At 33.1% G+C, this 72,089-nt stretch overlaps 2 protein-coding genes across 2 annotated transcripts; one reads left to right on the top strand and one right to left on the bottom strand.

The window, feature by feature from the left end:
- The first annotated feature begins 37,221 nt into the window (after positions 1–37,221).
- Positions 37,222–40,897, top strand: LOC120067238 (protein IQ-DOMAIN 22-like). The gene is made up of 3 exons (XM_039018762.2): positions 37,222–37,758; positions 39,737–39,940; positions 40,023–40,897. The coding sequence occupies exons 1-3, from the start codon at positions 37,501–37,503 to the stop codon at positions 40,680–40,682; spliced, it is 1,122 nt and encodes a 373-aa protein (XP_038874690.1). The 5' UTR covers positions 37,222–37,500; the 3' UTR covers positions 40,683–40,897.
- Positions 40,898–40,991: 94 nt separating this feature from the next.
- On the bottom strand, positions 40,992–43,829 carry LOC120067239 (RHOMBOID-like protein 2). Its single transcript, XM_039018763.2, has 5 exons — positions 43,220–43,829; positions 42,271–42,434; positions 41,792–41,955; positions 41,432–41,682; positions 40,992–41,303 (listed from the first exon to the last, which is right to left on the bottom strand). The coding sequence occupies exons 1-5, from the start codon at positions 43,510–43,512 to the stop codon at positions 41,192–41,194; spliced, it is 984 nt and encodes a 327-aa protein (XP_038874691.1). The 5' UTR covers positions 43,513–43,829; the 3' UTR covers positions 40,992–41,191.
- Positions 43,830–72,089: the final 28,260 nt, after the last annotated feature.

Here is a 72,089-nt window from a genome sequence, read left to right as displayed (position 1 = left end):
ACTAGTAGGGGAACCTAATGGACCTATAGATCATGGGCTCCAACGATCCGAGATTAGCTGGCTAAACTCTTTAGATGAAGTTAATCAACATTCGTTAACTCATGGGTCATTCCACTATAGTCTCATAGTTGCACTTCTCTCAGTATAGATATATTTGTGTCTATATGATATAACCATGATTAGTAAGCTAATCCTTCACAGGTTGTTCATAATCTCAGCTGGGTCATAAAAACCATTTTACCCCCGAGACTGCATCTTATTCCTTAAGTTCCATTGATCCTCTAATGAACAATTGATTTAAGGTCTAACCTATAAACCGAACCCCTCTCGGGCCAATGAGAGGGTGGGACCCCTTGTTCAAGACCTGGATTCAGTACTAAAGGGAACAACCTATCTACTATCCCTATAACGGGTAAGAGTGAATTTCGTCTTGCACCCTATGTTCCCAGCTATCCACCTGATCTTACCCCTGAAATGGGAGGCTTATTGGGCCAGCGATAATGAGCTGCTCTCACCTATGTAGATCTAAGGATAATTCCGAGTGAACAGGAGTTCATAGTTAGCTCAGAATTAAGATTAAGTTACCTAGGTCATCAATTTACGAAATAGTCAGTTTTATACATTAAACGACACTTAGAACGTAAAATTGACTATTTCATGGTTCAGTCTTATGTAAACTCTTTACATAGGATGCCCCCATTTTCATGTCTCCACATGAACGGTTTAGAATCACATCATTTGTACTAATTACAAAATGGGTCGCATCAATAGTGTCCCCAGAATAAGGCACCCAATCTTATTCATATACTATAGACCATTTTGGCTATATATATTTGAACTTGATCCATATTTATGTCATTACATAAAGTTCAAACTTAAACTTAATAGCCTCGGAACCTTAGTTTATTGGATTCATGAATATAAAATTTAAATTTACTAAAGATTTTCAATAACAGCTTTATTGAACAAGAATATATATTACAAACTATGAGTTTTAGGACATAAAATCCAACAAACTCCCACTTGGACTAAAATTCCTAGTAGGATCAAACGATGCTGAATTTAATTGTGAGAAATTAATATTACATATGAGTACAATAAACATATGAATACAATAAATTAGGGCATTCATGCCCAACATAATCTCCCACTTGTCCTAGTTTAGAAACACCGTAGACCTAAACTCTGTAGGTGACCCTCAAAAATTTTAGCCGTGAGGGTTTTTGTAAAAGGATCAGCAATGTTTTACTCAGAAGGTATCTAAGTCACTACAATGTCACCACGGTGTACGATTTTCCAGATAAGGTGGTACTTTCGTTTGATGTGCTTTCCCCATTTATGGCTTCGAGGTTCTTTTAAATTTGCAACTGCACCACTGTTGTGACAATACAAGGTGATGGGTAGATGCATATTTGGAACAACTTCCAAATCTATCAAGAATTTCCTCAGCCATACTGCTTCTTTTGCTGCTTTGCAAATAGCTACGTATTCAGCTTCCATTATGGAGTCAGCTATACAGGTCTTCTCCTCCGTTAAGAGTGAACACTGATCCAGATGTAGACTTTCTAGCATCTTTATCAGTTTGGAAATCAGAGTCAGTGTATCCAGTAAGGATCAAATCCTTAGCACTATATACGAGCATGTAGTCCCTAGTTCTTCTAAGATACTTTAAAATGTTCTTAACGACAGTCAAATGATCACGTCCAGGATTAGACTGGTATCTACTGACGATCCCTACTGAGTAGCATATGTCAGGTCTAGTACATAACATTGCATACATTAGGCTTCCAACTGCGGAGGCATAGGGAATATTTCTCATATCCTCAACTTCTTGAGGTGTCTTAGGATATTGTCCTTTTGACAGATGAATTCCATGTCTGAAAGGCAACAGACCCTTTTTGGAATTCTGCATTTTATATCTAGACAACATTTTGTCTATATAAGATGCTTGAGACATGGTTAGTGTCCTATTCTTGCGATTCCGAAAAATTTGGATCCCAAGAATATACTACGCATTTCATAAATCTTTCATTTGGAATTGTGTATCTAGCCATTGTTTGACATTAGTAAGATATCCTACATTCTTCCCAATGAGTAGAATAACATCGACATATAAAACTAAGAACGCTATAGTAGAATTGACGATCTTCTTGTAAACACAAGGCTCGTCAACATTCTGTTCAAAGCCATAAGATTTGATTGCAGTATCAAATCTTATATTCCAAGATCTAGAAGCTTGTTTCAACCCATAAATGGATTTTTGAAGCTTACAAACCTTTTGTTCTTGACCCTGTGCAATAAACCCCTCTGGTTGAGCCATATAGATACTCTCTTCAAGATTGCCATTTAGAAAGGCTATCTTGACATCCATCTGCCAAATTTCATAGTCATAAAAGGTGGCAATGGATAAAAGTATTCTAATCGAATTAAGCATGGCAACGGGAGAGAAAGTTTCTTCATAGTCCACTCCCTCTCTCTGAGTATAATCCTTTGCCACAAGTCGAGCCTTAAAAGTCTGTAATTTACCGGCTTGGTCTCATTTTCTCTTATAGATCCACTTACAATCAATTGGTTTTACATCATTTGGTTGATCTACAAGTTTCCAGACAGAATTGAAGTACATAGACTTCATTTCGAGGTCCATGGCTTTGACCCACTAATCACGGTCCACATCTTTCATCGCCTGTTTATAGGTCGATGGATCCTCTATGTCGTCATCAGGTATGACGACTTGTGTTTCTGTTAAACCCAAGTAACGGTCATGCTGCTGAACAACCTTCCCACTACGTCGAGGCATTCTCAACTCTTGAGAAGCATGTGACTTACCTGATGTACTAGTTTTATCTACTACTTTAGTAGATGAACTAGCTCTATCTGTAGCGTCTTTGGAAATCTCATTCAATACTAGTTTACTGCGAGGTTGTTGACTTTTTATGTGGTCTTCCTCTAAGAATGTGGCATTTATCGATACAAATACCTTATTCTCTTGAGGATGATAAAATAGACCACCCCTTGTTTCCTTTGGATAACCTACAAATAGGCATAATTTTGAACAATGTTCCAATTTCTTGGGATTTTGTACCAACACATGTGCTGGGCAACCTCAAATTCTAAAGTGACGTAAACTACTTTTACGCCCTTTCCATAGCTCATAAGGTGATTCTGAAACACTTTTAGAGGGAACATTGTTCAAAATATGGACAGCAGATTCAAGTGCATATCCCCAAAAAGAATCAGGCAATTGAGCATAGCTCATCATAGAGCGAACCATATCTAATAAGGTTCAGTTTCTTCTTTCTGATACACCATTCTGCTGAGGCATACTAGGTGCGGAGAGTTGTGACTGGATCCCGTTTTCTATCAAATAGTCTTTGAATCGTATGTCCATATACTCTCCACCTCGATCTGATCGAAGTGTCTTTATTGTTTTACCTAATTCATTCTCAACTTCAGCCTTATATTCTTTGAACTTTTCAAGAGAATCAGACTTGTAACAAAGTAGGTAAACATGACCATACCTTGAATAATCATCAATAAAACTAATGAAATATTCATACCCACCTCGAGCCTTGACATTCATTGGTCCACAAAGGTCCGAATGTACGAGCTCTAAGGGTACTTTGGCTCTGAGACCTTTTCCAGTAAAAGATCTCTTGGTCATATTTCTTTCAAAACAAGATTCATATGGAGGTAAAGATTTATCTTCTAACTGACTTAAAAGTTCACTCTTGACCAATCTCCCAATCCTATTGAGATTTATGTGACCAAGTCTAAGGTGCCATAGATAGGCGTTGGAAGAAACCTTTTGCTTTTTATTCTAAGTTTCTAATGTTCTAAACATTTCAGTATTTAAAACAAAATTTGCTCTAGTTGGTCTTAACTTATATAAGTTGTCTTCAAGTGTAGCAGAACAAATTTGAATACCTTTACAAAAATGAACGCTTCATTTATATTAAAAGATATTGTATATAATTGTTCTATAATACAAGCGATAGATATCAAATTCCTTTTCATAAGAGGTACATACAAAACATTTTTAAGTACTAGATATCTATCTTCAAAAAACAACTTTAGATCTCTCACTGCTTCAGCTGAGACAACCTCTCATGTTCCAACTTTGAGGGTTATCTCACCTTCTTCAAGCTTTTTCCAAGAACTAGTTTCCTGAAATGAGAAAAAAATATGATTAGTGGCTTCTGAATCTAATATCCAGGTTGAAGTATCATATTCCACTAAACATGTTTCAACGACCAGTAAATCATATTTACCTTGTGCCGTTTTCTCAGCTTTCTTCTCTGCAAGATACTTCAGACAATTTTCTCTTCCAATGTCCGTTTTGGTTACAGTGGAAACATTTTCCTTTATCTGTATCATTCTTTCCCTTCTTTATCTTGGGAGCCTGCCCTTTTCCCTCCTTTTTCATTTAAGCTTTAGAAGGTCCAGCTTTGGCTTTAGAGGACGATCCTCTTAAAAACTTTTTCTTAGTGGTAGCAACATTTGCTTTCACTTCCTTCCCTTTACCTAAAGTAAGAATTTGGAATTGTTGGAGCTGGTTAAGAAGGGTAGTGAGGTTAAATTCTATCTTATTTAAAGACGCATTTATCTCGAAAGGTATAAAACTCTTCGAAAGAGATTGTAAGATAAAGTTAACCTTGTTAGCCTCATCAATGGGTCCGCCATTTACTTCAGCGATATTGAAGTACATCATCATGTTTAGGACATGTTCTCTAACAGAGGTCCCCTCTTTCATCCGCTTTGTGTAAATGTGTTCAATTGCCTCGTGTCTAAGGGACCATGATGGTTGCGCAAACATTTCTCTTAATGAATCTATTATCTCTTTAGCCGTAGCTAAGGATTCATGTTACTTTGCCAAAACATCAGACATGCTGGCAAGAATGTAAACACGAGCCTTTTCATTGACTTTGACCCATCGATCGTATGCTTCCCGAACAGTTCGATTAGCATTTGAGGCTGGAGCTTGAGTACAGTCCTCAGTTAAGATAAATCTTAGATCGCCAACTACCAGTATTGTGTTTATATTTGATTTTCATACCGAATAATTATCGCCGTTTAATTTCTCGGAAGCTAAGAGTTGAATTATTGAGCTATTCATGCTGAAAAAGATAAACAGATTTTTTTTAGAAGAAACTATAATCACAAAGAAACCAATTTAATTTAGCAAAAACTAATAATGTACCCTTCATTATTATATTTTGCAACGATATTTTAAAAGTTTAGAGTAACCTCCACCGAAGGGCAGTCGATTATGCCTCTTTTGAACCAAGACAATCTTGACTAGATGCTAACTCCAGAATAACTCTTTCTTCCTATAGCATTTTAGTTATCACTAATTTGGTCGAGAATATACTAACATCTTATTAATTCTTGTAAATGTAACCTTTCATTTTTAGATTTCATAAACCAGAATCAACATGTTCCCGAAAGTGGAAAGTCAATATGAAAACTGATCTAAGAGAGTCTATCCAGATTTAGAGTTCGCGGTGTTCCGAATCCTATAATACAACCCTCCAAAGGGAAAGGTCACTCTAGGGTAGACATGCAGGCGCATTACAGGAATCTCACGATGCGACCTAATGGAAAAGACCGTGGGATATGTTGTTACATACCCCTCACCCACTTACTATGAACTACTTCCCCTATTCACCTTGATATTGATCCATCAAATACTCTCTGAAGGGATTCTACTCCTAAGCACGACCCAAAGCTCTGCATGGACCTCACGATGTGAACTCTTAAGGACGCTAGAGCTAAAAGTACGCTACTTCTCTTTAGTTGAAGTGTTCTATAACGGTTTAGGGTATAAAAAAATACTTAGAGATATATTTTGGCTAAATTAAACATATCCTAAGTCTAGGTGATAGATCCATGTATAACTCTTATACTTGATTTTAACTTATGATGTCTAGGTGATAAATAAATTTTATTACCTCACATCTCTCACGCATGCTCATTAAAACTAGAGTTATTTGACTTAGACGCCAGTTTGATCTCCAGGTAGGAGGTGTTCCGTAAACCGTCATCTTAAGAACCCCCAACCTTAGACAAGATATCCTCAGGTAAGTAAATAACTCTTTGTTTAACAAGTAATCGACCTATTCTAACTCTTTAGAAAAGCCGATCAAAATTGCACCAATTTAATCCTAAGTGAGCATGCAACTTTCGCCTTTGTTATAGATTTTAAAGTCTAGGTTATTTTATAACAATTATAAAATAAAATTATAACCATTATAACCCTAGAATCATACATCTATAACATACATTTACTTAATGATCATGCTTTAATATCACACTTTATATTAAAAAAAACTTAACATGCATACTATATACATTATAACAATTATAACATATATTAAATGCATGTACATGTTTACCTATGGTGGGATTTTAAATCTATATGGCATACTATATGCACAACAAGATTCAAAATTTAATTAAAACATACATCAACATGCATAATTAATTAAACACTCTAAAATGGATTGGTTTTGGCTCTTAAATTAAGCTAACAACTAAATTATTATAATAATAATTTGGTGTAGTACAAAAAACGACTCTCGAACCAACTTCAAACACTCGAACCAGCCCAAAAAACTCCCAAAACCAAGTTGAATCGATCAAACCAGCTCAACTGGACCGGTCCAGACCGTCTGGACGGCTGGTCAACATTTGCTGGCGTAGTCAACATAAGCGCGGAGTGGGTCGACGGAGCAGACGGGCGGCGAACGGGCGAACGCACGAGGCAGCTTTGAAGAGAGTCAGACCGGAGGGGGCTAAAGAATCGGGTCGGGTCGCGGAACCGGCCGAATACCTTCAACGACAGTTGGCGCACGGGCTACTCCGAACTGGGTCAGGTCTGGGAGCTTAATTCCAGGTCTGGTGGCCAAATTCGGGTCTGTAAGCAATTTTTCTCCAATTTTGCTGTTGTCCTCTCTCCCGGAATCAAGAAATTACAACCTAATTTCAACTCTAATGACTCCAACAAATTTACAGACCTTTTTTCACATATTAATGCTCATAAACATGTGAGCAAGTACAAATTAATACTACAAAAAAAACTTAATTTAATTGCCAAAACCTAAAAATCATTTTAGTTTCCAATCTCTAAAAAATTGATACCCACACCACATGCAATTGAGTAAAATTAAAACATGCTCTGATACCACATGATGGAAAAGTCGGCATGTGTAGCGGAAATAAGAATCGATTTTACTCTAATTGCCCAAATTAAACATGCAACCCTAAATGAATTAATTAGGGTTATTTTGAAACAATACCTTTGAAGCTCCCGAAACTCCTCTATCGCCGCTCGAACACGAACCGGACAACCACTAGAGCTGACGTATTATCCTCTGCACTCAGAATCGGGTTGTGGGACCCGATGGATGAAGAACCCGAGAGAGAGAAAAAGAGATGGAAATAGTAGAGTGAATTTTTAGGTTGGGTTGCAAAATATCCAAAAGTTTTTAATCCAAAATCACAAGCCCATATTTATAGAAAAAGGTCATGCAAAATTGCATGAAATAACTTCATAAAATCTCAACACCTAGAATCCACTATCTAAATGGGCTTAATATCTCCACTATGAGCAAACACCTAGCCCACTATTTTGTTAGTGTAATTATCCAACAAAAGTTTGGATTTTCCACTAACTTTAGTCAAAGGGCAAAATAGTCATTTGATCAAAGTCAAACTTTGACCGAAAAGTCAACATTTTGACTTTTATTATTTTTTCCGTGTTGAATAATTTTGACCTCCCGAGCATGAATCCGCATTCATTTTTTCGAAATTCAAATCACATTTGAATATAAGGTTGGTCAAAGTTTGACTTTTCAAAATTAAAAGTCAACTCTTTGACTTTTTACATCTTTGACCATTTCCATTATTTCCGAGCTTCCGAATATGAACGTATTCATATTCTTGATATTTAAATCACATTTAAATATTAAAGCCGCATCTCTAAACTAAAAAAACTGACCACTAAATCACATATACCTGTCGGTTTCTCTCTCTTCACCTAATTCGAACAATTCAAATTATTCTATCATACTGTTCTAAGTCTATTCCATATGAGCTAGTAGGGGAACCTAATGGACTTATAAATCATGGGCTTCAATAATCCGAGATTAGCTGGCTAAACTCTTTAGATGAAGCTAATCAACATTCGTTAACTCACGGGTCATTCCACTATAGTCTCGTAGTTGCACTCCCCTCACTATAGATATATTTGTGTCCATATGATACAACCATGATTAGTAAGCTAATCCTTCACAGGTTTTTCATAATCTCGGCTGGGTCAAAAAAGTCGTTTTACCCCCGAGACCACATCTTATTCCTTAAGTTCCACTGATTCTCTAATGAACAATTAGTTTAAGGTCCAACCTATAAATCGAACCCCTCTCGGGCCAATGAAAGGGTGGGGCTCTTTGTTCAAGACCTAGATTCAGTACTAAAGGGAACAACCTATCTACTATCCCTATAATGGATAGGAGTGAATTCCGTCTTGCACCCTATGTTCCCAGCTATCCACCTGATCTTACCCCTGAAATGGGAGGCTTATTGGGCCAGCGATAATGAGCTACTCTCACCTATGTAGATCTAAGGATAATTCTGAGTGAACAAGAGTTCATAGTTAGCTCAGAATTAAGATTAAGTTACCTAGGTCATCAATTTACGAAATAGTCAGTTTTATACATTAAACGACATTTAGAACGTAAAATTGACTATTTCATGGTTCAGTCTTATGTAAACTCTTTACATAGGATGCCCCCATTTTCATGTCTCCACAGGAACGATTTAGGATCACATCGTTTATACTAACTATAAAATGGGTCGCATCTATAGTGTCCCCAGAATAAGGCACCCAATCTTATTCATATACCATAGACCATTTTGGCTATATATATTTGAAATTGATCCATATTTATGTCATTACATTAAGGTTAAACTTAAACTTAATAGCCTCGGAACCTTAGTTTATTAGATCATGAATATAAAATTTAAATTTACTAAAGATTTTCAATAACAGCTTTATTGAACAAGAATATGATATTACAAACTACGAGTTTTAGGACATAAAATCCAACACATTCACAGCTGAATTCAAATTTCAGGAGTATCGAAATTCAAATTTTGGTTAGAGTTGATCCTGGAGTACCTGTGGCCCTACTTCAAGAAGCTATTAAAAGGCAATATGGCTATAATGTCAATTATAGATGGGTGTGGCAAGCCAAGAGAAAAGCATTAATTGTTGTGTTTGGCGATTGGGAAAAATCATATTCAGAGCGTATTAGCTGAGTGCTGTTGTTCATTACAATTCAGGAACAGGAACAAACTAGTTTTTCCTTCCCTCTTATGTGCCAGGTACGACTATTTTTTGGACGAGTTATTTGGTCTTTTGATCTTGCAAGAGAAGGGTTCAACCATTGTAGGCCATTAATTCAGATTGATGAAACTCATCTATACGGAAAGTATAAGGGGAAATTATTGACAGCCTTATCTATTGATGCAAATGGATATATATTTTCCTTTGCTTTTGCTATCGTAGAAGGTGAGAATTTGTCCAGCTGGTCATGGTTTTTGTAGGCATTGCGTGAATATGTTACCTAAAGAAAGGGTTTTTGCTTGATTTCTGACAAACATAAAGGCATTCTTGCTGCAATTAATAATGAAGAAATTGGTTGGAGTGAACCTAGAGTGTACCACCGATATTGTCTTCGCCATGTTGCCAGTAATCAATACAAAATAAAAATCAAAGCAACTAAAAAATTTGGTGTTTAAGGCTAAAAATCAACACCAAAGGCGTAAGTTCATTCAGTGTATGAAAGAATTGAAACAATTGCACCCTGAGTGTCTTGAATTTTTTTCAGACATTGACGTAGAAAAATGGACACAGTCACATGACGGTGGGTACCGCTATGGGTGGATGACCAACAATGCAGCTGAATGCATGAACGACATTTTTAAAGGTGTTAGAATGTTACCGATTACTTCTTTGGTTAGGCTAACATTCTATCGCACAATATTATATTTTGAACGCCGGAGACAAGAAATCAGTAAAGCACTCGATTGTGAGGACATATATACAGAATAGGCCCTAAAGAAACTGAAGAGGTGGGAAAAACGAGCATCGGTACATACGGTGACATCCATTGACAGGGAAAGTCAAACTTTCAAAGTACAAACTGGCATAAGTATGATTTCTCCCTACAAAGGACAGCACACCTAAGTTTTAAGCTTGAAAGAAGGGACATGTTCTTGCAATAAGTGGCAATCATTCAAGATTTCATGCCCTCATGTAATTGCAGTTTGTAATTACATACATATGACATACCTACCACTTATTGATGAATGCTACAAATTGTCCAATTTCAAGCGTTGTTATGAAGGCCGCTTCCATCCAATTCAACACCCAGATTATTGGCAATAATTATCATTTACAAAAGTTCGTCCAAATACGGACTTACTCAGAGAATAAGGTCGTCCAAAAAATACGCGCATTCATAATGAAATGGATTGGAGAGAAGCAAGCCAAAAAATGCGATGTACAATTTGTAAAAGAGAAGGACATAACAGACGCACTTGTCCACACCGTACACTGGGTGCTTCGTCGTCTTCAGGTCATTAGGGTTTTTTTTTTACTTGTATATTTCATGTATTTGTATTCTTTATGTATTTATATTTTTCATGTAATTGTATATTTCATTCTTTATGTGTTTATAATGAATTTATGTAATGAATTTATTTAATAAACTTATTTTATGTAATTGTATTTTCTTATGTACTTTTTATGTATCTTTTATGTTATCGATTCTATTATTTAATATAATTTGAACTTTTTAGGTAATGGAGTCTGGTCTTTCTAATCCTATACAATTGTACCAACAAAACACACGTCGTTCACAGACAGTATGGGATAGTTCTTCCACTATAGTGTTGAGTTGTCGGAGGAGAGAGATGACTACATAACATACTATCCTATTTGATCATCACCGCATTATTCCATATGTTCAGGAAGCAGGTTTTCTTGGGGTTGCACAGATTGGTTTCATCCAGCTTGGTTGGCACCTGATTACTGCTCTAGTTGAGCGCTGGAGGCCAGAGACCCACACATTTCACATGCCCTATGGGGAATGTACGATTACGCTGCAGGATGTTGCCGTACAATTTGGGTTATAAGTGGACGGACAACCACTGGCAGGCTCATTACAGTATGACTAGAAGAACATTTATGAAGAGCTCTTAGACGTTCTACCAGAGGATCTGAAGGGATCAAGATTGAGTATCCCTTGGTTGGCGTCCCAGTTTCCCGAATTATATCCCGATGCCGACGACATCAGCGTACGTAGGTACGCAAGAGCATACATCCTACAGCTTATTGGAGGATTTTTATTTGCCGACAAGTCAAATACTCTGTGCATCTCATGTTCCTCCTATTATTGTATGATTTCGAGCACGCTGGTACATACTCGTGGGGTGGTGCATGTCTTGCATGGTTGTACAGAGAACTTTGCCTAGCTTCCAATGCACAAGAGTTGGAAATAGTAGGGCCACTGATACTATTACAAGTATGGGCTTATAATCGATTTCCAATTGTAGCACCACAAGTCCAACTACAGGCCCCAGATCATCGTCCACTTAGTGTCAGGTATTATTTTATTTATATATTTATTTCGTTACCATTTTATGTAAGAATATAAATTAATTGTATTTTTTATAATTTTAGATGGAATGGTGTATTAGCTGCCTCTGAACAGTAAGCAAATATGTTGCTCGTGTACAAAAAAATATTCGACATGTTGACGCCCAATCAGGTACTAAATATACATAAATGAATATTTAAAAAATTTTATATGTATACTTATTATTATTATTATTATTTTGTCAGGTTATTTGGACGTCTTACACACAGATTTGATCATCCTTACCTGATTATTGTCGTGATGGTAAAGACATCTGGTTGACTATTAGCCCTCTTATATGCTTCCATATAGTAGAGTGGCATCATCCAGATCGTGTGCTAAGACAGTTCGGTATGCGACAAACGATACCTTCGTTGTCCTTTACACTCCCAGAACTACACCAGATCGATTTAAGAGGTAAGCACGACCAAGACTAGCGTCGAATCTATCCGGAGTATTTATCCTACTGGCATGGACGACGTGATCGTTGTGCACAAGGAGAATCAGATGGGCCAGCTATATCAGACAACTACTTTTCCTGGTACAATTTGATCACAAGGCGATTTATCTCACCTAACAATGCTTACTATTACTGTATGGTATCAGACATTTTCCATATATATAATATGAATATTATTTAATATTTTTTTTATTCTATAGAATAATTTTATGATGTTCATCAATATTCAGTGTAGAACAACTTACCAGAATTGGGTTCAATGTGTCAGCAAACATTGGTCAACGTAGAAAGTATTATTCAACAAACAAGACGACTCAATGTTGCTGACACCGATCGAAGACGTATTCGTCGACAAGAGCGACAATGGGTTGAACCTAATTTAGAGGGACACGAAGACAACCCCATGAGGAGTAAGGGCCAAGGGGTTGTTTTTAAATCCCACATTGTATCATTTTCAAATTGGAAATCTCAAAAGAACTAATTGTAAATATTCTTTAATATCATGGTATTTTTTTTTAATATGAGTGTAAGATGTTTTCATTGTAGATTAAATATATAATTAAGTTTAATAATGAAAGAATTAAGTTTAATAATTAAGTTTAACAATTAAAAAAACAATTATAAGCAATAATGAAGGAATTAAGTTAAGTTTAACAATTAACTTTAAAAAGAAAAAAAGAAAAAAAATTATAAGCGAATCGTGTACCGGGTACACGAGTTCGCTTAACCGGTCAACCAGTCAACTGACATGATTAAATAGTACTCATGTATCGGGTACACGAGTATGCCACATGGAAATCGTGTACCGGGTACACGAGTATGCCACATGGAAATCGTGTACTGGGTACACGATTCCACTACTCTAATTTTGTCAATACTTTCCCAAAACACCTACTTTTGAAAATACTTCTCCCAACCCTATTTTTGTCATTATTTATTAAAAAAACATTATTTAAAAAAAAATTCCTTAAATTTACGCCTATTACAATTAACTATAGGTCCATAATTTCTTTAGTATTTTCTTTTTCTTTTTTACTACCATTGGTAAAAATTTTGAACTATAGATAATGGTTAAGGCATTCTTATGTTAATTGAGTTAGATTTGCTTTCACACTTTGACAATTCTTTAATGTTAATGTTATAAACAATTTTCCTTGATTTTCTTAGAAAATCAATTATAAAAATTGAAAAAAAAAATTAACATTGAATTTAATATATTAAACATAATATTGTTTAGAAGAACATATTATTGTTACAAAAATTTCATCATATTCTAAATATTATAATTATAAGTGAATAAATGTTCTAAAAGAACAAGTATGTTATCTCCCATTGTCCCACGCAATCTAAAAAGAACTAATATTTTATCTCTAATTGCTTTATGTGTACTATTAGTGAATATTATCTAATGTATATTATGAGTATGGCAGATTTAGTATGGACCTAAGAGAGTTCGAGTTCTCCTTCAACTTTATGCTCTTTATATAATATGTATATATATATACCAAGCATAATATTAAAATCATTAGCTAACTTAGTGGTAAATCTACATTTTAGTCCTTTTTAAATTCAAGTTCAAACCACACTGTTTACATTTATTTTTACTAAATTATATATAGATCTTGTCAACAAAATTTCTAGATCCACCACTACTTATGAGTATATATCCTTATTATTCAAGTAATTCCACATCTTAAATGCCAATAAATCACATTTAGTGGTTTACCATGGTATGTAATTTTGAAGACAGATTTCAAATGTATGTTCAATTTTTCATCTACTTTTGATTTTCTATAATTGGAATTTTCACTTTTTATTTATTTATTTATTATAATTATCATATTTTTTTTCAGTTTTCGTATTTTCCTGGTACCTCATTTTGCTCCTAATCTTACAATACATTCAAATCACTTTTACTCAAGGTGAAAGGTAATCAATCAATGATAGTATAAAAAGTAGATCCCAATTGATTACTTTTATGGTTGTTTACTTGGTTCGTAATGATTTGTGGAGCCCACCTCGAAAACTGTAATCAATTCGTGGAATCTAATTGAGGAATAGAGAGAGTTCAATCTAATTGTAGTTGAAAATTACATGGGACTTGCTATCTTTACCGTAACCATTATCATTATGTTATAGATATTGTTACTATAACAATATATAGATTATAAATCTACCACATTTATAGATACCTCTACCGTTTATCATTACCATCAAGGTCAAGCAGTGACTGTAACAATAAAATGTGATATATTCATAATTATAAGTAAATGCGATAATAACAATCTAATTATATTTATGATTTAGGCCTATTACAATTCATCCATCGATGAAATCTCATTTCGATTACATCAATTTTCATTATAATTTGGTAAACGTGACTTGAATGTAATACACATTCAATACATTACATTATAAAAAGTTGTCCTTTTTCTTCGCGGCGCAATATATTAAAACATAATATAGAATTGGTTAATATGAATATATTTTTAGAAATTCTATAGAAGTTTGGTAGACAAGCATTTATTTCTAAGGATCAACAATAAAACTGAAGATTTGGAAGCACACATAACCTTTATTTAAATTAGTCTTCTTTTTTTTCTTTCTAAGTGCTTCAACTTCAAAAAATAATGAAAACTGTGTTTAGTAACCATTTCATTTTTATTTTATTTTTTTGATAATTGAGTTTATTTTCTTTTAATTTTTTTTCATTATTATTTGTATTTTTCTTAAGTAAAAGAGTTGAATTTTTAATCAAATTTTCTAAATATAAAAACGGCTTTTGAAGGTTATGTTTTTGTTTTCAAAATTTCGCTTAATTTTATAAAAATATTGAGAAAAAGTAAGTATGAAGCAAGAAGTCTGGAGGTAGAAATAGTATTTATAAGTTTAGTTTTAAAAAACGTTTACCAAACGAGACCTAAGAAACCTAATAATATTTATAAGAAACATGAACTACCCTAATTGGTATTGAGATGAGACTCGAGTTATCTTATACATTTATATCCTCGAAGTAATATAAGTCAAAACAATTGTTAGGAACATTTCCAAATCTCTTTTAAACTATATCCAAACATAAGTATGATAAAATGAATTTTTTATCATATGATTCGGATGTACTTTATTTAATTATCCAGAATCGAGAATCAAATTATAATTCATTAATAATAACTATAAACGTAAGATGTAAAAGAAATAACCAACTTTATTGGTTTGTATTATAAATATATTCAATTGGTCATGTGTCACTTACCTATTACTCATGTATTGTTCATGTTTCTCAAGGTTAAACACTAGTAGTGTCCATGTAATTTACCTCCAACCTGCCAAATTACCAATAAATAGTGGCATTTTGTGGGTCTTGGAAGACACCAATTGGACAAAGTCCATAAAAATTGGAAAGTGAAAATTTTAGATAAATTTCTTATTTCAATTTTTGTTAATTTATTTTATTTTATTTTTTTTATTTATAAATTATGTTTAATTTATTTTATTATTATATTATATTTTCTTCATACTCATGTTCTCGTTGTGTGTCGTTGTGTTCTTCAAATTCACAACACGTTATCGACACGAGCTCCTATTGTTTTTTCCACTAAATGTAGGTCCTAAAGGTATGCCATTTTTCCCTCTTCGTTATAATTAATAAATTTAATGTTATTTTACATATTTAATATATATTAAATTTCTAATATAAATACAATATTTTATGATAGCGCTGCCATGACAAATCTTACAAAATTAGAATTTGTCACCCTTGATATTAACGGCAATAATTATTTGTCATGGGTGTTTGATGCCGAAATACACCTAGATGCTATGAATCTTGAAAAGACTATTAAATAAGGAAATACGACATCTAGTCAAGACAAAGCAAAAGCTATGGTTTTTCTTCGTCATCATCTCCACGAATGATTGAAAATGGAGTATCTTATAATAAAATATTTTCATATCTTGTGGAAAAAATTGAAAGAGAGGTATGATCATCAAAAAATAGTTATTCTTCCTGGGCTACAAGATTTCAAATCAATAAGTGATTACAACTCCGCATTATTTAAAATCAGTTCGAAATTATTGTTATATGGAGAGAAAATTACTGATGTTGAAGAGAAGACATTTTCTACATTTCATATCTCGAATATGCTCTTGCAGCTACAATATCAAGAGAAAGGTTTTAAACGGTATTTTGAACTAATTTCATGTCTTCTTATGGCCATACAAAATAACGAGTTATTGATGAAAAATTATGAATCTCGACCTTGATCATTTTTATATGTTGAGTGACTAAAAAATGAGTAAAGAAGATATATGTTTGGTAGACAATACAATTACACATACAATACTTACAAGTAGTAAATATTTTTCCAAACTGACGATGTTGGAAGCAAAAGTTAATACAATATCAGGTTCTGCAAACTTAATTAAAGAGTTTGAAAAAGCAAATATTATTTTGCCTATAGGAACAAATTTACAATTGACAGTGCATTGTTTTCTAATCAATCAAAGAGAAATCTACTTAGTTTTAAAGATATACGTTGCAATGGTTATCATCTTGAGGTTGGTAGAAAGAATAATATGGAGTATCTTTATATCATGTCTACTGTCTCATATGAAAAACGTATACTGAAAGAGTTTTCTGCTTAGGAACATGCATCACATACCGCGTATAAGATTTCAATCAAATTCCCGCCATAAATTAAAAGTCGATTTTATTCAACAACCAAATTTCCTTGGACACGGTATGTGATGCATGTTCCTAATATATGCGTTGATAGTCATGCGTTGGAATGATAATGTGTTAACAAATGTATGCGATGACCTTGTGTCCTGTCACAAGTTTTCTTGCATTCACGCCAAGTATAACATGAGCGCAAGTTTCTCGGGTAATCCGAGGTCGAACACAGGGACCTGTAGCTATATGTATGCAGTGATGTGCATGCGGCGGTTTGAATACAAGAATGGAAGGGATGTTGCTAAGTTAATCCTACTCCTACTTCTATCTAACAGACAACACAATGAGAATATGTATGAAAGGTAGAGATACAACAAACCTTGACATGAAACAAATGTATGAAAAAATGGATAAAATGCGGCGATGATTTCATTGCAACCCTTAAAAGTGACTGCGAGGGCAACCCTAGTCAACACAAGCCAATGCGATCATACTACACTCATGCACAGCAAATCATTTTCCAATGCAAATGTGGTGTTCATAAATCTAGGACGAATATGTTGAAGTAAAAGTGTCCATAGAGCTTATTCCTAAGTCTCTACTCTTTTTTTATGCGATAATACAAAATGCACAAATGCTGCAGTGACCGCACTCAATCATATCCTATCTCTAGGATGCATGCGATGGGTTAATAGCAACAGTGCTTATTCCTAAGCTCCTATCTCTAGTATTATGTGTTCTAATCTGACTTTTTCGAGCCTAGATTCTGTCCTTAGACTACCCTCTCAAGTATCCCTAATGGACGAATGAAGCATACATAATATAAAACAATCGCATGAACTTGGTTGACGCAAGATTGTTACTATCCCTAGTGAACAACGCATACATTGCTTAATGCGTCCAACCACTTACCCTCCTGGACAGTTGATTGTTGCTGACTTTACTTATAGACAAGCAATGCATTAGCCTATAGACAGGCGTTCTAGTAGCTTCACACTAAGCAAATAAGGTTACTTGCACACTCACGTAACGCACACTCTCGCAATGCACACCTCTCGATGGGTCGCTACATGCTTCATATCCCTAATCCACATGACTAAGTATGTAATATCCAAGCACTCCCACTAAGTTTTGCAATGAAAGTAAAGATGCTAAGCAAAGAAGATGGAGATGGAGTTGAAGGAAACAGAGAAGTGCATTGAAAACAAGTTGTATTAATTCCTTAATCACAAAATGTCATACAATACAATATAGGAAAAGAAAGGAAAAATAAATAACCGACTGGAAGCAAAGCTTTGCTTCCAGCGAATGTGCGTCAAGGCAGCCGGTGGAGCCATTGATGGGCAGAGGAGCTAACTCTCTCGATATCTAGCTCTGGTCGAAGGCTCCGGTCGTCACTTGGAATGGATGAAGGAGGTGAAGAACTCTCAGCCATCTTCTCACGTAGTTTTTCTGGATCGCAAGGATCTGTCATAGGCGAACCTTAGGCGAAAACCTTGGATAACTTGAATTTCAGCTCATCGACTTCTATTTATAGAGCTTGGATCGCCGACAGCATTAATTGGACTGCTCTGAGTCTGACGTTTGGCGCGTTCGTCCTTTCTGAACCTCTGCCACTAACAGTGTGATAGGTGAAATGTCAACATCAGCTTTGGATTTTCTCGAGGTAGATGTATTGATGCGTTCATTCCACCTGCCTTGCATTGATCCCATTAGAATACGTTGTCGCGTAGCCGCAATCATTCAATGGCCGCATTTGCTTAATACCACAACTCCACATGATGACCGCAATTGCCTGACGAGTGCAATCCTCATGCGATGGACGCATGCAGCTGATAACCGCAACACCCATTCGTTGATCTAATGCTTTTGCCTTGCAATGGAGAGTTTCTCCACATGCGATCGTCTATGCGGTGGTCTGATTTCCATGTTTGCATCTATTTCCTGCATTAGCTACAAAGATAGAACATTGAACGCATAACTAACGCAAAATAACGGGTTAGCTGAGATTCGACATGTTGATCGACGCAAACTCATATTCCCGTGAATTTCTATCATGATTTTCGCATATTCTACTTAACAACCTTCATAATTTTAAGTAAAAGCCTAAGATGGCATGCATTTCTACTTGTCATCACACCCCCCATGCATTTTTGTTTGTCATCACACCCCCAAACTTAAAATCATGCTTGTCCTCAAACATGCGTTATACTCAAGAAATTCTAACTCAACTTCATGTTTTCCTTTGCAATGACCAACTTCTCAGAATATAATTTACACACACCTTGACCATCATCGCAATGCTCTCTTCCACTTTAGCTGCTTCTTCAAAAAGATCTTGTCTCAGTTTAGATCCGGCAAGTCTTTGCTCAAAAACTTTTATTTATTCACCGCAACTTTGTGTTTAACTTTTGAAAATGCGTTCATTCAAAAATACTTCAAAAATTTGCGATGGCTTATTCAAATGCGGCATTGAACCTGGTTATGCCCTTCGTTTTGGCTTACCCCTACATGTGTCATGCGGGCATCCAACTTCGGTTGCGTTCCATATTCAACTCAACTCTTGTCTCGTTTATTTTGGCTTGCACTGGACAGAGGAATTGTGCTTATGCGCTGATCCTGGCGACTTGCCTTCGTTTTTTCTTGCCCCCACGTGTGTCATGCGAGCATCCAACTACCAACAAGTGCCTTTCGCAACTTAACTCTTATCAACATGGGTTTCCCCATTGCGTTGATAGTAAAGTTATTATTCTCAAAAGCTCGCTTCAACTTCTTTTTTTTTTAAATGATCGCAATGGAATGAAAGCAATTCTCCGAGACCGCGGCCACCCCCTACAAGAATGCAATAATAAATATTTGAACAAAGGTTTGCACAAAATCAAACTTAAGACTTTCAAAATTTGAAGAAGCTAATAAAAGTAAAGAATGTCTTGCGTTGATTAGTTAGAAGATGCGGTGAATTATACGTACCATCATAGAAACATCACAAAACAACGCAATCGGGAAAAAGAGAATTTCAAAAGGATAAGGCATACAAGATAACAAAAAAAGACCTTAGGCGGAACAACGCATGCACTCATGCATTGGAATCCACATGATTGAAGCATGCATTGAAGGGTGAAAGGAATTCTTCCGTTGAACTACAAACCAAGGAGACTTATTGTTGCACCTACAAGAGCAAACGTACCACAACCAAGGAAGCATCCATATATCCAAAATAACAATAAAAATAACCTATACTAAGTAAAGATAAAGTAGAAGATGTCCCTGGAAAAATAGGAGTGTTGTCACCGCAAGGAGTCTTCCAAGCAGGAGATGGTTCTCAACTGCTTGGGTCAAGTTGCCTTGACCATTGGAACTTCTAGTAATTGTTGGGCGTATATTGGCCACCATGATTTTAGAACTGCCTTCAGCTCTTTTGCGACTGATTGCCCTTCTATCTTGGGGTCAACATTGGTTTTCAGCGCATCTCCTACTCTTCAATATTGTTTGTAACCTAGTCGCACAAGCTGCAATACTCCCAAGATAAAGAGTTTGCTCGCAGAGACACAAAACTTAACAAACATTTAGCTGCCAAGTCCCCGACAACGGTGCCAAAAACTTGATGACTGAAAATTAGAAGTCGATTTTACTCGACAACCAAATTCCTTTGGACGTGGTATGCAATGCATGTTTCTAAGATATGTGTTGATAGTCATGTGTCGATGGTCATGCATTGGAATGATAATGCGTTAACAAATGTATGCAATGACCATGCGTCCTGTCACAAGTTTTCTTGCGTTCACACCAAGTATAACATGAGCGCAAGTTTCTCAGGTAATCCGAGGTCGAACACAGGGACCTGTAGCTATATGTATGCGGTGACGTGTATGCGGCGGTTTGAATAAAAGAATGGAAGGGATGTTGCTAAGTTAATCCTACTCCTACTCCTATCTAAGAGATAATGCAATGAGAACATGTATGAAAGGTAGAGATACGACAAATCTTGACATGAAAAAAATGTATGGGAAAATGGATAAAATGCGGCGATGATTTCATTGCAACCCTTAAGAGTGACTGCGAGGGCAACCCTAGTCAACGCAAGCCAATGCGATCATGCTACACTCATGCACAGCAAATCATTTTCTAATGCAAATGCAGTGCTCCTAAGTCTAGGACGCATGTGTTGAATGCAAAAGTGTCCATACAGCTTATTCCTAAGTCTCTACTCTTTTCCTATGCGATGATGCAAAATGCACACAACACTGCGGTGATCACACTCAATCGTATCCTATCTCTAGGATGTATGCGATGGGTTAATAGCAAACAGTGCTTAATCCTAAGCTCCTATCTCTTGTATTATGTATTCTAATCTGACTCTCCCGAGCCTAGATTCTGTCCTTAGACTACCCTCCCGAGTATCCCTAATGGACAAATGAAGCATACATAATATAAAACAATCGCATGAACTTGGTTGACGTAAGATTGTTACTATCCCTAGTGAACAACGCATACATTTCTTAATGCGTCCAACCACTTACCCTCCCGGGCAGTTGATTGTTGCTAACTTTACTTATAGACAAGCAATGTGTTAGCCTATAGACAAACATTGCAGCAGCTTCACACTAAGCAAATAAGGTTACTCGCACACTCACGCAATGCACACCTCTCGATGGGTTGCTACATGCTTCATATCCCTAATCCACATGACTAAGTATGCAATACCGAAGCACTCCCACTAAGTGTTGCAATGAAAGTAAAGATGCTAAGCAGAGAAGATGGAGATGGAGTTGAAAGAAACAAAGAAGTGTATTGAAAACAAGTTGTATTAATTTCTTAATCACAAAATGTCATACAATACAATATAGGAAAAGAAAGGAAAAAGAAATGACTGGCTGGAAGCAAAGCATTGCTTCCAACGGTTGTGTGTCAAGGCTACCAATGGTGCCATGGATGGATGGAGGAACTGACTCTCTCGAGATCTAGCTCCGGTCGAAGGCTCCGGTCGTTAATCGGAATGGATGAAGGAGGTGAAGAACTCTCAGCCATCTTCTCACGCAGTTTTTCTGGATCGCAAGGATCTGCCTTAGGTGAACCTCAGACAAAAATCTTGGATAACTTGAATTTCAACTCATCGGCTTCTATTTATAGAGCTTGGATCGCCGACAACATTAATTGGACTGCTCTTAGTCTGACGTTCGACGCGTTCATCCTTTCTGAACCTCTGCCACTAACGGTGTGGTAGGTGAAATGTCAACATAAGCTTTGGATTTTCTCGAGGTAGATGTGTTAATGCTTTCATTTCATCTGCCTTGCGTTGATCCCATTAGAATGTGTTGTCGCGTAGCTGCAATCATTCAATGGCCGCATTCGCTTAATACCGCAACTCCACATGATGACCGCAATCACCTGACGAGCGCAATCCCCATGCGATGGACGCATGCGGCTGATCACCGCAACACCCATGCGTTGATCTAATGCGTTTGCCTTGCGATGGAGAGTTTCTCCACATGCGACCGTCTATGCGGTGGTCTGGTTTCCACATTTGCATCCATTTTCTACATTAGCTACAAAGATAGAACATTGAACGCATAATTAACGTAAAATAACGGGTTAGCTGAGATTTGACATGTTGATCGACGCAAACTCATATTCTCGTGAATTCCTATCATGATTGCTGCATATTCTGCCTAACAACCTTCATAATTTTAAGTAAAAGGCCTAAGATGGCATGCAATTCTGCATGTCATCAATATGTTGACGACTTAAATATAATTGGAACTTCTGAAGAGCTTTCAAAGGCAATAAAATATCGTAAGAAATAATTTGAGATGAAAGATCTCGAAAAAACAAAATTTTGTATTGGCTTACAAATTAAGCATTTAGTAGATGAGATATTTGTTCATCAGTCAACTTATACATGAAAAATTTTCAAAAGATTCTATATGAACAAAGCACGTCCAATGAACATGTTAGCTTTAGGGATTCAATCAAACTAAGTATTTTGATGATAACAAACTCAGATTTTTTTGTACTAACATTTTTAGTGTTTTAGAGTCACTATCTTGTAGAGTTGGAAAGACGATTCCAATGAAATTTGAATCACTCAAATCGGAGTTCAAACGAGAAAGTTATAAGCAAAAGAAGATTAGAGAGGAAATCCATCGTGGCAGTGACACGTGACACTTTGCTGACGTGGCATCCGACGTGGCACATAAACGGTCAATATTGATGATGTGGCAGATGACGTGGCACTCCAATCGATCACTTTTTGCTAATTTGACACATGATGTGGCAGTGACGTGGCGACCGTGGACGAATGAGATAATGACAAGTTGCGGTCACCCAGCTTCACGCGCGGACGCGCGCGTGCGCCGCACATGCCTGTAGTTTCTTCACAGAATGTGGCACGTGACGCTCAATCCTCTCCCCTGTGCACGTGCTGCTCATTTCATCCGGCTATTTTTTTATTTTCATTCTTATTTTCCTTTAATTTTCTAATCCAATTTTCTCCAAATTCTCACCAAATTTCAGCCTTTTCAAATTTGATTTCCTTCCTAAATTGTCATCCTTCAAATCCTTTTTATTCTCCAAATCTCAATAATTCCAATCTTTCAAAATTCCTCTCTTAATTATAAATCCTTTTCTTTTCTATTTTTATTCAATCTCCACCCTTCATTTGCAATCATATCCAATGGCCAAAATTTATCCCCCTCGCCTATAAATTTGACTTGATTTTACTTTTCATTGACACACCAAAAGCTATCAAGTCTTAAGCTCTCAATTCTCTCTACTCTCAAATTCTTGTCCTCCTTGCTCCTAAATTGGCCTAGAGTTCTTTTTGTGAGTTTTTTTTAGTGCTCAACTTGTGTATTTAGCCTTCAAGAGGTAATATTGTGAGGTTTTCTTTTAACTTTTGGGAGTTGTATTAAGGTGTGGGTACACCCACACCTTGGGTTGTAAGAAAAAGAAATTGGTTTGATCTTGAACTAGTAAAAAGGATCTTGGGTTTCTCTTTAGCCTAAGAAAAATAGGGTCGTGTGTCGATTTGGTCCACACCTGCAAGAGGATCACTTAGTGAAATACCCAAGGAGTCTTGGAGAGTGGAGTAGGCAATTTGCCGAACCACTATAATTCCCGGTGTTTTCTCTTCCTCTCTCTCTTTTATTTCTGGTTTTCAATTTTTTGCTTCTTGTCTTAGTTAATTTTTAATCTTTCCTAATTGCATGATTTAATTTTTAGTGTGTTATTTAAATTTATCCTTGATTAAATTGTCTTTAAATTTGAAGTTATCATTGCTTGCATGATTTAAGTTTTGTCTTGTATAAATTTTCTTTAATCAAATTAGTGGGTTAACTTTATTGAGCATTGTTTGAAGATAAAATTATTTTTTAAAAATTGGTAGTCAACCCTATTCATCCCCCCCCCCCCCTTTAGTGTTGCCTTTAGATCCTACATTCCAATGGAAGTTTGTTTACTAGATGTGAAGAAAGATATATTTCGACCACGAGATGACAATGAAGAACTTCTTGATCTTGAAGCACCATATCTTAGTGCAATCGGTGCAGTTATGTATATTGCTAATAATACAAGACCAGATATTCACTACTACAAAAACTGTATTATTTGACGTTTTTCGCAGTCGAGTATCGGTGTTACTTGACGTTTTTAAAAATGTCAAGTAATCTAGTGTCAAGAATAAGAGAAATTTTTTGACTGGTTAAAAGTGTCAAGCTGTAATTTACTTGATATTTTATAACTATCAAGTATATGACGTATGTTGACTTACTTTAAGTGTCAAGTATCTAAATTCTTGACATTTATTATGGATCAAGGTATGCATAACTTAGCAGTTTTTACTTGTCAAATGAAATTTTTTTTTGACACCAAAAAACTAATAACTTAATGAATATTTGATACGTTTTGTTTGCCAAGTTCATATGTGCTTTTTTTATATAAAAAAAATGTATTATTAGAAATTACCTATAATTATTCCTTTTTGAGATCCAATAATGATATAACTTAATTGAACAGGATAATTATTTATTAACCAAATACAAATGACATATATATATATGAACAAACTAAGCATCAATCGACCCAAAATTTTCACCAACCTAAGAAAGTTCATATGTCTTGAACATGTATATTGTCATACAACAACCTCATATTAACAAAATTCATAACAAAGTTCAAATGAACAATTTCTAAGTTAGAAGAATATGAACCCCATATGAACAATTTCAAAAGCATAACTAACCATCAACCTCATATGAACACATTTCCTAATTCTCCCGGAGTCTTGTAGTTTGTAAACTTTGTATACATTGTTATTAATAAAATAAGAGTTATTTTATTTACATTTACTCATATCCAATAAACAAAGATCTGTGGTTATTTTATGTAAACTTAAGCATGTATATGAGATATACAAGTGGATCATGTCTTAAGTAATAACCTAAATGGTCTGTAGTATAAGGATAAAGGAGGGATACCTTATCCTGGTAACACTACGGATACAACCCACTTTGTAGAGGTTTACAAGTGTTGTAAACTACTACAGATGGTCTGATCCTAGCCATTCATGTGGAGACATACGAGCGAGGGTGTCTTATACAAAGAGTTTGTATAAGACTGGACCACGAGATGATTCATCTCTTTATATAACGTCGTTGATAATTGAAACTTACATCTCACTAAAACGACCATAGGTGACATGACCTTAGTCCTGAGTGTTTTGGGAACTCCTGCCTATGAGGGCGGTCCTTTGATTGGTATAGGTTAAGTAGCCAGATTGCCAATTCAACAAGGCTACCTTTTTTGAGGATTTGTCTGATTGGGGAGCTAGGAACTTAGTTACACAAAAAGGAATTCACCCCTTTCTCGAAGCAGGGGTAAGTAGATAAATTGCTCCCTTAAGGGTCGTCTTCAACATAGTGGCCACACTCTCTCTTTGGAAGAGATGACCCAATCATAGTAGGACTATGACTTATTGTTCATTAGAGGAATAAGAGGTACTTAAGGAGTTAGATGTAACTATAGGGGAAAAATGATAAATTAGCCCAGCTGTACTTACGAGCGATTTGTGAAGGGTTATCGTACTATTGATTGGTTAATATGGACACAGAAATATATCTGTAGTGAGAAGGCTGCAGTTACCGGTCTTTAGTGGAGCGTCCGGCCGTTAACGGATGGTGGATCCCGTGACTAAAGAGTTTAGTCAGTTATTCATGTACCGTTGGAGCTTCAAGTTACAGGTCCATAAGGTCCCCTTGGTAGCTCAATGGGTTCAAGTTGAGAATCAGATTTTGGGATTGATTTGAAGTGTTCAAATTAACAAGAGAAAATTCAATTATGTGATATAGTTGATGTAATGTATGAGATACATTATGTGGAGGAATTAATGTAAATATGATTTACATTAAGTATCATAAAATAGAAAAAGAACTATGGTTTGTATGTTTCATGAGATGAAATATTAAAACTGAGATGAAATATTAAAACTATAGGTTATAAATATAATATGTTAAGTTGGTTATCATATTTATTTATAATATATTAATTATATGATAATTAATTTCTTTTTCTCTAATAACCGATTGAGTGGGAGGTTATTGGAAGTTTTATGGTAACTGTGAGATAAAAAGGAACATTATTTTCCTAAATTGAGATGTTGCTTCATTCGGAAATAACTCACGGAGACAAGCTAACAAGTGAAAGAGTTTCACTAAGCGATGGGGTTGACAGAGACCAAATGATCGTGTAGAGTTGACTATACGATAGTCATTCAACTGATCGTTGTTACACATCGAGTAGCAAAGTCTATACAATAGGCTTGTATTTACTAAATGATCGAGCACATCGTCTATGCGATAGACAGTATCTTATCTTCCACTTGCTCGATCATATACCTTCAGTCTCTTCCTGAAGCCAATATCATACAGAGCCCACAACTCTTGGATTCTCACACTGAGAATACCAAGGTAACCATTGTGGTGGTGTCTTTACTCAGTTCGGTAATCGAGTTGAACTCGATTGGGTTTGAGGCTTATTCAGACGATCGTTGTGTTTGTGGTCGTGTTGTTCTGATCGTTGCGTTCGAGCGTGGCTGTTATTGGACGCATGTTGGACTGATCGAGGGGTTCTTGAAGAATTGTTCTTCAAAGGTATGCATCATCTATCCTTTGTATCATCGTTTAGCATGTTGTAATTTCTAATCATGCATGATCTGTTAGTTTCCTTTTTAGACTGTAATTGTTTTTGTTCAATTCGAATGGAATTTGGAACGATCCTTTCCACTGCTCATGGAAATCCTCGTGTTTGATTTCCTTCAGTTAGAAGGCCTTTTTTTACCTCAGGTTCGTCGTTAGCCAAGGGTCTTCGATTACTACGAATACCTTCGTCCTAACTGAGAACAGCGTCACTGTTCTTCTACTTTTTAGCTACTTATACAATGGACTTTTCCCCCACCTGACCCACCAATATAGCCTTCATGAAAAAATGTCATTAAGAAGAAAATGAAAGCAATTAAACATCGAGAAAACGAAAGTCTCAGGATTAGTAACTGAATGTGAGTCCGCGTCCAAGTCCAAGTTCGGTTGACTAAAACCAAATAGTCTAATAACGACAACATAAGAAGAAAAACAACAAGAAACCCTTACCGGAAAGCAAGATAAGCACCTTACCCGAAAGGAATCGACAACCAGAGTGAAGGATTCGATGGCGGCATGAAGGTACCGACGATAGTGTGAAAAGGAATCGACGACTGCATGAAGGGTTTCACGTGAGGGAAGGTTTTTGCGTGGTGCGTTTCAATTGAGAGAGGGAAAGTTTTTTTCACTTCAGCACATGAAATAGTGCCCTTGAACTCCTTTTCTCTTTGCGTATAACCCTTGACATAACATGACAAGTATATTTTGTAGCATGAAAAAAATCCAAAAAAAAAAAACACCAAACTTCTGCCTTTTTTAATTTTTCTTGACGTTTATAAAGCATCAAGTAAAAACGGAATGAAAAAAAAATCGAAAATTTCTACCAACCTCCACTTTTTTCATTATTCTTGACGTTTTTCATCAAATTTACATGTTTCTTGACTTTTTTTTTTTAATAAAAACGTCAAGTACTCAAAAGTTCCAAACGTTAAATAATGTAGTTTTTGTAGTAGTGATTGCATTTTCAGTAAATTTATTAGTAAGATATAGTTCTTCTCCAACAAAAAGACATTCGAACGAATTAAGCATATACTCCGTTATCTATGACAAACGATCAACATAGGTTGAAGGAACTACTATATCAAGGCAATTGGTGAAACATACCATAACAGTCACTTTATCAAATCATGCTGAAATTTTTGCTATTCACAAGGCTAATAGATAATGTGTATGGTTAAAACCAATGACTCAGTACATTTGTGGAACTTGTGATTTGTCTTCTAGTAAAAATCTTCCGACGATATTATACGAACACAACACAGTATGCATATCCCAAATCAAAGAGGATATATTAAAGGAGATGGAACAAAACATATTTCACCAAAAATTTTCTACACTCATGATCTTTAAAGAAAATAGCGACATCCTTGTATAACAAATTTGTTAGAAAGATAACTTGGTAGACTTATTTACAAAGGCATTATCTACTGCAAACTTTGAAAAACTGTTGCACAACATTGGAATGTAGCGACTTAGAAACCTCAAGTAATGTTTCTATAAGGAGGAGTAAATATACTGTATTATTTTTAAGAGTATCAGATTATATGAATTATGTACTCTTTTTCCTTCACTATGATTTTTTTCCTAGTAATGTTTTAACGAGGCATATTTCATATATAATTGCCATCTAAGGGGGAGTATTATAAATATGTAAAATTAGGTGTAATGGAGATGACCATTATTAGTGTCCATTAGTCATATGTCACTTATCCATTATCTTATGTGTTGTCAGGTGTAATGGAGATGACCATTATTAGTGTCCATTGGTCATATATCACTTATCCATTATCTTATGTGTTGTTCATATGTCTCAAGATTATATACTATTAGTGTCTATGTAATCCGCCTCATACTTACCAAATTGCCAATAAATAATGGCATTTGGTGGGTTTTGGAAGACACATATATTGAGCAAAGTCCATAAAAATTGGAGAAAATAGAGAATTTAGAGTATTTCTTATTTTATAATTTATTAATTTATTTTATTTTATTTATTTATATATTATATTTAATTTATTTTAAATCTTTATTTATTTTATTATTATATTATTATTTTTTCATATTTTTATTTTTGTTGTGCGTCGTTGTGTTCCTCAAAATCATTGTGGTTTGAAAATTATTAAACAAGAAATATCCATAGTATTCAATGATTTTCATTTTCATACTGCATGGGACACAAGATGTCGGTGGGTGCATTGAATTTAGTCAAAGCCGAGAAGTTTGACCCGGCGGTTAAATAGTGACTAAATTGGCCGGCGGCTACGCTCCCAATGCTTCAATCCCGTTGACCTGGTCTTTCAACTTTCTCACCTCACCCAATTTCAAATTCTGTGTGCAGGTTTATGTTTTTGAAAATGTGGAGTTACTATATTATATCCTCCCATGTATTTGTAACTCACTTAAAAAAAATAAAATAAAATAATGTCTTACAATCTTCTTAAAATACATTAGTTACTCCTAAGAGATTAAATTTCTTGTTTATCTAAGATAATATATCTGAGTTCATGTAATTTCAAATGAGTAGTATATTCGAGTTCATGTAATCCCAAATGGATATTTAGTCTCTAAAAAGATTGGAATTTGATCGGAGAATTGAAAATTAAAGTCATGTTGAGGATCTCACATCAGAAAAATAAAGAGAGTTTCACAATCTTTAAAAGATACTAGTTAGGTTGATTTCTCTCATTGCTAATTAATTTTGAGATAGATCTTGATATTTATCTAATACTATGTCGAGTGGATGGTGCGATAGAATCGGGTCATTAAGAGGAGCCAATAGTTGTGGAGGTGAGAGAAAAATAAAGGAGCATGAATCATGTGAAAATTTTCTTCTTGAGGTATATGAGTTCTTTGATGCCACCATAACCCATAGATTATGTTACTCGAATTTCAAATGTTAGGAAAATTGGGAAAAATAGCACTTTTAGGTTTTCACCTTACAAAATTAGCATGTTTTTTGAAAGCTCGTAAAAATACTTTTTCTTGGTTCATATCGAACGAGATCGACCATCGAGAATTAGTTAAAAAAAATATCAATTTTTTTCAACTTACCGATTGTTTTGGGCCTTCTCGGTACATCTCGCCGGATTACACACCGAGACTTGCTTCTTCTTTTTTTTTTTTTTTGTAATCTTCCCAAATCTTATACTATTTTCAAATTCGGTTATGTTTACTAAATATTATATCAAATTATTATGTAATTTTTCAAATATTTAACATAATTTATCTTTTCACAATTTTATGAATTTCCAAAATTCCAAATGCATTTTCCAATTATCAAATTAGATTTTTCAAATTGATTCAACATTTTTAATGTTGGGAAAGATCAATTTTTTCGAAAAAAATTAGTAAGATTTGGAATATATATATAGAATCTCAGTGTTAATCCTGCCCGAGATTCCCTCGAGAAAGCTCAAATATATTAATTTCGGTGTTAATTATGCCCGTGATTTCACCGAGAAAGCTCAAATATATAGAATCTTAATGTTATTTTATCCGAGATTTGCACCAAGATGCACATAATCTTGGTGTATAATTTGGCAAGATATATCGAGAAAGCCTAAAAACAATCGATAAGTTGGAAAAAGTTAATTTTTTAACTAAAATCTCGTAGTTGATCTCGCCCGAGATGGACCGAGAAAAACTATTTTTATGAGTTTTCAAAAAAAATGTTGGTTTTGTAAGGTAAAAACTTACAATTTTTTCAAATGCTACTACTCCTCTTCATGTCAACCACTCTACCGTCGTCTACCTCTGTCAACCATTACCTCCTACAACCCACTATACCCATCGTCGACAACCATTACTGACCACCATCAGATATCCTCCATTACCTTCCATCGAGAACAAATTGTGTTGTCCACCTCAAACTTATGTAATCAAATGAATGTTTGAAAAATACTCAGGTGCATCCCAAACAAAACATATGTTCGCGCATCCCACCAAATTGTCTGATCATAATTTGTCATGTGGCACATGCTTCTTATTTATTTTTTAGAATATTTTAATTATTTTTTGGTGTGAGTGATTAAAGAAAGATGTATAAAGATGAGTGTCTCCCATCTTTAAGTATTACCCTTTTATTTTTAACTCAGTTTTTTTTAAAAAAAAAAAAAAAGAGAGAGAATGATATTAAAAAGAAATACATTAAAGGAAAAAATAATTTTCACAATCAGTTTGAAAGACAATGATTAGATGTAGTCTAGGTTATACCTAATCTCATATATCTTCTTTATTATATGTAATAGAAAAAATATTATATATATATATATATATATATATATAATATATATATTATATATATATATATATATATATATATATCACATAATATATTTGTATTGAGTGTTATCTAAACTGCAGAATAGTTGTTTGAACCGCACAATAAATTGGTGTAGCCCATAGCACCTTGAAAGTTATAAGGTTGAAACAAATGTAAGAATAATGGGTGGGACCAGAGGGGGTAGGACACGTGTGTTGACTATCTTATATTAGCCAAGGGACATGGCATTTTTCTGTCGGGTAGAAAAGTACAGATGAAGATTTGGAAAAAAAAAAAAAAAAAAAAGAAAAAAAAAAAAAAAAAAGAGAGCATCATCCAAATGAATCCAACCAGCTAATATGTGGTGGTAAATAAACACTCAACACAGTAAAAACTTAAGGAAAAGACATAAATGGTGTTTAATTTTTCATATGGGTTATTATGGTCAATCTTGTTTTAACCGGAGCTAAATTTTGAAAGTTTACTTGACGGTCTAAATTTAAATGTAGTTTAATAGATAAGGTACTAATTATCATCTAAAAAGTCAACGATTAGTGCCATTCATTAGAAAATTTGTGTTGTTATCAATATATTTAGTGTACTTACATGTGAGCAATCAAGAAACATTCCAGAGTTAAAATGTTAATATCAACTATGAAAAATTTTCTAATATGACCATCCATCGATTTTTTTGTTAAGTCAACTTAGTGTTGGGCCCATTAAAGTTTATGAGAACAAATTTGTTGAGTGAACAATCCTACCAGTTATGTGCCAACATGAGAGTATAGGTTAGTGGTTAAGGGTTACAAGATTACCGCTTTCTATTTAGTTTGGAAATTTAAATTACTATATTTTTCATATATGTTGGACTAGAAAAAATAATAAAAGAAGTAGATGAAACAGAGTGGAGAGGGATTGGATAAATTTTTTTCTTATTATAATTTTTTATTATTTTATTTATTTTCTTACCGTAGGGATCGGAATTCAAACAACAAATCTCTAGGAGACAGGAGTTATTATCAAACCATAAAAACTAAATTCTAACTTCTAAAATGATTTGGACTAAATTCTAAATTTCTCCAAACTATAATAACCAATTTCCAATATAGTATTTTAATTATGCCTCTAAACTTTAAAAAGTTTCATATTTATCTCATAAATTTGAAATTTATTTCAAAAAATACCTTGTAAATTGTAATTTAAAATCGTTTCAAACATGTATTTTTTTATCAATATAAATGATGAAAATTAATATGGTAGTTGATATGTTAAAATTAGAAAGTGAACATCATGTTATTTATAAAATTAAAATCTTTGTTACTATTTATTTCATCTTAAGATATATTGTTAACGTTATTTACATACTCAATATTTACACATCAACTGTCATATTAATTTGCATGCATGATATTGTAAATAATATCATCTATACTTATCTATTTTTATATTGCACCAATTTTCATCTAATTTTACAAAAGCAAAAAAAACAAGGGCCTTTTCAAGCCCTTTTTTAATTATGGATAAAAATAAAACTTCTCAAAAGAATCTAAAGTCCATACAATTTAATTACCTATATTTTAATTACAATGAATTAGAAAAGGGCAAAAATGTAAGTTACCTCTAATCACTAAAATCAAATTTTAAAAAGTTGGGTCAACAAAAAATCAAATTAGTTGGAAAATATTTGTGTGGGTAGGCCAATGAATTAATATACCATTGACTAATCTTATCTACAATTGTCCTATTTGTCAAAGTCATTAGACAAGCTAATTAATATTTTAGATGAATGACATATCCAAGTAGAAGAATTTTCATTAATTTTATTGACATAGTGGAGACCTTTATTTTGTTGACATTTTTTTCCATGGTGGGCATTTGGATTTTATCATTATAATATTTTGTATCTATATTTATATATAATGGCAAAATGCTAAAATGAGTATGGCCAAGTTTAGTTCATCCATGCATTCAGATATTGCATTATCTCATTATCCCTTCTCTATATTCTCTTGTAATTTTTTTTTTGATAGTTAAATTACAAGTTGAGATTTATATCCATTTAAATTCTAACTTTCAAAATATTTAATATGTTTTAAAAATTTTAATTTGGTGTCAAATAAATTGTGAACTATACAAAATATCTAATTTTTCTAGATATTGGAGCCTTTTTAAATATAAAAAAATATTTAAAAACAATTACACTTTATAGCAAAAAATTTTAAAATTACAAAATGCTCTTTATACTTTTGAATAGAAATATCCAAAAAAATATTTACGCTTTATAGCAAAAGTTCCAAAAGTACTTTATACTTTTAGAATTTTTTGCTATAAAGTATAAATATGTTTAAATAGTTTTTTATTTTTAAAAATGCCTTAAATATTTGATAGATTCTTAAATTTTTAAATTTTGTATCCAATCAATCCATGAACTTTATAAACTTATTCTATTAAACAATTTAGAAATTTCCAAATCACATAATAATTACATATAAAACATGGCCAAAATTTCCTTTCAACTAAAAGACAAAAGTAAATTATGAAGATTATTCTACCAACAACGAGATTAGGATTCATTTGTTGTCCAACAAGCTAAACCAACTACCACATATTATGAGATGAACAATGTAACGAAACTGAATCTCTCATTGAGTCCTATAAACAAAATTTCTTTTGCCACTTATTTCACTAAAGTTTATACATATTTCTCTTTGGTCAACAACCACACAACTGTTAGGTTGTTTGACTCCACCACCAAAAATAATTGTACAATCGAAACACCGGTCCATGATCCAACCACAATCGCATTACAAATAACATATCAATAGAGTTAGAAAAATAAAGAGATGGGAATGGTATCGTTTACCTCTTCGTTGTATACGATAGAGTCGAGTGGTTAAACGATGTAAAGACAAACCTTATCGTTTACCTCGTCGTACTACACGATGGAGCCTCAGAGCTTACACGATAGTAAAATGAGTTATCGTTTACCTTATCATTGTATACGACAGGATTCAAGCGCTACACAATAGAGGCTGTTGTTAACCTTTTCACTGTATACGACAGGATTTAAGCGCTACACGATAGAGGCTATTGTCTACCTTTTCGTTGTATGCGATGGACACCGAACACTAAATGATGAACGATGTATTCAGTCGTTTAGCTGATCGTAGTACACTATGGAATCAAATTACTAAATGATAGACAAAGAGATTTTCAACTTCGCCTATTCGTATTCCTGTATTGGAAAGAGGCAGCATGCTCGATTTATACACTATTCCCCATTTTAGGGATTCAAAGAATTAAAAAAAATTATATACCAAACGTCTAATAAAATGAGGACACATGGTCCAATACATGAAGAAAGAATATTTGTTTGTTATCATCCAATTCTAATAGAAATCTGGAGCATTAAAAGAATAAATTTTCATGACTCACCTTAAGGTGAGTCATGGCAATCTCAAGCTAAAGGATTTTCTTGATTTCTTCTAGATCGCTGATGTGGCATATTCTCTAACAAATAGATCTTACAACGCTTACCCTTGCACCCAATTAATATGACTCTTACACTCCTCTGCGTCCTACACGACAATGCCAACCATTGGACTTCAAATAAATATATTGAAAGAAAAAGGTCGTGTAGGACCTAAGTGAGGGCCAGGGGTAGATTGTGTAAAAGGCTGTAGAATCGGGAGAAAAGCCAATGATGTTACTTAAATTAAATGAAATCAAATAATAACGAGATTTTCTGAAATATCTGACCCACACCCTATCATCCCACTCCCTCACGCTCCTCTGCATTTCAATCAGATTCTCTTCCGTAGTCCATTTTCATTCTTTACTAAATACCATATCAATTTTCATAACATTATATTTTTTTATCTTTCCGTTTTTATTTTTATTTTTTATTTGGTGTCTAAATTTCAAATTATTATTCTTTTACTTTTTTTATTTTTATTTTGAGTCATACATTTCAAAATTTACACTATTTTAATTTATTGATACCAGTCACTAAATCATTTTTCATCATTATTAAAATTAAATTTCAAATTTTCATTTCATAATTATTTTAGATTAATTAACTTACTAAAGATCAAAATGAGGTTGGAGAAAACTCTTAAATACTATTTGGGATATTGAGTTGAGATAAGATGACTAAAGTTTATACATTTGTGAAGTTCATATGTCTGTGTTTGGGATGTAGATTTACTTGACTTGAACTTATATATCTGTGTTTGGGTTGGAGAGTTGAATTCATATGTTTGGAATATCTAGTGTAGTTTTTTTAAACTCTAAATAATATGATTTTACTATTTTTTTTTTGTATATTGCAATTTTTTCTTTTAATTGTTAGAACTTTGCATTGCTTTCTTTATTTCTTTTTTGGGCAATGAACAACAATTAACCCGTTATATTTCTGGTAGAAGTATGTTAAATAAAATGTTACCCCAAAGATAAATCAAAACTCTTGATTCCTAATTTTCTTCGTGAATTTCATTATCATTATCTTCTTCTTCATGTCGTTGCTCTAAACTTTTACGATTTAATGATTTTTTTAATTAAATCTCTTTCATCATCTTAGCAACCAATATATAGTTCTTCAACAATTTCATTTTCAATTCCTCTAAATTTGGAGGATCATTAGAGAAAATTTTCTATTTTTCACTAATTCTTACTAGAAAATATTACACAAAAAAAATTCATTTTATGTTTCTTTTACTTACTTTCTTTTAAATATTCTGAGCATTCTTTTGATATGTGAATTCGATTAAATAGAAATATTTTTTTTACAATTTTTTACGTATAAATATTACACTTAATGTAAATAAAATAATATATATATATATATATATTTATATATAATCAACAACCCTACAACATACTTTAACAATCATGATGCTTTCACTGGAGTTTGTAGTTGGAGGTGATTGTCGGAGCCTGAAGTTGGAAGGTGGTATTGGAGTTGGTTGTCGAAGTTCATCATCGGAGGTGGTTTTTAAATTCTGGTGTTGGTCGGGCGAAGGTGGTCGCCGAAGTTGATCATCGAAGATGATTTTTGCCAAAGATTATAGTCGGAGCCTGAATGTTAATCGCATGAATGTGATATTAGGTTGGTTGTCGAAGTTTGTCATCAGAAGTGGTTGTCGAAGCCCTGAGTGGGTCATTGAAGTTGCTCGTTCAAAGGTGGTCATTGAAAGTGTTTTTCATTGGAGTTTTGTAGTTGGAGGTGGTTGTTGGAGCCTACGAAGGTGGTTATCGAAGTTGGTCGTCGGAGTTTGTTGTCGGAGCCCGAAATTGGTCATTGGAGTTGGTAGCGCGAAGATGGTTGTCAGAGTTCAGTCAATGGAGGTGGTTGTTAAAGCTCGAAATTGGTTGTCGGAGTTAGTCGTGTGAAGGTTGTTGATACCTGGAGTTGGTCATCGGAGGTGGCTGTCGAAACCCAGATTTCGCCATTGGAGTTTTCATTGGAGGTGGTTATCGGAGTCCGGAATTAGTTATTGGAATGTGACAGTGACCGGTGGATGAAGCCATTGAAAATATTGAAAGAAGGGAGAATTGGGTTGATAAAACTGTAGAGTATTGAAATCTATGCATTAATTGAAATAAATTCAGGACAATGTTTTTTTTTTCTAGATTAAGAAATGAAACTAAAACAAACTCGAGAAATTACAGCAAATCACAACAAAATTTCCCGTACAATACAATACTTTAATTCAGGTCCATTAACTTTTGCTTTATAGCTATTTAATTTTTTTTTTTAAATTAAATTTATAATTACTTCTCTCACTTATGATTTCTTTTGTCATCTACTATTTACAAATATTTTTCAAAATCCAAATGTAGGTCATACAACATTTTAGGCATGAAATTTAGGCGAATAGTAACAAAAATCTAAAAAATATTGCCATTTCACTATGAGTTAAAAAGAAAAATGATAAATTACAAGTGTAGTAAGTATGGTAAATGGGTAAAAGAAAAAAATTGAAGGGCGTGGGATAAAGAAAGTAAGGCACGTGCGAGGTAGTACAGTCACCGACGCGCCCCAAAATGTGTTTGACTCGGGCTGTTCTGTTCCCTTTCCCATTTTTCTTATTTATTTATTTCTAATTCCTTCTTCTTCATCACTTCCCGTTTCTTCTCTCAAATTGATCCCTCTCTCATGGCCGCAACCACCACCACCACCGCCGCAGCTCCGGCCACCGATAATTCATAAACCCCAAATGGGCAAAGCCTTGAAATGGTTTCGCGGCCTTCTCGGTCTTAAAAAATCCGATCCCTTTATCACACCTTCTCCTAATTCTAAGCTCAACCCCAAATGGCACTTCGCTAAGTCCTTCAAAGACAACGACAAACCTCACCACCATGACGCCGCCGCCGTCTCTGCCGTTGTCAAGCACACCGCCACTCGACGGACCCTACCCACCACGGACCTCGACTCTGCCGCCACCAAAATCCAGGCTGCATTTCGTGGATTTCTGGTTTGTCTCTAAGTTATTACTTTACCCGTGATTCGAACCATAAATCTCCCGATTGTTAATTTACCTTTATAAAAGTAGAGTTTTTATTTTTTATTTTTAAATTATAATGTTTTAATTAGTTGAACAAGGGAATCTCAACTTTCTTTCCCACATTATCATTAAGCTCTCACTTTGGCTAATTAGTAATTACCTTTTATATAATGCTTTTAACTTCTTTAATTTAGAATTTAGAAGGAATAAGATACAAATTATTATTTCAAAGTGGACCGTTTGATTGTAATAGAAATTTTTACTTTTTCTTATATAATGTGAAAAGTCGAAAATAGGAGTGAACTATATCTATGATATATATTTGGATACATCTTTATGTATTTCCTCTTTAAAAAAATTAAAATATTTTAAAGAAAGAAAAGTTTGTGTATTTTTTTCTATTTATCTGGGTCGAAATTTAACTTCTTTAATCTCAAATGTACCCCAAAAATGGATTTTTGTTATTTGTTGCATTTTGTTAAAGAAAAATAAAATTTGTGAATAGGTTTGAAGTCAAAATTGAGATACATACAACCCTATATTTAGGGAGCAAATTTGCAAATTCAACCATTTCATTCTCTCTATTATTTGGTTTAGAATCTCAACTAATTAATTATTAAATCTCGATCCTTTTCACATTGGGATTACCAAAAAGCATCCTTCTTTTTTTTGTTTCTTTCAATCGTAGCTGTTGGGTGTGCTACACACTCAAATCTCTCCACGCATAAGTCACATCTCAAATCAAATAAAAAACATTAAAAAAAATAATTAATAAACACTATAGCGAAGAAATTAGGTCCTCTTTTTTTATTATTATACAAGATTATAAATAAAGTTTTGGACTTCAACGAGGGAAATGTGAAATGGGAACGGATTTTGTTACATTGGAATATGAAAGTCTCTTGAGGACGACGTCGTTTTCGTAGTAGTACAAAGTATCACAGTGATTGTATAAAACGGTGTCGTATTATCTCTTCATATGAAAAAACCGTGCGGGACCCTCTCCACAATTCTGCCACCCGTCCTTTCAAATCTCCCTTCCAATGTAAGGTGTGAAGGACCTTTCACCATATTAATGCCTCAGATTCTCTCCTTTGTACTTTACATTTATTTATTTATTTATTTTTTTTAAAAAAGGGTAAAAAAAAAAAAAAAAAAAGGAAAAGTTCAGGTTGTACATGATGAGTGTTGCTATTTTTGAATGCTGTATCTTCAATTTACTCTCTGAATTTTACTTTTTCTTCTTTCCTTAAAAAATAAAATCCATTTTGAAAAGTTCCCCTTTTCTTTTATCATTTACAAAAGTGGTACTTTTTTTCTTCCTTTGGATATGAGGAAGACCCATCTCTTTTCTTCCTTTCCAAACTCTATTGGAGGAAAGCTTGGTTTATTTTCAAGAAAAAAAAGTTTTTTTTACCTTCTATGGTAAAGGACTTACCTTTCACATTTTTTAACACTAACCCATGTGAAAATATTTAGAATTTTAGGGACCCAATTGAGATATTGTAATAATTGAGGTGTCAAACCCTAAAAAATGAAGCTAACGGTTGTTCTTGTTGCATAGAGAGATCAGATTGTAAGAGATGTCTAGTGGGGTTGGTTTGTCTGATTAGGTGGAAATGGAATTAGGCCCTCTATTTGGCTATAGTTTGAACTTTGAAGTCATCTTTCTTTTGGATTTACAGGGAAAATGTTATTCAGTATTGGAATAAGCCCTTATTGAAATTTTGGGTTGGTTAGGAGTATTTAATGCTTTTGTTGTACTGAACTGGAAAAACCTTGGCTCTATGGAAGTATGTATGGCTTTCTGTAATGTCTCTGTCTTCTTCACGTTTTGCCAGGATTTCTTTAACCTGTGAAGTCTTTAATATCAGTTCAATATCATTTAATTTCCTTTGTTTTTTTGTTTTTTTTTTTTCCATTATTTTCTCTGTATAATTTTATGAAGGCAAGGAAGGCTTTGAGGGCACTAAGAGGGTTGGTGAGACTACAGGCATTGGTTCGAGGTCATATCGAGAGAAAGCGGACAGCCGAATGGATACAGAGGATGCAGGCGTTACTAAGGGCACAAGCACGGGCACGAGCAGTGCGGAGTCGATCTTCTTCCGAGCTCTTGCATTCAGATATCAAATTTTCCAGCTTCTCTCCTATGGTAAGTCAGTTTAATTCTCTCATTTGGAGTTTGCAGCACTATCAAACATGGGTAGATTGTTTAAATTTTGTTTGTTTTGTAGGATCCTGTTACCCCAGAAAAATTTGAACACAGCCCACATACTAAGAGCACTAGGTTTAAACAGATGCAGAGGAGTGGCTCAAGATTTACAACTGTTGATGCTGAGAAGATCAATAAGATCCTTGAAATTGAGAATGAAAAAACTCACTTCAAGTTGAAACCCAAGAGTCTCTTTAGTTCCATCAAGCTTGCTTTATCTTCTGATGTGCCTTCAAAAGAGCCTGCAACTGCAACTTATCATCATGGTTTTCCCAGTTCATTTTCCAGTGAAACCCAATGCTTTAGTCCATTTAAATTCTCTCATGAAGTTGAGGAGAGCTCTTTCTTTTCTGTCTCATCAAGGGGTGCTACTACAAAGAAAAGCCCATTCACCCCGGCCAAGAGTGACAGTACGAGGAGCTACTTCAGTGGTGACTCGGAATATCCAAATTACATGGCCTGCACTGAATCTTCAAGAGCCAAAATGAGATCTCATAGTGCTCCGAGACAGCGTCCTCAGTACGAGAGATCGGGTTCTGCTAAGCGAGGTTCTGTATACCTCGGGGAATCGAGATTAACTGCACAGCAGGTATCAACATTGCAGTCCAATTTTGTTGGGAAAGCCTACCCCGGTTCTGGTCGACTCGACAAACTCGGGATGCCTGTGGGTTACAGATACTGATGCCTCTAATAACTCTCTCCTCTTCACTCCCTTCTACTTCACAAGAGTAGTAGCCTTATCTTGCTAACTTATATTAGTAGTCAGTCCTAATAATGAAAATGTGAAGATCAGATTGAACTTTGAGACCTGGAACCGAACAAGTTTATAATTCTAGAACTGGAAAGACATCACTGTTTCTAAATTTTTCATGTTAGTAGTTTCAATTTACATGGTAATGTATGTTTTGCTGTTCTCATTCCCACTCAATTTGCAAATAGTTTTAGAAGAAACACAGAATACCAGAACACTCCAAGGTGATAGGAATAAGAATCAGAGGAAATAATCAATCATATTAATCTGAAATAGAATACGATCTCTGCTGCAAACAATTGTAAAGACAAAGCGGGAAAAGAATATATAAAAAAACCTCATAAACTATTCATATACATGGAGCCAAAAGCAAACTAAAACCTGAGAGACTAAAAAGTGAAGTTTAGAAGTGTAACTATGTACACATAAACCAAAAGTGATTAATTTCCACAGTCCCATCTTGAGGTTGGCACACAACTTAAGTAATGGCACCAGCTGCAGTGCTTGTTTCCATTCTCTCCTCTGAACAGCATCACCATGCCCACAGTAAGGCTGCAACAAATATCAAACTGAATTAGGTTACTCCAATTCAGACGTGTTGTCAACAAGAAGCATTCGAAGTTTTGATGGTTAAGTAACAAATACTACTACATGAAATAGTAAGGGTTGTAAGCTTTTACCCAGCAACTAGTAGAATTGCAGCAGCAAGCCAGAGAATATACTGATAAGTTTTATACTTAGGTACACGTTGAGCATCAGGTGGGAGATAGTGGCGCTCTGTCCACTTGAACTGTGGACGGACAAGCAACACGAACCCGAGAAGGAACCCTGTTAAGAATCCTCCAATGTGGGCAAAGTTGTCGACATGAGGTAGAATTCCAACTGCCAAGTTAATAACAACGATGACGATGAGGGTGAAGAGTGCAGCAGCCTACAAAAACACAATTAATTTTTTTAGCTATTGAACACATCACAACAACACAGATAAAACCATTAAAAACACAAAAATTCAGCGTCGAAGTTGATGCCTGCCAGCCAACCTTATTGGTATAAATCGTCCAGTTCGTCAAAAGCTCGGATAGCATAGCTCCCAGAAGTCCAAAGAGAGCACCAGAAGCACCAACAGAAATATTGTTTTGGATGAACAGGGAAGACATTACACTCCCACCAACTCCAGCCACGAGATATATTATCCCAATACGCACTGCAAAAACGGATATAAGATGTTTAGATGGGAAAGGAAGTTGAAAAATTCAAACTCAGCTGAAAATATCCTACATAATCATAAAAGCTGTACCCACAAAGATCACCTTAGTTAACCATATAAATGTTTATAACTAACTACATCAATACATGTTCAACAAAGAAATTGTAACTTATGTCTCAACTTCGAGGGTATAAATTTCGGCAGATATTCAAGTTTACTGTTGATTGTATTCTAGTACTAATACAATTTACTGAGCCGTACAGAACATGATACAAAATATGACAAGATTTTGAAAAGTTACAAGAGACATACCAAATCCAAATTGCTGCTCCAGGCGGATCCCAATCAGAACCAAACTCAACATATTAGCAAGAAGATGAATGATTCCAGCATGCAACCAGATACAGGAGAAAAGTCTCCATCCTTGATGCTCATGAACAACCTTATCCCACTTCAAAGCTCCCAATTTCACCAATCTGCAGAGTAAAAAATTTCTTTAAGGCAAATGAATTCAATTAAGAGGGAATGAAGGATCAAACCCTGAAGCACAAAAACGGCAATAGGATCCAATCCAAAGAATTTTTCCATATTGAAATTGAAAAAACGTTTTGAGTATTGTGTAACAGTATTATAACATCAACTGCCATCGACCCACAAATGAAACCAATATGCAAAGGGGGGAAAGATTCAGAAATTCATGTATAATGTTCGAGATATCACTAAATTTTATACCACAAGGGCAAAATGACACTCTAAAATTATGGAGCATACAGAATCAAACCCATGTAGAAACACTCTAAATTAAAGAACCAAACGCAAAACAAAGAAATAAAGAAGAAACAGGCAGAATCAAACCCATGGACACTGATGAAAGACTCTCAATCCAAAAATTATTGTCTTATGTTCTAGATATCACTATCACTAATTGTAGACATCTTATCATGGCATGACAAAACTCAATTTCGACGCATACAGAATCAAACCAATCCGTCTCAAATCAGAACGCAAAACTAAGATGCAATAAAGAAAAACAGAGCAGAATCAAACCCATGGAGTTTGGAGAAACACTCACAATCCAGAAATTCATGTATTAAGTTCGAGATATTACTAATTCTAGACATCTTAATCAAAAGGGCAAAACGAAACTAAAAAATTCTGGAGCATACAGAATCAAACCCTCAGAGAGACACACTGAAACCAAAACAGAAAACACAAAACTGAAACGAAATAAAGAGAAAACAGAGCAAAAGAAGAGATATACGTATTGGAAGAAGGTCCCAACAGTGGATTCTCCTTGAGAGGCTGAAACGAAAATCGCCCAAGAAAACCAGCCACACACTTATCTCTAAAACCGAGATTGGAATTGGGGCAATCATTGACGTACATGACCACAATGAACATAGCAATATTAGCCACAACAAACATAGGAACCAACCATGGCGTCCATTGCTTCTCAGAAGTCTCTATGTAGTAAGGAGAAGTTGAATAGTTGCCATTTGGGTTAGTATTGGGTGGATTCTTAGCCGCTCCTCGTTCAAGATCTTGATTCGACATCGTCCCCTCTGTTGTTTCTCTGTTTCACTATAGTAAAGCTTAGGTTTCTCAATGATGGAGATGGAAATTGAAGGGTTTTTTCTTGAACAAATTTCTAATGGGTATTTGTACTTTTCTAAATTGATTGAGGAATTTGGTTCGTTCTTTCTCTATATATGCAGCAGGCGGTGGTTCAGGTGGTGGAACGGGGAGAGCTCTGCAAATTATTATTCCATCGAAACGGGGGGGGACGAAATTACGAATGTACCCCTCTGTGGAAAATGAAGAATCGTAGAAAGAAGGGAATTTTCTTCTGGAAAGTTGGTTTGATTTTGGCCATAACACGTTTTTGAGACGTCATTTTGGAACAAATATTCTGCTTTCCTCCTCGCTTTAATTATTTTACATATTAGGAAATATATACATTTTTTTAGGTAAAATATAAGAAAATTAAATCTAATGTATTTAAGACAAGTTTTAAAATTTAAATACGTTTTAAAGTGTAAAAATTTTGACTCTGTTTTTTTTTTCGCAATATGTGTGATAGAACGTGGGAATTTGATTTTTGATATTGAAATTGATAGTACAAATTCATGTCAGTAGAATTGTGCTCATATCGACTTATTCTATTATTTTTATACGTTCAACAATGACAATATGGATAATTAAATTATCGAGATTTGAAATTCATTTATACTTCGTCGATTGGGTTATGTTTAGATTAACATTTTGTTATTCTATTATGACCTTTTAAATTTCTTCCATGAAAATCAAGTATGTTTTAATTGATTTGAACATCATAAATATTTTAGAATGATGCTATTTGTATTCTACATATGATTGTTGAATTTAATTTTTTTTCTTTTTTTGAAATCAACGTGAAAAAAATGGTCGATAAAAGGTTTTTATTTCATTTTGTTAATACCATTTTAAAAAATCACTTCAGTGAAATTACATAATTTGGTTTATTTAGCAAATATTAGATAACAAAACAATAATCTACCAAAACTATTTTTTCAAATATGGAAAGTAAATGAAATATTTTAAAGTAGGCAACATGAACCGAATTTCTAAACTTTCACACATAAAAATCAAAAATAAAATTTAAACTTCAAAAGCAAAATCTATATCCATAAAAAAAAAGAAAAAAAAAGAAAAAAAATATTGGAATGGGAAAATATTAGATAAGTGATCTATTAAGAACCTTTGCAATTAGGAATTCGATACTAGTTGAGTGCTTGTTTGAATGTTTTAAGATATTTAGAATAATTTAGATGACATTCTCAAAATTAAAAGAAAATTGTTTCGAAGAAAATTTAAGATAATTATTATTATAAATCCTCACCTAACATTATATGACATAGGGTTTGAGCCACGTGGCAGAATAGATAAATTTTAAAATTTAAAAATAAATGAGAGATATAGAGATTAGAGAGTCAAGTGATAGGGGCAGTATGGTAATTGAGAGTAGGCCATAAAAAAAAATAGACAAAGTGGGGCCGTTAGTTTCACACACGGAAATAACGCGTAAGGTTTGGTTGTGGCTAATCCAATGCCAAAGACAAAGCCGTGTCCGGCTGGCGCCGTCTTAGCCTGAGCTGCAAATATTACCGGAGGTAAAAGATTCAAATCTTTGATTTCTTAGTTAGTCATATACATTTAAATTAGGTATTCGATCGAAAAAGCTCTCTTTTAAATAAAAGAATCACCAAAAAAAGGATATCAAAATAGTAATAGAATCAAGAAAAATTCTTATAAATAGAAAAATCTAAAAAATATTTACACTTTATACCAAAAAATTACAAAAGTGCTATGTATTTTTTTGAACATTTTACTATAAACAGTAAATATTTTTTTAAATATTTTTATATTTAAAAATACTCATAGAAAGAACTGTTTTATTTTTCTATCTTAGAAAAAAATGATTTTTTTTTTTTAAAAAAAAACTTAGTTATTAGTTGGGTTGCACTTATCTCCATGCAGCTGTCTAATAAAACGATTGTCACGTATGTAATCGTTGTTACTTTTTTTTTTACTATGGGAGAACCATCTCAAATAACACTCACAAAAGAACCCACCTCTGTGAGAACACAAAATATCTCTCATGCTCATTTATACATAGTATTCAATTTTGGGTGTGTTTAGTTAACTTTTCAAGTATTTAATTTTGAAAATAAGTCATTATAGGAAAAATTGAAGTGTTCGACAACTCTTCAAAATAATTTTCAAAACACTTTTAAAGTGTATTTTAAACTATTTTTATCAAGAGTTTAAATAAAAATGAATTTTTTTAAACATTTTTTTCTTTAGACAATTGGAACATGCCGTTAATTTACTCGTTTGTTAAATTATACAAAATGTTCATGATTTTTGTCTTTTACTTTAGTTCATTTTACTAGTTGAATTTTAGTGTATTTATTTTGTTCTTCTTTTGGTTTAAACCGTTAAATGAAATAATATTAAATTTATCTTCATCCATAAGCTTAAGTTCTTAGGTCAATGAGTGATTAGCTTGATAATAATGTAAGTGGTTCAGGAGGTACTATATAAGCCACAACAATAATATTTTCTCTTTGATTAATTTTAATTTTAACTTGTTGGGTTCTATATATATTTCAAATCTACAAGTAAGGGAGAGTATTAGATGATCTAATATTAAATTTAGCTTCACCCATTAACTTAAGTTTTTAGGTTACAATCGAAGTAAGAGGTTCAATTTTTATAAAAAAAAATTAAAAATAAACAAGAGGTTTGATTTTTTCACACCATATATTATTAACAAAATAAATAAATAAATAAAAGAATAAATAGATTAATCGGTAAGCAAGTGAGATATAAGAATCAATCTTTAATTTTTGTAAAGAATGTGTCCATAATTTGAGTAGTTGAGCCATTTTTAATTTTAATTTTATTTTTTTCTATTTCATAAGCTTCTATGATATTTTATTACCATCTCTTAATTTTCAAATATTTCCATTTCGGGTTATAATCTTTGCATGAGAGACTAATCTATTGTAGTCATTTTTTTAAATTATAAAGCTTGTACTATTGATTTAAGATTAAAAATTTGATTTTCCCATCCAACATATCTGCAAAAAAAAGGAAAAAGCAAGAGAGCATTGATTTATATGTAAGGGTTTTCAGAAATTAAAAAAAAAAAAAAGAAAAGAAAATGTTTGATTTTCCTGTATGGAACTTTTAAAATAAAACTAAAATAAATTATTCAGAATTGAAGAAATAAAGTAGGTTACGTTTAAATATGAACAAAACTCGAGTTGAAACCATTCCAATAAAGAGTTGGAATTTTTGTCTGTTACCATTATTTTAAGAAATTAATATTTAAAAATAGAAGAAGATTTAAAAATTCAATTATTAAATTTATTATCACATTCAGATCATCTTATGAACAAAGTTTTGAAATTCAAGAAAATATTGATAATTCTGAAGATTCAATATCCTCTAGTGATAATCAAATCGAGACATGTGCATGCAAGCAAACTATAAGTGTTATTTCGAGAGACCAAGAAATTCTTTTTGAAGCAATTCGCCAAATTGAAGACCCCAAAATTAAAAGAGAATACTTTGAAAAACTTAAAGATCTTATTATAGAAGAACATCAACAACAAAATTTCCAACATTACAATCTTAAAGAGATAATGTCTCGCTTCGAACCCAAAACAAAACCAGTAACTATTCCCGACCTTCCAAAAGAAATAAATACAATAAAGGAAGAAATTTATAACATTACAAAAGAAAATTCTCAAATAAAATTCGAACTCTTATCACTTCAAACTCAACAAATAATTGATCAACCTTCCACTTTGAAAATCCTGAAAACATAGAAAATGATAAAAATTCCACTTGCATCATTTATCAATCTTATTAATAAAGTTCAAATACAAAAATGGTACTCTATTATTGATCTTGTCATAAATAAGGAATACCATTTAACCTCTAAGATTTTAATTGACTCAGGAGCCGATCAAAACTGTATACGAGAAGGATTAATACCTACCAAATATTTTGAAAAAACCTCCAAAAAATTACATGGTGCTAATGGTCAAAGATTAAAAATTCGTTACAAACTTTCAAATGCCCATATATGCAATCAAGGACATTGTTTCAAAAATACCTTCATATTAGTTAAAGACTTAGATGAAGAAATAATATTAGGAACCCCATTCCTATGTCAACTTTATCCATTCTCAGTAAATGAAAAAGGAATAAATTCAAAAATCTTAAATCAAAACATTACTTTTAAATTTGTAAATCTAATATCTACTAAATTAATAAATTCAATTCAAAATTCCTCAATATTTAAAACTATTAATTCCATTAAAAGAAAGACCCAACAAATCCAATTTCTAAAAGAAGAAATAGGTCATAAAAGAATCGAAAAACAATTATATGACCCCTATATTCAAAGTCAAATTAACCAGAATTAATTGAAAAAGACATATGTGTTACAATTCCTAATGCTTTTTGGGAAAGAAAGCAACACATCGTTAGCCTACCATATATAAACAAATTTTATGAATAAAAAATTCCTACAAAAGCAATACCCATACAAATGAATGCTAAATTATTAAAATATTGCCATAAAGAAATCCAAGAACTTCTAGAAAAAGGACTCATATGACCTAGCAAATCACACTGGAGTTGTGCTGCTTTTTATGTGAATAATCAAGCAGAAATTGAACTAGGAGTACCTCGTCTGGTCATCAATTACAAATCCTTAAACTCTGTTCTAGAATGGATACGTTACCCCATACCAAACAAAAAGATCTAATTAACCGCATACAAAATGCCTTAATTTTCTCAAAATTTGATATGAAATCTGGATTTTGGCAAATATAAATTGCTGAGAAAGATAAATATAAAACGACATTCAATGTTCCATTTGGACAACACGAATGGAATGTAATGCCATTCGGACTAAAAAATGCCCCTTATGAATTTCAAAATATTATGAATGATATTTTTAACCCATATCAAGAATTCACAATTGTCTATATTGATGATGTTTTAATCTTTTCACAATCCATAGAACAACACTTTAAACATTTAAAAATATTTCACAAAATAATTAAATAAAGTGGTTTAGTTGTTTCTTTACCCAAAATAAAATTATTTCAACAAAACATAAAATTCTTAGGATACGATATTTTCCAAGAAAAAATAAAACCAATTCAAAGATAATAGAATTTGCTAACAAATTTCCAGATGAAATCACCAATAAAAATCAATTACAAAGATTCTTAGGTTGCTTAAATTATATATCAGACTTTATTCCAAATTTAAGACAAACATGTGAACCTTTATATCAAAACTCAGAAAAAATCCACCTCCATGGAATTATCAACATACATGCATAATTAAAACCATCAAAAGTCTTCCATGTCTATCCATCATTAATCCACATGCATCACTCATTGTAGAAACAGATGCATAAGATATATGATATGGAGGCATTCTCAAACAGTCCATTAATGGTCATAAGCAACTAGTTAGATATCATTCTGATATCTGGCTAGGATCTCAAAAAAATATTCAACTATCAAAAAAGAGATTTTATCAATTGTTTTATGTACCAACAAATTCCAAAGTGATTTAATCAACAAATTTTTTTTAATACGCGTGGATTGCAAAGTAGCTACAAATGTTTTACAAAAGGATGTTAAAAACCTGGTTTCTCGACAAATTTTTGTCAGATGGAAAGCAATACTTTCTTGTTTTGATTTCAAAATTGAAGCTATAAAAGGAAGTGCAAACTCTCTTCCTGATTATCTCACTTGAGAATTCCTTCAAGGCAAAACTAAAGAAGAGAGTGAAAGAGAGAAAGAAAAGAGTGAAGAAAGAAAGAAAAGAGCAAATGAAGTCCACTTGCAAGAAAGAAGAAAAGCATGATCAAGAACAACAACAACGATCAACACTTCCTCAAACCAAAGTATCGTATTCTCAAACATATCAATTTATCAAAGGCGAATCATCACTGATAATGGAGGATCGAAAAGGAAAAGCCCCTCAAGTATTGCCATTATCAAATAAATTTCAAATTTTGAGATCTTCAATCATTTCAAGGCCTTCTGCCTTAACCATCAACTCTTCTCCTATCAAAATTGAGGAGTCATCTACTCCTTCAACCATCTATATCCAAGCCATTACAAACTCTCAAAATTAAGAAATTATACCCTCAAATAAAACTTTTAATTACCAATCAACTTCATCTATTTCTTACCATAATAAAACCCAAACCTCATACATTACAACTCTTGAACCAGAATTCATAAGTAAATCTATGAATGAAACAATTCAAAAAACATTTCCGTCAAATTTCCATTATATTCCAACCCATCCTCAAAAAACTCGTTTATTCTACGAATTTGTTCTTGTTGATACCGACTCAATTGAAATCACCCATAACAAGAATCATGATGACCCAAATAAAATTACCTTTTCAAAAGTTGGAATTCTTCGTGTTCTAACTCCAACAAAATGGAATCAAAGCATTTATACTGAAAAAAGATTTTCTCATCAATTTTCTCCGCAAACCTATTCATACATTGATTATCAAAATGCTTGGTATAATATGTTTTGGCTAAACAATTTTAATCATTCTTAGTTCATAATGTTTGATAAAACATGTATTCAAAATTTTCCATTATGGTTTAATGATTGGTGGGACATATTTAGCCTTAATGAGACTATCCTACCATATCCAATCCTTGAAAGTTTCAAATACTTTTCAAATAATGTTTTCTCAAATTCTTTTGACTTAACTTTACGTTTTTCAAATTACTTTCATCTAGCATGGATCTTTTGTTGGAATTATTCTGTTTCATAATCAAAAGGCATCTCCCGCCTATCTCGTTCATATCGAATCAAGTGGTGGGACAAATTCAACACAACTGTTGCTGCAAAAAATGTGGTGGAAAAATAGTTTTCCATCTATCCCCACAATATGAAGCCAAACCTACAAAAGAATCAATAATTTTTTACTAAAAAATCAAGACTGATGGCTGCAATGGCACAAGTATCCAATGAAGAAGAACTCAAGATTATAATTCAACAAATTTCGTCCTCATCCACTACTAGCCAAGAAGAAAATACATCAAACATTCAAGAAGAAGAGGATGACAACGAATTTGCAAACTTTATGTGTCACATCTACATACCAGCTCAATTAAATAAGTAGACGACAAAATCCAATTGAAGAAAAAACGTGTCAAACTTAAATGTCGATGTATTGTACAAATGTTTAGTTTTTAGCTTTTACGTGTCATGTGTCTTATACAAATGTTCAGTTTTAGATTTTATGTGTCATAAGAACGTGTCCACCGAATGTAAGCTTCCTAACTCTATAAAGGAAGTTTAGTATGAATCGAGGATGACAGGTTAGGTTAGGTTATGTTATGTTTTACAAGTTTTTGTCTTGAGAGAAAAGAGAGAGAACTTTGTACCTTTTGTTCAAAAATAAAGAAGTTCTTCATTTTCTCCTCCAAAAGTTCTTCATTTCTCCCAAAGGTTCTTCATATGTTCTTGAATTCAAGTAAGTTTATATTTTGTACATCAATTTTATTTATCAAGTTCAAATTCATATTTCCTACATCAATCTTTCTTTATCGATTTCAAGTTCATCAATCTTTCTTTACTTCTTACATCAATCTTTGTTTATCAATTCCAACAATTATTTTAGTTTTGTTTTATTAACTTCCAATTTACAGCAACTTTTCATCATCATTTCATTCCAACATACTCATTTCATTCCATAAAACATCATAATTTTCATTTCATTAGAATATCATAATTACTTTTGCATAATTTTCCATCTCATTTCATATTTGCCATGTGTCATCCATGCACACTTCCACCAACACAATTTACTCCACATTCTTCATGCCACACACACCACATGTCCACTTCTTCCATATTTTCCATACATCCTTCAACAATCCACGCCCCACTACACAAAAAAAGTAATTTATTTTGATTTTTACAAAATAAAATACTTATTTATTTTGATTTCTACCCAAATAAAGTAACTCAATCTATTTTTAAGTTTAATAATACATGGTTAGAGGATTTTTTTTTGAAAGTAGATGTTTTATATCAATTTTATGCATGTTTAACATGTAAAGTAATAATTAATGCTTTATAAATACATTTTAATTCATCAATGGCAAAGATATTGTGTGAGTATACATATATATTCAACATTTCTTTCATTCCTTTTTTAGTATACATTTCTTTCTATACAACAGAATTTTTATCTCATTCATAACATAAAATAGGTATGAAATGCCATAGATGTCAATTTTCTTTGAAACAAAGATAGCATAAAGTATTATGCACTCAAGAAATTAATATATTAGATAAACATGATTTTCTATGATATATTTATAAAAGGTCATAGTTTAATTTTTTTTCGTAAACAATTATTAATTTAGTATTTTTTTAGTAGAATAAGAAATCAAACCGTGCAAATCTCTTAGTCATTAACATATTATATGCTATATATTAATTGAGTTATATTTACTTTGACTATTAATTTAGAATTTAATTTTAAGTGATGGGTGGTAGAAGTTATTTTAACCTAACTTTCTAAGTCTACAATTAAAATCATTTACCCCATTTTATAAATTTTTCTTTTTCAAGAAAAAAAAGAAACTTGGTAAATTGTAAATTAAGGTGGGGTTTTCGGTTAATTTCAAGTGCAAGTTGTCGCAAGAAATTCATTAACCCATACGTTTGAGTTCGAACTTGTCAACTTAAAATTAATGAAGTATAAATGTGACAATAAAATTGACTTCACCCAAGGTATACATGGATTTAGGTTGAGTTGAAGGTGTTTAGATCAATCCGAAAATTCGAATTGGTTAGATTGACAACTCAAACAATTCAAATAAAGTCTCTAACCCAACCCAACTCAACCAATTCGAGTATGGTTGAGTCGTCGGGTTATAACTTATTATTTTTTTCTTTTTAATTAAAAAATATGTAAATTTATATACAATACATGACTAATAACTAAAATTTTATAACATTCAAATGCTAAATACCAAATATCTAAGATATTTATTGCAAACTTCAAATAAAGACAAATATCATAATAATTTAAAAAAAAATTTAAAATTCATAAATTAATCAAAGGGCTAGTTGCATAAATAGAATTCAAGCCCAAAATAATAGAATATGTAGTACAAGGATAAAATAATTGCATATATAGATAAAAAAATGGTAAAAAACTAAAAAACCCATGCCTAGTCACCATTTTGTTCGCTTCTTCCCAATTTTCTCAAATTAAAAGCTATCACTGATAGCAGCTATTAGTGATAACACTGATAGTTGCTATCAGCTGCTATCGCTGATAGCTTCTATCAATTGCTATCGATGATAGTTGCTATCAGCGATAACTTTCAATTTGAGAAAAAATAATACAATATTGAAATATTAACTTTTAATTTGCTATCAATTATTAGTAGCTATCATTGATTCACTTTCATCAATTGGAATCAACATTGAAATATTTTTACTTAAGGCTATCAGTAGCTATCAATAATAGATTTATAAATAGTGACCAACTTTGAAAGAAGACCAACAACTTTGATTACCATAGTAGTTATCACTAATAATCTTTTATCATGGCTATCACCGATAGTAGCTATCAGTCGTTATCACTGATAGACTTTCATCAATTAGAATCAACCTTGAAATATTAACACTTAAGGCTATCAATGATAGACTTCTATAACTGGTTATCACCTTTGAAAGAAACTCGATATATAGATATCACCTAAGTTTTATCACCGATATCGCTAACATTACTCATATTGTGGTTATCAGTGATAGCTTCTTTCACTAATAACATCACTAATAAGATGCTATCAATGATCTCACTGATATCATGCTATTAGTGATAGTTCTCTATCACCAATAACGTGCTATCAGTGGTAGCTTCTATCACCGATAATGTGCTATCGGATAGCTTCTATCATCAATAACATGCTATTAGTATTAGCTTATATCAATCATAGCCACCGAACACCTTTTTGCCCCTTTCTCGTTCTCCCAAACATTTGTAAGTCCCTTTTCTTTTTGATGATAGCTTCTATCACTAATAAACATTAGTGATAACTTCTAGGCATTCCACTTATATTTTAGTTCGATATTCAACTTTATTAATTAAATTCACTAAGTTGGCTATCAATGATAGATTTCTATAAGGGGCTATTAACTATGAAATATAATCAAAGATTAAGCTATCAATGATTGAAAATATTAGTGGTTATCACTGATAGATTTTTATTTGCTATTTATATTTATCGTTTGTTATAATAATTAAACTTGATGATTGGCTTGTTGGTGTTAAGTCACTTATGAATTGAGTACTTTCAAGTCATGTGTATGGAACTCGACCTCATAATTCTTGTGAAAAAAAAGGGAAGAAGAAAAAATTCAAATAAAGGAAAGAAAAATTTTAAAAATAAGAGAAAGAGAGAAAGCAAAAACTGAAAAAAAGAAAGAAAATTAAATAGAAAAAAAGGAAGCAAAAACCGGACAAATGAAAGCAAAACTAAAAAAGAAAAAGAAAGGGAAGAAGCAAAAAATCGGAGAAAGAAAATAAAATAAAATAATAAAAAAAAAAGAAGAAGCAAAAATCGGAGAAAGGGAAGAAAATAAAAATAAAAAAAAGAATAAGCAAAGCTGAAGAAAGAAAAGAAAAAAATAAAAAAAAATAAAGGAAAGAAAAAGAAAGGGAAAAAGAAGGAAATGGAAGAAAATAAAAAATAAAGGAAAGAAGCAAAAATCGGATAAAGGAAAGAACAAAATAAAATAAAATAAAAAAAGAAGAAGAAGCAAAAACTGAGAAAGAAAATAAAATGAAAAAAATGAAAAAAAAGTGAGGAAAGAAGCAAAAATCGAATAAAAGAAAGAAAATAAAAAGACTAAAAAAAAAGTGTACAACAAGATAAGACAAGGAGGGCGAAATTGGAAATAAAAAAAAAAAAATCAAAGATTGACTAGTTAACTCATCCATATTTGTAAATATTTTAAAGATGTAATATATTTTTAGATTTTTTCTCTTATTCTACTATGTATTACAAATATCCTTAATCAAAACAAAGTAATCAAATTTTAAATAAAAAGAAATATATATAGTATATTTTAGTTATATATATAAAATTTGAGTTGAGTTGGGTCAACCCAAATTTTTGTTAGCCAACCCATGATTCAACCCAACCTAACAAAAAATAGAAAAAGTTTAACCCAATCCAACTAAAAAAACAAAACAAACCTAATCCAACCCTTATATTTTGAGTTACATAGTCGATAACTCTTTAATAAATGAGTTAATAAATTAAACTTGTATATAAGCAAGGGTTACACGATAAAATTAACGGGAACTTTGTTCGAGCAACATTAGATAAATTGGGATTCAGGACTAAATGGGTGTAACTTCTTATGAATTGCGATACTTGTTAATGAGATATCCCTAGAGGATTCAGGCAAGGGGACCTCTCTCCCCCTACCTTATTCTCATTTCTGCAGAAGGTTTTTTTGGCACTTTTTAACAGAAAAGACACCTGAAGTAATCTTGACGGTCTACGTATTAATAAACATTCTCCTTCTTTGATACACACTTTTTTAGATGACAACTTGATTTTCTTCAAGGCTTCAAGAGGGGAGTGTTTAAGGATGATTTATATGCTTAAAGTTTATGAGAAAGCAATAGGGCAGACTATTAACATGGAAAATTCTCTGTGTACTTAGCATGAACGTTTATGCTAGGGAGGCTACAGGGATAGTGCAAGATTCCTAGGCTTCATTTGTCGGAAAATATTGGTACTTATCTAGAGATTTCAGAGCAAAATGAAAGAAATAAATTGTGATGAGAAAGCAATAGTTTTATGAGCTTCAATTGTACTCAATGGTTTGATGATAACAAACGTTTTTATTAATGATTTTAGTGTTCTAAAGTGTCTGTAGCATAGAGTTTGGAGAGACGATTCAAACGAGTTTTGAATCGTTCAAATTGGACATTAAATGAAGCTGTGACCAGAAGAAGATTTGAAAGAAAACTGATCTTATGTGGTGGTGATGTGGCACTAGTGGACCAATCATGGGATGAAGAGATTGTACATATGTGAAGAAATAATCAAATGAGTTGGATTGCTCAAATTATGATCTGTGGCACTTTTAAAGATTTTCTTAAAATGATTTTAAAGAAAAATGACTATTTTGAGACCAGGTTTATTTAAATGATTTTTAAAGATAATTGAAGCATGTATTGATGGAAAATTTGAATAAATTTAAATTTCTCTCTCCTTAATTTTAAATGAGAAATTATTTTCAAATGGTAAAATTGTTGAAAATATTTACGAGATATAACAAAATTTCAGAACTATCAATGATAGATGCTGATAGACTTCTATCAGAGTTTATCAATATCGCCGATAGATATTAATAGAAGTCTATCAGTATCTATCAGTGTCTATCATTGATATTTCTAAAATTTTTTCTATATTTCGTAAATATTTTGGTTCATTTTTCTATATTTGATAACAACCATTTAAAATTGGATTCTTTCAATAATTCCATCTTTTAATTTCCACCTTTCATCATTTTTTACCTAGCTGCTTTTAAATCCTTCAATTTTATAATTTATCAAAAAATTTCATCTTCTACCTAACCTCTTGCAACAATTTTCAGCAAGCTTTTATTATCATCTTTTTGCTAAAAAAAATTAAATGCCTAAAGTCTTACATCCATCACATTTTATTCATTTTGATTATTTTTGTTGGGGTTGATGCTCTAAATCTCATGGTTTTATAGTTTGTAATTGTATTTGTACAAATAATTTATTTATCTAATAAAATAAGAAGTATTTTATTCGACATTCAGTTGCATTAACCCAAAAACCAATAAACTAAGACCCAAGGTTATCTGTTGTAACATAAACATGTATGTAGTACATGTGAAAACATAAAAGTGGATCATGTTTAAGTGATAATCTGAACGGTCTGTAGGAGATGGATAAGGTTGGGTACCTTATCTTAGTGACACTACGAATATGATCTGCTATGTAGTTGTTACAATTGTTGTAAAGTGCTACAAATGGTCTGATTCTGGTCATTCATGTGGAGACATGTGAATAGGGGTATTCTATATAAATAGTTTGTATAAGATCGAGCTACAAAATGAATAGTTTCTCTATATAACACCATTGCTAGAAGAGACTTATCTTTCACCAGGATGACCATAGATGACTTGACCTAAATCATAAGTATGAATTCCTGACTATGAAGGCGGTTCTTTGATATGCATGGGTGAGAGTAGCTAATTTTGCCGACTCAATATGTTTACCATTTTGGGGTTTTGTCTAATTGGGAAGCTAGGAACATAGGAACATAGCTACACAAGAAGGAATTTACTCATTCCCTAATGTTAGGGTAAATAGAGAAATTGCTCCATTAAGAGCTGATTCTGAGACTTAAACAATGTGACGTCACACCCTCTCCTAGCCGGGAGGGGTTTGGTTGTAGTTGGACTATAACTAATTGTTCATTAGAGGGATCAGTGGTACTTAAGAAATTAGATTTACTACAGGGACAAAACAATAATTTTGACCCAGCTATACTTACGAGCAATTTGTGAAGGGTCAATGTGCTACTGATTAGTTATAGCCAATAAACACAGAAATATATCTGTAATGTAGAGAATGCAATTGTCAGCCTTTAGTAAAGTGATCGACAATTAATGAAAGTTGATTAATTTAATTAAAGAGCTTAATTAATTAATCAAGTGCTATTGAGATTTCAATATATAGATCCATAAGATCTCCTTGTTATCTCAATAAAAATTAATGAGAATTAAAATTAATTATGGATTAATTTGAATTGTTAAAATTAATTGAAAGAAATAAATTTTATAAGATATAACTAATAAAATGTAGGTGATACATTATAATATTTATTATATGACATATAATCAATATAATGTATATGATACACTATAATATAAAGTTTTGTTTGAGAAAAAAATAAATATTTAAATATGATTCAAATATTAATTATATGAATGAGATTCATATTTAAAATTATAGGTTAAAATTAATATGAACATAATTCATATTAATACTATAGGTTATATTATATGTGATATAATATAAACTATATGTTATGTGTTATATTAGATATAACATATGATTTAATATATGATATATATATATATATATATATATATATATATATATATATATATTATATATATATATAAATTAGTTGTTATTGTTATTATTATCATCATCATCATCATTATATATATATATATAATTAAATTAAAAATAAGTTTTAATTAAATCAGTGATTAGAAAGGAGTTATTTGATAACTCCCCCTCTCTCTCATTTAATGTGGATCGAGGCAGAGTTTAATTGGTCTTCTTCTTCCCTAAGTTTCATTTGATCTCTAAAGAAGAGAAACTCTCAGTGTAATTGCTCTCTCAAAGAAAAACTTTTCTCTCTCCCTTCCAAAATCAATTTACTGAAGTCCACACCTTTTAGGATTTTCTACTTGAGAATAACGAGGATTCATTTGTTGTGATGTCCAAAATTTGGAATTCCATTTACCGTGTTCGTGTGTTCAAGAAAAAAAGGAAGAGTTCGAATCATTTCGAGTAGCACATTGGAGGGGATTCATGAAGGTTATCGACCTTCAAGAGTAAGTCGTTATTCTCTTCTCCCTCTCTAAATTATTGGGTAAGCATGCTTAATTAGAACGTTGTATCTCTATTTCCGTCATCTGAATTAATATTGTTCTGTAAAATAAAAAAATTGGAACATGATCTTTCTGTTGTGGGTATTCACATATTCCTTCAATTGGTATCAGAGTGCCGGTTGAATCCCAATTTTTTTATTTTCAAATTCTAATCAGAGTTATGGTAGGTATAAATTCTGCATTATTAAAAGTTGAATGTGGTTTTGCACAATTGAATGTTTTCGAGATTGGTTTTTAGATTTTCGCTACTTTATTTTGATTCGCTTTGTAAGGGTCTATTGTTCTTTTGGCATAATTTTATTGCAATCGAGTCTGTAATCCATGTTCGGGTCGCTCATGATCAAGTTTCAACTTCAATTTGGTGAAAAACGAAGCAAGAATGATGAAATTTGGTTGAATGGGTGAGGCAGAGCACGCTTTCTACCTTGTAGCGTAAGGCTAAAGCGTAATGATGCTCGCCTTACTTTGCAAAGCAGAGAGGGTAGAGTCGTTACGTTCCAACCGTAATGTTACTACGCTGCATGAAGCATCATGATGGTACAGACAACGTAGCATTACACTACAACAACTAGCAAAAAGCTAGCGTAACAATGCTACTATTGAGCGTCGTTATGCTATGTTGAGGCACGCGAGCGAGGACCGGTTCAGACTGTCGGTTTGAGCCTTCCAAGTGGTTTAAGCAACGATTTTCTTCAATTTTAAATTATTATTTGTAATAATTAAGTTTTTTTTTGTTGTATTTTCATTAATTGAATGAATATAAAGTGTTATATTAATTCAAATAATATTTTAGAAAGCCAATCTCGCTTCAATTGTTTCTTTTAATTATATGTGTGATGTATGATTTTTTTTTTTATTATATGTCATATAGAAAAATTCCACCATAGGATAAACTTGTATTCATGCATCACTTTAATATAATTGTTATAAAGTTATATGATTCTTTAAGCATGTTCATGCATCATATTGTATCAGTGTTATAGAATAGGGAAACTACATTGTATGAAAAATACATTTTAAGAAACCAAAGTCATGACTTCAACTTTTTTGTAATTGTAGATATGACAATCACATAGCAATCACATAGAAATCAGATAACAATCATATAACAATCACATAGAAATCAGATAACAATCAAATTTTTAGGGGGAAGTTTTTTGACATGTTTGCAAAAAAGTAAAACCTAGGGACATGCGCCCAATTTTATTTTTTTTATTAAAATTTTAGTTGCCTCTAGAATATGAATGTATGCATTAATAACAAGTTTATGCATCATTTTATATTATAAATGTTATAATATATGGTTTGGATGAATGGAAACATGTTATTTTATTTTCATTACTTTATTATATAAGTATTATATATGTAGTAATAAAAATGGAAATGCATGATTCATGACACTATTTTAGTAAATTATAAATGTTATAATTTTAAAGTATGTCATTAGATGCATGTATAGGTTTTAATTGTTTCATTAAATTTTATAATTGTTATAAGTTAAATGAAATTAGAATTAAAATCTATAATATAGTGTTGCATGTAAACATAGGTTAAAATCTTTTTTAAATAGTTTAAAATTGATTTCACTATTAGACTTATGTTAATAAATTTGTAATATGATTAGAAATAAGTTTTATCTTTTAATTTAATTTAATAGGATTAAATTGATTTTATTAAAAGATAAATTTATAACAAATTTATCTATAAGGAACCTTTGTCCTAGGACAGTTCTATCTAGGCTTGGGTATTTAAGCTGACGGAAATGGAAAACTTTTACCTGAAAACTGACTTGGAAGGTGAATTAGATAAATTTGTTATAAGCATGCAATGAGTGATTAATGTTTATAAAAGTGTTTAATGAACATAAATCAACTCTATTAAACTACCAACGTAAATGTTACATTGGGCAAAGTTAACAAACACCTAGTAAAAATTATTAGCCAAGTTTTTCTAAGTTAACCCTAGGTAGAACACTCAATGGAGAAAAATGTTGTAGATGATACTTTAATTTCCTTTCATGTTTCTCCTATATAGTTCACACCGTGAGATCTATGTTCGGTCTCGAGGCACTTTTGCTTGTGTCTTCCTACAGGTGGTGTTTGCATAGGTAATGAACAAGGTGAATGGAGAGAGTGTTTATAGTAAGCAGGAAAGGGACGTGCATAAACACATTCCACGATCTCCTTCATTAGTTTGCAGTAAACTTTCAAGCTTGGCCTCGAGACATTTTTGCTTATATCCCCCTACAGATGGTGTTTGCATGAATTTTTACTTAAACTCTAGAAATGGATATGATTGCTTTAGTTTTTGCCCCAATCAGTTTTTCCTTACGGTTAGCTTATTGGGGCGGAACTCTAGAATCTAAAATGAAGGGTTACACTTACAAGAAAATTTTGAGTAAGTTAACAACTTATGAACCAAAGAATCGATTAATAATTATAGGAATAAGAGTTATTCTGGTGTAATTATTAATTTAAACTATTTCAATTTAGTGAAGGAGTATTTGCTCACTGAAGCATCATTGCAAAATAGATGTCACATAGGGTATATTAGAATTTTGCTAAATTGATTGGTAGTTCAATTGGGTAATGCATATATAACTAATATAAATAAATTGTATGGTTTCATCAAATTCATTATGACGAGTGCTACACTTAACTTGCTTTTCGCTGATAAACTTAACGGCGGTAACAACACAAGTTGGAGAAATACCATTAATACTATGATAATAATTGGTGACTTGCAATTCGTCTTGGTTGAGGAGTATCCTTAAGTCCCAGCTGCCAATGCCACCCAAAATGTTTGGGGGGCATATGAGCGATGGGTCAAGACGAATGAAAAGGCCCGAGCATGTATCTTGGCCAGCTTATCTGAAGTTTTAGTCAAGAAGCATGAGTCGATGCTCATAGCCTATGAGATCATGGAGTCCCTGAGGGTATGGCGTTTGTCCATGATCATACCTCCCCGTTCCTTGAGAAATGGGGTATAGGTTTGTGGGAACCAAATAATAATTGGGAAGAAAAGGAGAAAAATCTTTTTTTTGAGAGATACAAAACTGTTTTTGCAGGTTTTTGATCAAATGAGAGAGAGAGAAACGTGGGAGTCATCCCACGTTCTTGTTAACTCCCTACATTGGAGTTAAATTTTAATTTAAAATTAAATAAATTAATAATTAATTAAATCTTATTTAATCAATGATTTCATTTAAAACATATATAGATGAAACATCTCTCACATAACCTATAGTTTTAATTCAACTAATTAAATTAAATTAAATTGAATAATTATTCAACTCTGCAATTAAACAATTACTAATATTAAATATTAAATATTTAGTTTAACCTAAAAATGAATAATATTCAGTTGTATTTCTCTCATAACCTATAGTTTTAATGTGCATCATATACACATTAACTTTAACATATAGTTTTAATGTGAATTTAATTCATATTAAATTATTATTTGAACTCATTCAAATATTTAATTATCCCATAAATTAATTTTGAATCATATCCAAAATTAAATTTATATTATAAAGTTTAATTAAAATATAAACTTTATATTATAATGTATCATTATACATTATACTTTTCCTAAGTGAATTTGAACATTTCAAACTCTATTCAAGACATAATTACTTCAATTTCCTTTATGAGCTAGAGAGGGACCTCATGGACCTACATATCAGAATCTCCAACGATCTGAGATTAATTGGCTAAGTTCATTAACCAAAATAATCAATATTCGTTAACTGTGGGTACACTCCACTAAAGACCTACAATTGCACTATTCTCACTGCAGATATATTTTTGTCTCTATAGATATAGACCAATAACAGTAGGTTAGTCATTCACAAGTATTCGTAATATCAGCTTGGTCAAATTATCGTTTTACCTGTAGGTTACCTTTGTGTCCTTAAGTACCAGTGCTTCTTTGATGAACATCCTGTTTATGGTCCGACGATTAAATAGAAACCCCTCTCGGACTAGTGAGAGGGTAGGGCCCTTTGTTCAAGTCTCAGATACACCACTTAATAGAACACTCATTTACTTATCCTAAAGTTGGGAAAAAGTGAAATCTATCTTGTATTATTATGTTCCTAGCTCCTTGCTTGGTCTTGTCCCCAAAATGGTAGGCTGCAAACTGACCACTTTCATCCATACAAATCAAAGGAGAATCCCTCATGAAAAGGAGTTCATAATACACTTAGGATTAAGACTAAGTAGCCTAGGTCATCCTAGTGAAATAGAAACTTAACTAGTCAATAGAGTTACATCTAGTGGTTACTATTTCGCGGTTTGGTCTTATGCAAACTCATTGCATAAGATATCTCCACTCGCATGTCGCCTACACAAACACGTTGGATTATTGTGTTTGTATCAAATACAAAGTGGTCCTATCCATAGTATCACCATGATAAGTTACCCAACTTTATCCCTATACTATATACCCTTTAGGCTGTATTTTGAACATTGATCCCTGTATGTCTCCACATATAGTTCAAAACTCATAAGATAGACTAGGATGTTAGTTTATTGGATTTAGGGTCATTAAGACAAAAAAAATACAACACAATCAATAACACTTATTGAAATAATATTTCACAACTCTTTATTGATGACAATTAATTATTTACATTTGCTATCTACAAGTTTTAGGGCATAAAACCCAACAGTCTTGTCCTCCAAGAAGTTCTATAGAGGTTCGACTCTAGGACAAAGTTTGCACTTTCTTCTTCCAACACCAAAAAGTGGAAGAAGAAGAAGGGAGGTCAGGGGAAAACTAATCCCGCTACTGCTCAAAAGGGCAAGAAGGCTAAGGTTACAAAAGGAATCTGTTTCCATTACAACCAAGAGGGACACTAGAAGAGAAATTGTCCCAAGTATTTGGTAGAAAAGAAGAAAACCAAATAAGGTAAGTATGATTTACTCGTATTGGAAACTTGTTTAGTAGAGAATGATGATTCGACCTGGATAATAGATTCAGGCACCACTAATCATGTTTATTCTTCATTTTAAGGAATTAGTTCCTAGCGGCAACTGGAGACTAGTGAGATGATGATGCGGGTTGGAACTGGGCATGTCGTCTCGACTGTGGCAGTGGGATGACTCCGATTAATTTTACAGAAATTTTATTTATTATTGGACAATGTATTTGTAGTTCCTTATTTGAAAAGGAACTTAATTTTTGTAAAATGTTTGTTAGAATAAAATTATACTTTAAATTTTATTGTAAATAAAGTGTTGATTTACAAGCATGACATTCAAATTTGTTTTGCAAATTTCGAAGATAACATTTATGTGCCAAGGCCGTTTAGCATCTAAGGCCTTCCTTAATACTAAATTATTCAGAACTGCTGTAACTCAAATAAAAGACAAAAAGTTTCTCATAAAGAAAATTTCCATCTTTTGTACCTAAGATTAGGTCATATTAATATCAACAGGATTGAGAGATTGGCTAAGAACGGACTTCTAAGTAAGTTAGAAAAAACTTCTTTACCAGTATGTGAGTCATACCTTGAAGGCAAAATGACTAATTGGAAAAGGTCACAAGCTAAAGAACCCTTAGAACTTGTATATTTGAACCTCTATAGTCCTATGAATATAATGTTAAGGTTGTTGGGGTGTGCGTCCTAAAGCCTCGTAGTTTTATGTTAGTTGAATCAATGGTTGATTAATTTTGTATTATTTGTGCAATAATCCATTAACCTAAGATCCAAGGTTATCTGATGTAACTTAAACATGTATGTGAAGACATACAGGTGGATTATGTTTAAGTGATAACCTAAATGATTTGTAGTATATGGATAAGATTTGGTGCTTTATCCCGGTAACACTACTTATACGACCCACTTTGTAGTTGTTATAATTGTTGTAAAATATTACAAATGATTTGATCCTAATCATTCTTATGGAGACATATGAGTGGAGATATCTTATACAAAAGAGTTTGTATAATGATCGGACTACAAAATGTTAAGTCTCTCTTTATAACACCATTTCTAGAAGAGACTTACATTTCACCAGGATGACCATAGACGACTTGACATTAATCTAGAGTGAGTTGTGAACTCCTGCCTATGAGGGAGATCCTTTGATTTGTATGGATGAAGGTTGCCAGATTGCCAACTCAATAAGCCTACCATTTCGGGGATTCATCTGATTTGGGAGTTTGGAACACAACTACACAAGAAGAAATTCACTCCTTCTCTAGTTAGGGTAAGAAGATAAATTGCTCCCTTAAGACGCCTTAGGGGATTCAACTGATTTCGAGGCTTGAACAATGAGACGCCTCACTCTCTCCTGGCCTGAGAGAGGTTTGGTCATATTTGGACTATAAAGGTAAGTATAGTTGGCCTGAGAGAGGTTTGGTCATAGTTGTTCATTAGAGGGATCAGTGGTACTTAAAGAGTTAAATGTAACTATAAAGGTAAAATGGTAATTTTACTCAACTGTACTTACGAGCAATTTGTAAAGGGTCAACGCATTGTTGGTTGGTTATATCCAATGGACACAAAAATATATCTATTGTGCGAAGAGTTCAGCTGTCGGTCTTTTGTGGAGTGACCGACAATTAATGAATGTTGATTAGTTTGACTAAAAGTTTTTAATCAATTAATCTCGTATCATTGGAGCTTCAGTCTATAGGTCCATAAGGTCCCCTCGTTAGCTCAATGAGGACTGATGAGAATCAAATTAATTTTGGTTTAATTTGAATTGTTCAAATTAATTAAAAGGAATGAGTTAATATTGTATATTGATACATTATATAATTTTATGAGAAAAATAAATATTTGAATATGATTCAAATATTAATTATATGAATATTATTCATATAAAATTTATATGTTAAAATTTAATGTGAATATGGTTCATATTAAATTTATATAGTTTTAAACGTTTAAAATATAAAAAAAATTCGAAAAGAAAAAATATTTTTTTTTATTTAAATAATATGAAGGCTAGTACCCTTCAGGAAGTGGTTGGTTTGCTTTCACTTTCACTCATTGATTCACTCATTGTTAAGATTAGATTAGGTAGGTATATTTCGATCTCACACTAAGCCAAAAAAATTCAAAAACGATAAATTTGGAAATCTGAGGATAGGGATCAATAAGTTATTGAAAATCGTTTTTCTTGCAAAGTCGAATTCTTTGTCAATGATTCTGTAAATGTATCTATGTTCCAAATTTAAGTCCAATCAAATGATTTGCAACTGCCAATATATCTCCGGTCCATGAAGAATAGTCTAAATAGAAAGTCCCTCATAGTCGACTCCTTCCACCTAGGTATAACCCTTTTCTACAAGTCGAGTTTTAAAGGTTTGCACCTTTCCATTAGCACCCCGTTTGTGCTTGTAGATCCATTTACAACCTATAGGTCTTACCCCATTAGGCTCATCTACAAGATCCATACCGAGTTGAAGTATATCGACTCCATCTCGAGATTCATGGCTTTGACTCATTCATCCCGGTCAACATCCTCCATTGCCTTTTTATAGGACAACGATTCTCAACGTCGCTATCTGTCACCATAGCTAGGATTTCCGTGAAACCCAGATAGCGATCAGGCGGGTTCGTAACTCTCCCACTACGTCGAGGTTCCCTTAATTCTTGAGGTGGAACCGACCTACCAGATGAACTATCATCAACAATTCAGTTTGATGAATCAGGTCCTTCAACAACTCTTATTGAAGTTTCAATAGTTTCTTTGGAAAGCTTACTTATCACGACTTTACTACGTGGACTGTGCTCCTTGATATGATCCTCCTCCAGGAAAGTAGTGTCGTGGAAACAAACACCTTGTTTTTGGACGGATCATAAAAGTAACCTTCCTCGTGTACCTTTGGGGTAGCCTACAAAGAGGCACAACCTCGATCATGATTCTAACTTCTTGTTGTCATTAAATGTCTATCATTTTTTCATTAAGAAAAATTAAAAAAAAATTTATATTTGTTGCTTACATATGTGCAAATCAATAATATTTCTCTTTTACCTGTACATGCACAAAATAAAGTCTTAATTACTTGAACAAATCCATAATAATAAGTCACAAAAGAGGAGTTGAATGATAATTTAACTCTAAAACTAAGGTAATAAAAAAATTACCAAAACTCACAAGAGTTACATAACAAAATTAAAATTTTGTTAGATACAAACAACTTTTATTGGTGTATCAAAAAGGAGTAAGAACTTACTTTTAAGATATAGAATACAAATGAAAACTTTGTAAATATACCGTCTCAAAAAAAAAAAAAAAAGTGCACACACACATTTGTTGCCATTATTCAATGTTTTCTAAACATAGTCTTTCAATTGCTCATTCCTTATATTCTCTCCACCATCCACTACAGATTTGATCTAAATCCAAACCAGGACATCTTATAAGCAGAAAAAATGGACAAACAATGCATAATAAGAATTCAACTACCCCACATAAGACAATTTATAAAATTCGAGCTAGGAGCGAAATTAACCAAGCGAGAAAAAAAAAAGCACCATGTTAAACTGATGCTTATCAAATGATCAAACAATTTAATTGGATATTAGAATGAAGCTTATCGAATCCTAATACGAAAATGTTGCTAATGCAATAGAAATACTAGTTCTGTTATAGAGCTATATACTAACAATTTAAATTGGATGTTATAGAACGCCGGTAGAGAAAATTCATCATACATTCATACTTGTTTAACCTCCAACAAGATGTAAACAACATCCATATCATAAATAGAAACATCTCAGTACGTTAATTAGGTAGGTCTAAACAACAATTTAAAAGCTCCCATCTCCTTACTTGACCTATTTTTAACTTTTTTTTAAGATAGATTATCGAGATTGGACAAGATCATACCACAGAATTGATGGTACTTAGAGTGGGGAATTACTAGAACGACACTTAAAAGCCTTACCATAGCCACCACATTGCAGATCTACCAAAGGAAGACAAAAGATCAGCATCATACAACGTTGCCAATCAAATAATTGAAATTGCAAACTTTGCTGTAAGAATTACCAAAAAATGAGAGAGGAAAAAGAATAAGTTAGCAATATACGAAATGAAGTTACGACCTACAAAACCAAATAATATTTGGTAACTACATTTGAACTCTGTTCTCAACAAAAAATTCAAAGTGGATTCCCTTTACATAATTAAGTTAAATATAGATGAACTTGAATGCTAAACGCTCACAACAGTGCAACACCATATAATAACTCCAATATCCTCTGAAACTCTAGATGCCAAAGCCTAGATGCAATGAATTGAAGAGGACTGCTTGTAGATATTGTTACGGAATCGAAAATTAAAGAACACAAAAAGGAATGTAGAGATAGAGAAGATCGACACACAGATATACATGGTTCACTAACAGTGTGTTAGCTACATCCATGGGCAGAGGGAGAACAATATTATTTGAGAGAATGTTTTTAGAAATTACATCAAAACGGCGCCTCTAGGGTTAGGGAGTTTATATAGCGAGACCCCCGTACTTAGTTGTTCGAAGCGCCAGCAAACAGATTCAAGGAATTTCAACAAATCTCCACCTTGACTTGAATTCTCTCTCAAATAACAGATGTACCAAATGCAACATAAATCAATCTTGCCAGACGTACCCAGACTTCTCCCTCATGCCACAAAGTGTCCCACAAAGGGGACCACTAACAATTCAAAACATTCAGCAAGTCCAAACAATGTTGGAACTTGCCTTGTGGAACCGGATTGGTGAACAAATAACAGGGTTATCACCAGTACCAATTTTCATCACTTTAACTTTCTGCTCACCTCTTAAGAAGTGATATCTTACATCTATGAGCTTAGTTCTCTCATGATGAACTTGATCCTTGGCTAGGCATATTGCACTCAAACTATCACAATATACAATAGCTTGGTTATGATGCAAACCAAGATCATTAACTAACCCCCTCAACCATATTCCCTCTTTAGCAGCTTCTGTCAAGACCATGTACTCTACTTCAGTAGTAGACAAAGTAACTATAGGCTGTAAGGTTACCTTCCAACTAACAACAGAACCACCCAGAGTGAACATATAGCCAGTCATAGACCTCCCTATCAACATCTCCAACATAGTCAGAACAGAATAACCGGTCACCAAACACTCTATGTAATTCCCATAAACAAGACCAACATCAGATGTACCTCTAAGGTAACAAAAATCCTTTTAACGGCTTACTAATGCTCCTTCCCAGGTTGACCCATGAACCTGCTGACAATACTAACAGCATGGGCAAGATCAGACTTAGTATAGACCATAACATATATCAAACTTCCCGCTGCACTAGCATAAGGAACTCGAGACATGTACTCCTTCTCAGTTTCAGACTGTGGTGAAAGTACAGATGACAAACGAGCATTTACAACATTAGGAGTATCTATAGGCTTAGCTGATGACATACCAAACCTGGACAATATTTTCTTAATATATCTTTTCTGCGACAAGAAGAGCTTATTCTTATCTCTGTCCCTATAAATCTCCATACCCATAATTTTCTGAGCAGCACCCAAATCCTTCATATCAAACTTAGCATTGAGAAGATTCTTCAATTTCAGAATATCAGACTTGGACTTTGCAGCTATGAGCATATCATCTACATATAAAAGTAGATAAATCATCGAACCATCATAACTTTGTTGTGATATATACAACAATCATATGGACTCCTGCTATAGCCAAGTCCAATCATATAACTGTCAAATCGTTTGTACCTCTGTCTTGGAGACTGCTTTAACCCATACAAAGATTTCTTTAACTTGCAAACATAAACTTCTTTACTTGGACACTGGAACCCATCTGGTTGGGTCATATAAATATCTTTCTCCAACTCTCCATGTAAGAAAGCTGTCTTCACATCTTGTTGTTCAAGTTCCAAATTCTGATGTACTACTATAGCTAGTAACACCCTGATGAAGTATGTCTGGCTATGGTGAGAAGATCTCATTATAATCAACTCCTTCCCTTTGTGTGAACCCTCTAGCAACAACTCGAGCTTTATATTTAATATCCTCTGAAGGTGATATTCCCTCCTTTTTCTTGAAGACCCATTTACAAGTGAAAATTTTCTCTAATTAGGTCGTTTAACTAATTCCCAAGTCTGATTTTTGTCAAGAGATTCCATCTCATCCCCCATAGTAGCAAGCCATTGAGCAGCCTCACCACATGACACAACTTCTATATAGGTGGGTGGCTCATGAGGATCCACCTTTTCAGCAACCTGCAACACAAAAGTAACCATATCTTCAAAATCATACCTCACAGGAGGTCCAACACCAACTCTTCTAGCTCTATCACGAGCTATACTCGGTTGATCTACTCATGATCTAGAACTCTTAGGCAAAGCAACTTCTGACGTTCTAGGCACATTAATTTCTGGTTGCACATCAGTTTCTGTAGTAACGTGTTGATCTTCTCCACCTTGATGTTGTAATTCATTCACAGCTGAAGTGAATTGTATCTCCACATGTTTATCAACACTACTACTTTCTCCCATATCAGTAGATGTCACAAAAGGCTTTACAGTTGAGTTAAGCATGGAATTTTCATCAAATATCACAGTTCTACTAAGTATGACTCTATTCTCAGAAGGTGACCAGACTCTATATCCCTTAACTCCATCCGCAAAACCCACAAATATACCCTTTTTAGCTCTCGATTCTAATTTACCCTCATTAACATGATAATAGATAGTACAACAAAAAACTTTTAATAAAGAATAATTTGCAGGCTTACCAGACCACACCTCGTAAGGTGTTTTACAATTAATAGCTATATGAGGTCCACGATTGATCAGATAACATGATGTATTTACTGCTTCTGCCCAAAACCTTCTAGTCAACCCTGCATTAGAGAGCATGCATCTTGCTCTCTCCAACAATGTCTGATTCATATGTTTTGCAACCCCATTTTGTTGTGGAGTATTCCTAACAGTGTGATGGCGAACAATCCTCTCAGCTTTACAGAACTCATTAAATTCAGATCCACAGAATTTTAGTCCATTATCAGTTCTTAGCCTTTTGATCTTCTTCCCAATTTGATTTTCAATCAATATCTTCCACTGCTTGAAATTCTTGAAGGCTTCACTTTTATGTTTTATCATAAAAAACCCAAGTCATTCTTGAGTAATCATCAATTATAGAAAAAAAAAATACCTACTACCTCTAATAGATTCAACTTTGGAAGGTCTCCAACAGTCTGAATGAATATAATCAAGTGTCTCTTTTGTACAATGAACACCTCTTGGAATGTGGACTTTGTAAGGTCAGAGTTTCTTTCCCTCTAATATACGAGTCAACAAAAGTCTCATACGATGGGGGCGAAGATGTCAACAGAATTAGGGCAACATCCTCATCATCAACCTTAACCTCTACGTTACGCAGATCTAATAAAATTTTATTTAATTGATCAAGATGGTCTCGTAGAGATGTACCTTCCTGCATATGTAGATGATACAGACGTTTCTTCAGAAACAACTTCTTGGTTAAAGATTTCGTCATGTAATGACTTTCCAACTTCAACCAAAGACCAGCGGCAGTTTCTTCATCTGCGACCTCGATGATGACATCATCAGCCAAACATAGCATCATCGTCGAATGAGCCTTCTCCTCAAGAGTCTGCTAGGACAGCCTTCTTTGACTTACTCGTCAGTGGCGCCCACAACCCCTACTGCTTTAGTAGGGATCGCATCTTGATCTACCATAAACCAAAACTGTTCCTCCTGGTAAATTTGTCGATCTTTACGTTCACGCCAGACATCTTCAATTGTCGAACAAATGGGGAATTTCGAAGAAACCCTAACAAGGCTCTGATACCAGTTTGTTACGGAATCGACAATTAAAGAACATAAAAAGGAACGTAAAGATAGAGAAGATCGACACACAAATATATGTTGTTCACTAATAGTGTGTTAGCTACGTCCACGGGTAGAGGGAGAACAATATTATTTGAGAGAATGTTTTCAGAAATTACATCAAAACGGTGCCTCTAGGGTTAGAGAGTTTATATAGCGCACTACTCTAAACTGGTCAGCGAGATCCTCGTACTTGGTTGTTCGAAGTGCTAGCAAATAGATTCAAGGCATTTCAACAAATATCAAGTCAAAGGTTCATTACATTTAAACTACAAAACATTCTATTGGGCTTGCAGTCTTGTGATTATGAATTGTAAAGCCCAAATGATGAATTGTAGGCCTTGTTTGCTGATCCAAATCGTGAACTCAAGTTATTTTACCCCAATTAAATTGGTTTGGTAGAAAACTTGGACCTCATTTGTCCACGATCTTCCAGCTGATGTGCTCCACGTGGAATATCCCACTATCTTTTGCTTGATGAAAGTGAACGACTATCTTTGATTCTGATTGGATTTTCAGAACAATTAATTTCTTTCTCTTTCTCGTTCTCTCTATCGTTTTGCAGAAACTTTTCTAACCCTATTCTTTCTTTCTGATTGTTTTGAGCGATTGCTGTGTAAACGAAGACGATGAAGAACATGCAATCTTGTAGAAGAAAAGAGAAGGAAGAGATCTACACGATGATATACGTGGTTTGGCAAATGATGCCTACATCCACGGAAGGAGTGGAGATTTTTATTCAAGAGCTAAGTCACACCTTTTTCTTTTACAGATTTCAAGCTTTCTTGAAGCTTTGTATGTTGTTCTACAAAATTTGTAAATGATGAGTATTTATACAATTTTTCTGATACAAGTAGTTACAATAACAAACTGTAAAAGGAAAAGAAATGTGAACAATTGTTGAATATATGGTTGAATGTTCGAGCTTATTTACTTCACATTCAGAAAAGTCTAATACTAG

This window comes from Benincasa hispida, chromosome 12, assembly GCF_027475165.1.
Source record: "Benincasa hispida cultivar pf3 chromosome 12, pf3_genome.v1.1, whole genome shotgun sequence".
NCBI classification, from domain to species: Eukaryota; Viridiplantae; Streptophyta; class Magnoliopsida; order Cucurbitales; family Cucurbitaceae; genus Benincasa; species Benincasa hispida.
This window is presented reverse-complemented; position numbering and strand designations above follow the sequence as displayed.

What these genes read in the sequence shown, in the direction of transcription:
- LOC120067238 (XM_039018762.2), top strand. Translation starts at nt 37,501, where the DNA reads ATGGGCAAAGCCTTGAAATGGTTTCGCGGCCTTCTCGGTCTTAAAAAA. An exon ending in CTGCATTTCGTGGATTTCTG is followed by an intron (nt 37,759 to 39,736) that starts GTTTGTCTCTAA and finishes AATTTTATGAAG; the next exon opens with GCAAGGAAGGCTTTGAGGGC. An exon ending in TTTCCAGCTTCTCTCCTATG is followed by an intron (nt 39,941 to 40,022) that starts GTAAGTCAGTTT and finishes TTTGTTTTGTAG; the next exon opens with GATCCTGTTACCCCAGAAAA.
- LOC120067239 (XM_039018763.2), bottom strand. Translation starts at nt 43,512, where the DNA reads ATGTCGAATCAAGATCTTGAACGAGGAGCGGCTAAGAATCCACCCAAT. An exon ending in GGACGATTTATACCAATAAG is followed by an intron (nt 41,683 to 41,791) that starts GTTGGCTGGCAG and finishes GTGTTTTTGTAG; the next exon opens with GCTGCTGCACTCTTCACCCT. An exon ending in GCAATTCTACTAGTTGCTGG is followed by an intron (nt 41,304 to 41,431) that starts GTAAAAGCTTAC and finishes TATTTGTTGCAG; the next exon opens with CCTTACTGTGGGCATGGTGA.